At 37.0% G+C, this 72,089-nt stretch overlaps 1 protein-coding gene across 1 annotated transcript; it reads right to left on the reverse strand.

Moving 5' to 3' along the window:
* Window positions 1-4,023: 4,023 nt before the first annotated feature.
* LOC309823774 (cytochrome P450 1A1-like) lies at window positions 4,024-27,846 on the reverse strand (the record flags this gene model as incomplete). The annotated part of the gene is given in 12 exon segments (XM_082656335.1): window positions 4,024-4,120; window positions 5,355-5,442; window positions 13,430-13,639; window positions 13,642-13,712; window positions 16,518-16,604; window positions 19,603-19,723; window positions 19,816-19,905; window positions 24,838-24,961; window positions 26,492-26,637; window positions 26,944-27,207; window positions 27,210-27,320; window positions 27,537-27,846. Coding segments are annotated over 12 exon segments (1,632 nt in total). The 3' UTR covers window positions 4,024-4,110.
* Between the last annotated feature and the right edge of the window lie 44,243 nt (window positions 27,847-72,089).

The raw sequence follows: 72,089 nt of genomic DNA on the forward strand, positions 1-72,089 counted from the left end.
GAATCGTGTTTGGGCTTTCATAATGTGAATCAAGAGATACCCTCATGGCTGAGTTATCTAATGAAATTGAGAAGTTATCATTGGCAACATTAGGGTAACAAGGAGGTGACAGACATGAAACTAGCCAAGAGTTCATTCCGTTGTCTGTAAACCTGCCTTTTTCCAGTTCCTCAAACAAACAAGGTGTGTGCTAGCTTGTGGTTAGAATTCTCAGGGATAATTTTTCTTCTTTTATCCTACCTCAACTAGAGCTAAGACGAAAGAAGGCAAATACTTTCACCATTTCCATGTAATGGAAAGCAGCTTTTTCCCGCGAGATTTTGCCCTTTGAAGAATCCCAGCTTATGCCAGGGGTCCTACCTCCTACTCAGCTCTGGTCCCAAGCTTCATTTCCTGTCCCAAGGGCACATCTAGTACTCACTCACCCCCTCTTCATGGCTTTCTTTTCATTTCAGGTCTCTGCTTTCCCACCAAGCTTTAAAAAAGTGATAGTTAAATTGTATTGAAATTTTTCAATGTGCTTTACCAAAAAAGATTTTTCTGAATATCAAATCAGCTATCTTGACCCCATTTTCTATTAAATATATTTGAGTCAATTTTTTGCCCACATCAGTACACCAAAACTAATGTTAAAAGATAATTTTCAGAAAAAGGTAAAAATCATGATTTTAACATAGATGAAAAATGGACGTGTGTTAAAGAAATTATTTTATTCTTATGAATAGAACCAGGCCCATGCTATAACCGGTTCAAAGGAAAACTCAAAACAGTACAAATTCATATGGATTGAAGGAATATTGAAATGAATTGCAAATGGAGACAAAACTGTGGTTTTTCCAAGCCAATCAAGTCACTACCAAACTGGATAGAAAATGTTCATTAAATACTATCAGACAAGTCAGAATTTACTATCAGTTACCCACATTTACAAAGAGTTGCAAAATAGCTCAAAGGCAATGAACTGGGCTCCAATCTGATAACCCAGAAGGGTTGTCAGAAAAAGCATAGTTTCTATTGAAACACAAAATTTTTATCTACACTAATCTTGTCAAGGTCGTTAACGACCTCTACACTGAAAAATTTAACGTCATTTCTCAGAAATTATTTTGCTCTAGCTATTAACAGCTTTTGACATAACTAATGACTTCTTCCTTTTTGAAAAAAATGTTTTTGCTGTCCCCTTTGTCTGTTCCTCTGGATTATTTTCATAAACTCTTCTCCATCTGTACTCATTGCCTAGGTGATTTCAACCAGTTCTGGGGGTTTAAATACCAGCTTTAGACTTAAAATTCCTAATACTATATCTTCAATCTTAACTTCTTCTGGGAAGTCTGGACACACTTTTTAAAAATTCACATTTACTGTCATGTTGCCATCTTAAAACTGTGTTATACAAAATTCTACTTCAATTTCTTTCTATCTATCTTTTTTTAACACATACACACACGCATGCACACACACACACACATGCACGCACACACACACGCGCGCACACACACACACACACACACACACACACACACATACACACACACACACACTGATCCTCATGCAGTTCTAGTTACTCGAGCCAAGTGCATAGAGTCATCCTGGATATCTTCCATTTGTCTCTCCAGATTCATTCTCCACCCTTCCACACCCTGATGCATGACACTGAAAGCTGACCTGTAGGAGCTAAATCAAGGTTCTCCCTTGTCCTTTGTTTTGCAATTGGTTTTAGTCAATGGGAACCTTTGCTCCTGTGGAGGCAGGTCAAAGTACTGATTCCTTCATCTATATCCTCATGGGGCAATTTTGAGCTGGGTGTTTTCCTTAAGGCAAGTCTGTTAAAATTCCGCTTAACACAGGTTTTTATATTCATTCTTCAGGGCATTGTACTATTCCTTGTGTTCCTCTATACCCTGCTCACATCTTTCTAAATAATTCCTTTATTAAACACGTCGCTAGTTATCTTAATTAAATGTGCCATATCTTTTCTGATAGAACATTGATACAAGCCCTCTGTTTCACATCCAGCAAATTCTCTTCATCTATTTTCAAAATGTATCAAATTTGACCATGTCTCACTTAGTGTTCCCTGTCCAAGCACCATCATCTCTCTTCTGTGTTACTGTAATAGCCGCTTCACTGAAAGCCCAGAAGAGGGTGCTATAGAAAATGTGTAACTTTTCTATATAAGAAATGTTATAAGAAAATGTATAATTTTGAAACATAAAATTTATTTTTTCTACACTAATCTTGTCAAGGTCATTAACGACCTCCACGGTGAAAAATTTAATGTCATTTCTTAGCAACCATCTTGCAGGTGTGTAGTAGCTCTTTACACTTGCCCTTCTACAGTCTATTCTCATATACAAACAGAGCAATCTTCTAGAACAAATATCATATCCCTTATGATCAAGCCCCCCTCCACGTGCTGCCTGTTTCTCCTGGATCCTCAATCTACTCCAGCCGTTTAGATGTTCTTGCTACTTTTTAAATATGCTTAGCATACTTGTGTCTCAGAGTCTCTTAACTTGTCCAAAATGTGCTTTCCTTAGATATCCATTTAGTACTTACTTCACTACAACTCTTTGCATAAAGGTCACCTTATCAAAGGGAACTTTCCTCACTATCATATGAAAGGGGATCCTCACCCCTCCCCACCTGCATTCTCTATCCTTACTCTACTTCACATTAATTCATAGTACTTACCACCACTTGACATAATTTATATTTTGCTTATAGGTTTATTTGCTCTGTCCTTTTTGGAATCTAAGTTCCATGAGAGCAAGATCTTTGTTTTCTGGTGATGTTTATGCTGTGCCTAGAAAAGTGCCTGGATTATAGTCATACCCACTTAAACATATGTGGAGTGAAATGAAAGAATGAATAAGTGAATTATCAACTGATACAAAAGTTACGTTTTGAAACCCTGAGTGATAAGTGGTCATTCCAAATCCTATTTGAGCCTCAACTATTTTTCAACAGGAAGCAAAGGAGTTCCCTAAATATAATCTCAGACATGATCAAATATTTGAAAGCTGTTGACTGGCCTCAGTATGACTTTAAAGCTGAAACATAAACAAAATCAGAGTTGTGCGATGGGTTGTAAGGAAGCCAATAATGAAGAAACCAGCTTTCTGGATAAACAGATGGGCACAAAAGAAACTTCAGAACATCATAGTGGGTTCAAGCTCTATTTTCTTCGAGTAAAAGAACATAATTAGGGCTTCCCTGGTGGCTCAGTGGTTGAGAGTCCACCTGCCGATGCAGGGGACACGGGCTCGTGCCCCGGTCTGGGAGGATCCCACATGCCGCGGAGCGGCTGGGCCCGTAAGCCATGGCTGCTGAGCCTGCGCGTCCGGAGCCTGTGCTTCGCAACGGGAGAGGCCACAACAGTGACAGGCCCGCGTACCACACACACACAAAAAAGAACATAATTATGCTACTTACAATTAACGTTTGTTTTTTAATTAATAAAAATGCCTTGAATAAAATAATGATTGTCAAATGAAGTTCTAAACTCTCCATTAGAAAGGAAATATTAATGTATCAAATTTATATTGTACAGGCAATAGAAGATAAGTGTCCTTCATCATCCTTTCACACAACTGATTTGCTTTATTTTTACAGTTTTGTATTTGTAATCCCCCATACTTTTTATTGTATCAGTACCTCTTAAAACTGGGCTCTAAGGAAGCAATCTCAGTTTCATCCTACACAACTCTGGTAACATTTCAACACCTCTCTTAAGTTCAGCTCTACTACCATTAAATTATTTTTTTCCATGACAGTAGTAGAGTGTAACTTGGCAGTTTTCTGAAGATTCCCAGCAACAAAGTCATCTGGAAGAGTCAAGTTCAAATGTCTATACATACCTTATTTGATAAGCAAAGAAAAATAAGACCTACTTAAACTTGCTTAAATCAAATGGAAATAGGGGAAGCTTATTGGCTTGAGTAATTGAAAAGGACAAATGATAATGGTTTCAGATATGGCTTGTTCCAGAAATTCAAATAATAGCTCTAGTACTTACTATGTCTCCACCTCTAGATTCTATTTTCCTTCATGTTGAGTTGTTTCCCAGGTTCCTCATGACAAGATGTTTTTCATTTTGAGTATCTCCTTCTAGCAGCTCCTGAAAAAGTCCCAAGATTAACTCTGACTGGACACTTCATGAGACTCAATAACTTTTTCTCAGTCCTAACAATAATGTTTGAAACTAAAGTGAAAAATAATATACATGTATAATACGGACAAAACAATAAAATTCTTAGACCTAAGTATAGCAAGAATAGTTTAAGACATAAAAATTAAAATTTGAAATGCAAATGCAGGACATAAAACAACCAGAATAAGAACTGTCATAGAAATGTTGGTATTTCTAAAATTAATACATAAATTTTGCACAACTCAAATTATAATCTCAATGAGCTTTTCTGTGGAACTATATAAAATAATTCTGGAATATGTAATGCAAAAATAAATCTCTAAAAGTAGCCAAGAAATTTATGAATACTGAATAAGAACAAGTAAGGCAAAGTGAGAGAATTTCAGATACTAAGATAACTATAAAGTCACTGTAATCAAAAACATGTAATATTGGCACATAAATATATAAATATATTAGTCAGATATGGTCGAGCATCCACAGAAAGATAAGTATATATGTGGTTTTTAATCTAACTTAGTGAGAAAGAGTGCCTAATTTAATAAATGCTGCTGATATGATTGATAATCCAGAATTGGATGCCTACCTTTTTTTTTTTTAAAGAAAAATATTGGAAGGAATGGTAGGAGGCTATTTGTATAAATTTGGGGTGGAGAAGGCTTTCCTAAGTATGATAGGAATCTCAAAAACCATAAAGAAAAAACTACATATATTTGGCTATTTTAAAATCACTTATGTTTTCATGGCAAAACTTACCATAAACAAAATGAAGAGGAAATTGAAAGCTAGGTCTGTAAATTAAGTATGGAAAAGGTTCTATTTTTCTTAGAAACTAGTTACTGAAGGATTGTTGCATATAAAATCCATGTGGAATTCATAAGATCACCTACTGTACATACAACAGAAAGAAATTTCAAACTTTCTCAAATTATTGACAGAATTTCACAGTCAAAACTTAAGTTTTATTGCCCAGAAATACCTTTCTAATCAAGGGAGACTTCTAGAAAAATATGAAAAATTACTCCAAGTCTTTATTTTAAAATAGGTAAATAATAGGCAGAATGGTATTAGTTGGATAATAGAGTGAAACAGAGCAAAACAAACACAAGGGCAATGGAAAACAATACGATCTCAAAATGTTCTCTTCTGGATTTTCTTTTCTTGTCAGAGAGACAAAATTTGGAAGGGTCAACAGACTTACACTTCTGACCAAAAAGGAATTCTAGGAATGTGAGTTGATAGAACATCCTGTTTTTTCAGTACCGACTCTTTCAGCGAAAAGTAGAATTCTGAAAAATATAAAAGGCATATGTTACAAAATAAACAGATATAAATAACCACTTCTAGATCACTCTGAAATTATAAACTAAACATAGACATTATAATAACTGAGATACATTTTAAAGGCAGAAATTGTTTTGATAAATGGGGGAAATCCTGTAAAATCTCTTCCCAAAGAAATTGGAAAAAGACAGTCTTGGCAAAAACTGCTTTCTCAGGAGGCCCTGGTAACTGTGAGCTAAGACCATTTGTGTTTGGGGGAGGGGGGCAGTGGCAGGGGGTTGGATGATCATTCACTTTTGAAAGACTTCAGTGGATGAAAGCACTCAATCTGTCCTAGATTCATTTCATTAAGAGAGAATGAACTAGCTAACATTGCCAAAATCAAGTTCACGTAAGGTAACAGGCCAGGGATTTATCTGACCATCTGTCTCTTTAATAAGGGTATGTTTGCCATCATTGTGGCTAAACCAAAAATACAGAAAATAAGACAGAAAATATCAACTGTTGAAAAGGATGTGGAACAACCAGAGAACTTTTTCAGCTTGCTGGTGGGAGTATAAATTGGTACAACCATGCTGAAATATTAGTTTGAATTTCTCAATTAAAAAAACAAATGCTTTATGACTCAGCAATTCCAGTCCTACATTTATATTCGCCAACGAAAAAGTTTACATATATTCACCAAAAACTGTGCACAGGAATGTTCATAGCAGCACTCTTCATAACGACCCAAAATAGAAATTACCCAAGTGGCTTCTATCAATAAAATACATTCATAAATTTTGGTATAGTCACCTAATGGAACAATCGATAGCAATGAACAATGAGAATGAATGAAATACAACTACACACAACTTGATTAATCTTTCAAATAGAACATGGATGAATCTTGCAAGCACAATGTGGTACAAAAGAAGTCAAGCACAAAAGGGCACATTTTGTTTCATTCCCTTAATGTACAATTCAAAAACAGACAAATTGAACTATGGCATTGGAAGTCAGGATAAGGGTTATCCTTGAGGCACAGAGATTGGAGACTAAGGAGGAATGAAAGGCTGGGGGGCTGTGGAATGCTGGTGGTGGTCAGTTTGTAAAAATTCACCAAGCTTTAAACTTACATTTTGTGCACTTTTCTGTATGGATACCTTAATAAAAATTTCCTCATCAAACTTGCGTTTGTTGTATAGAGCAAGAAGCAGTGGTGAGGAGAAGTGAGTAACTTAACTTTCTTTAAATGGGGGAAATTGTTTAAAAATCTTAACTAAAAAGCAAACAGCAGCTTTCCATATATAGAGTAACTGGGTTCGAATCTATCTTGCCCCCAAATCTGGGGAAAACACCACCTTTGATTCTTTTTTTAAAAAATTTCATTTATTTATTTATTTTTGGCTGTGTTGGGTCTTCGTTTCTGTTGCGAGGGCTTTTTCTAGTTGCGGCGAGTGGGGGCCACTCTTCACCGCGGTGCACGGGCCTTTCACTATCGCGGCCTCTCCCGTTGCGGAGCACAGGCTTCAGACGCGCAGGCTCAGCAATTGTGGCTCACGGGCTTAGTTGCTCCGCGGCATGCGGGATCCTCCCAGACCAGGGCTCGAACCCGTGTCCCCTGCACTGGCAGGCAGACTCTCAACCACTGTGCCACCGGGGAACCCCCCCACCACCTTTGATTCTTATTTCAAAACCCGAAGCTATTATTGCTCCTGCTCCAAAGAATAGTTTTCATATACTTGGCTTCATTTCCCAAATTTCTGAAACATGTAGAGTAAGAATATTGTTAACCAAAGAGATATCATCCTGTAAATCACTTCACTGCCCACAGCAGTTTTAACTTTGGAGAGCCTTTTCACACAGTACTATTCCCTGGCCCACAGAGGCCCAATGAAGTGCATTGTCAATAAACACTTGAATGGAAGTGATTCCTCTGAATACATGTTGAAGGCCTTTATGTTCCAGACACTAAGCTAAGCAAGCACTGCTAAGATGGTAGGTGACGTTCTGCCCTCCAGCTGTGTTAAACTCTCATCCCAAGGTGCTGAATTTCTAAACCGCTCTGTTCTCACCTACTGTGAGATGGTAAAACCTGTTGGCAATTCTAAATAGATAGATGAAAATCAAAGTGCCAAGCAGAATAGTGAGAGGCATGGTGAAACCCAGTGAGGACCACTGAGTATGGAATGCTAGGAAATAGTATAACATAGGCCAAGCTGGCACAAAGGAATCAAAGAATGAAGACTCCTTAGAAGAGTGACCAGCTGTGCAAAGAGGTAAGTTGGCAGAACCATACGAAGCTCCTTGATCAACAAAGGGCATTCAGCCTGTCAAGGACTCTTCACAAAAAGAGAAAGTTGCAAAGAAATTTTCGAACACACACCCCCATTGAATGCATGAAGAGGGAACGAGAAAGCTTGAATTTTTATGACTAGTCTTAGAAAGAACAATTAAGATATGTACATTTAACTATATCATTGTGTATATATATATATATATACACACTTATATGCTATCTATGCACATACACACGCACACACACACACTTATCATTCACCTCTATCTTAAAGAGCTTCTGAAGTTATAGATCATATTTTAGTCATCTTTTATTATGCCTAGCATCTAAAGAGCCTGGCTTAAAGTAGGCACCTAAAAACACACATTAAAAACTAAATAAAGTTAGTTTATCTAGTTATGTAGGTGTGTAGAGCTTCTTAATTGATCAATGAATGATCCCAGACTTTTGAGGTTTTATACTAACAGTGTGTGTCTCTTTCTTTATTCTCAGATGCCAGCTTTTGTTTTAATTTAATTAATGCAAAACTTCTATAACCTGGTGTTTTAATTCACAGTTCATGCATCTAGTCTGAAGATTCATCCCCCTCTCTAGACCAAACACATGAATTTTGTGATAGGTACTTGCTACCCTGAAACCTTTCTTCACCCCTATGTGAATTCACAGAAGTAGAGGAAATTTATAATCTCAAATAAATGCAATACTATATTTAGAGCATAAGCTGAAATAGAAAAAAAATCATATTTTTGTTGGCATTCTATTTGCATGTCACATCTTACACTTTCCGTGTGTATATATACACAAAATAATTAATAGTTACATGCAATATTTCACATTAGCTTTTTAAAATATATCACCTCTCCATGCCAATAAATAAACTTCCACAATAATTCAGTAGCTAGAAATATTAACTGTTTGCATGCATGTTTCACACATTATTTAGTTTTAAATTTTAGTTTGGAATCAGAAATGAACAGGTCCAGTAGGCAGAAAATCAGTAAAGACAGTTGAACTTAATTCCACCATCAATCAACTAAATAGTAAAGGACATCTTGTAGACTTCTTCATCCCACAACAGCAGAATGCACATTCTTCTCAAGCTTATGTGGAATATTCACAAAGATAGACCACATTCTGGGTCATATTAGAGGAAAATTTAGAACACTGAATACATATATTAGAAAAGAAAAAAGGATCTAAAATCAATAAACTAAGTATCCACCTTAGAAAACTAGAAAAATAGGAGCAAACTAAATCCAAAGTAAGCCAAAGAAAAGCAATATAAATTAGAGGAGAAATTAATGGAATTGAATACAAGAAATTACTAGAGAGAAAATAAATGACACCAAAAGCTGGTTCTTTGAAAAGATCAATAAAATTGATAAACCTCTAGCTAAGCTAACTAAAAAGAGAAAGAGAGAGAGAGAGAGAAAGAAAGCACAAAATACAAAGCCTATGGGAATCTGGGGGCAGGGTAGGTAGAGGATCAGGGAACTGCTCTTGTCCACAGGGAGCAAAGAGAGCAGGGAACTGGTGCAGGATGAGGTGCTAGGAACAATCTAGTCCTAGGCTTAAGCAGTAGGGCATAGGACATAATTTTGTGTGTATGTTTATGTCATTCCTTCCAATATTCCCAAACCTCAAGTAAGCTTTTTTCAGAATTACTCCTAACTCTCAGTTAAGCCATTGAAAAATAAGTAAACTCCAACACCCATCCTTGGGTGTAAACATTACAGGGAGAAAGCAGTGACCCCTTCTCTCCATCAGAGTGTGCAGGAGAAGTGACAGATGCCATTAGACAACAAATGTGTCTGGTGAAGTTAATGAATGGTCAGCTGCCTATCTGTATGCATGTGTGTTGGCAAGATGAAGATGGTGGAGCGGGAGAAACATTGACTTTTCTGGAGCACATTTGAGATGTTACTTTTGGATAGTTTCCTAAGTGCTAGGACACACTTTGACAGTGGTCCTGTGGGGATGGGGGAAGGCTAATGATATCCAGCTGGGATCTGATGTCATAAAAATGTGAGTTAAAAAAAAAAAGAATTAAGGGTGTATTTGATGAGGTCTGGACCTTATAGCTTAAACAGGTGTGAGAGCACTGAACAGATTTTGAGACTGAGGCAACAGGTAGAAATTAAAATAGGAGCAGAGATGCCAGAAATACTACCCATACTAGAAAATCTCGGATACTTCCTTTTGCTACTCCGTTAGATTCATTCATTTAATCATTAATTCATTCCTGCATTCACTGAACAACTAGTTATCGATTGTCTGCTATGTGCCTGAAACAGTGCTGGACACTGGAGGTACAATGGAAGCCAAGCAGACTTGGCCCTGCATTTGTGGAGCTTGCAGGGAGCTGGGGAGGTCAGCATTAAGGTAATGAATGAAGGCAGGTATTGAGGCAGGGATGGAGGATTGATCAGGAGTTCATCAAATGACTATAGCCCAGTGCATTACCCTTAGAAATAAATGTCAATATAAAGTCTGAAAAAGATAAAACTATATTTAGTAAATGCATTTTAAGACATCAGAAAGACAGTAATTAAGATCCATTCAAATGAGCATTTTGGAACTTGGTCATCACACTTAGCTGGAAAATTCATTCATGCAACATGCTTCCATCCACAGGGGTAGAGATAAAGGCAACAGTATTGCCTGTATGTGTGTAGTTTATGGTTGATGGGGCTTGATAGTGATGTTGAATTAAGGTAAACTATTCTCTGTAAATAACTTGAAGGATAGAAAAGACATATAAACTTTTATAATTTTTGTTTTAAGCTCTCCTACTGCTAAAAATGTGTGTCATAGAGAATCAGTTGCCTGCATCCTGCTTTTATTCTTATCTGAAGGGGAAGCCAACGGTGCATTCCTCATAGGGCATTTGTTTTTTATAGCCTGTTAAGCTGTAAAACACCTCCCTTTAGCTATTTCTGATTTAAGGTGTACATAGTACGGTGCCTTTTTTGTTGTTTAAAGTATGAACCTTGGATTTTGTGGGGACGTCCTGTGTGAATCTGAAACATCAAATCATGTGTCCACACACTTGGAAGCCTGGATCTGTAGATTTTACAGCCTAATTAATAATTATTTAGAGAGTAAAATCCCCAAAGACCCCTTCTACCTCTCAAAAATGGTTCTGATTTCTTATCCTGTCATGTGGGTTGATATCACATCTGAGGTATAGGTTTAACTGGGAAGGAATTAGAGAATTTCAATGTGGGAATATATAAATGTCTTTATAAATTTTGGTGCAAGTTTTCGTCTCTGAAAAACACTTGGGACCAGACACATTCTGTGCTCACTTGCATCATGCAGTGGATAGTTTCTAGTCTGACCTTCATCTTCATGGTGTTACCAAAAGCCCCAGGGGGCTGTAGCTACAAGGGGGGCACAGTGTGGTAAGCATCCATATGTACCTTTGTATAGCAGGATATCTAATATCTATTACTCTTTTTACTTCATGTATAATGGCTTTAAGCACTTCACTTGTCTTGGATTACCACTGATGCAGAAATTGCTCCATCGTCATAATGAATTCTGTGTGTAGTCTCCAGTTGATTATTTAGAGTGTTTATGTTATAAGTTATTTCAATATAAAATGTTGGTACACTGTGTTGCGTCTAATTATATTTCATAAAATAAATTATTTCCAGATAAGTAAATACATATAATTAAAAATAGCTCATCGTTACATATTAAATGAAAATGAAATTAAATGAAAAAGAAAAGTTATTTCTATTTTGCTTTTAAATGTTCTTTTCCCTGTCTTATTCTTATCCATGTTTCTAAAATTACATAAACTGCAAACTTATGAATTATACAAAAAGCCCAACAGTACACTAATCATGCCTTAGGAGCAGAGTTAAAGTGAAAATTAGCATTTTACAATACAATGTGTTAAAATAAATGTATAGAATCTTATTTGCTTACTGTTTAAAAAAAAAAACAAAATAAGAGTTTTAGAAAAACACAATTCCTTAAAGAAAATACCAGATAAACAGATAACAAGATTCCTATAGTGTTCCTGTCCTCCCCATTATTAGTGCATATACAGAAGGTTTGATAGTTTTTTACAGAAAAAAATGTAAGGATAGTTTCAGTTTGACACACTGTCACGTGGATAATACAAATAATTTCAAAAGCTTTTACAAAAAAGGACAGGCAATCCAATTTGTTTATTCCCAAGGATTATGCTGAATTTATTTGTACTTGGAAAGAAAGACAAAGTCCTGACTTTAATCCTCAATGTCTGTCAGTTGTTTAACTTCTCGGCTTCCACTGCAACATCCTGGTCAAGATGGTCATCATCCAGATGGTCTTAGGTCATTATCCCTAAGTGCTCTCTCCATTTGAATTAGACTCCAGACATGCTCTCAACTTCCGCCTGGATTTCAAGCCCTTTATAATGCAACTCCCCTTAAAGCTTCAATCTGAAATTCTTAGTTTTTCACTGTCCATTTTATGTCCTTTATATGCCTTAGCTCATTAACAAGTTCAATTAAAGAAGCACATACTTAGTGCTGGGTACTATACTGAAAAACTTTTTAATTGCTGTCTTTTTTTTTCTCATAACATGTTATTATGGGCTGAATTGTATCTCCCCCCCACCCTGCCGCAAACTCATATGTTGAAATCCCAAACCCCAGTACCTCAGAATGTAACTGTATTGGGAGATAAGGTCTTTAAAGAGGTATTGGGTTGGCCAAAAAGTTCGTTTGGGTTTTCCAGTAACATCTTATGGAAAAACCCAAACGAACTCTTTGGCCAACCCAATAGTTAAGCTAAAATGAGGCTGTTAGGATGAGGCTTTAATCGAATATAACTGTTGTCCTTACAACAAAAAGGAGAGACACAGGGATGGGTGGCCATTGAGAGAAGGCCATGTGAGGACAGCCCATCTACAAACCCAGGAAAGAGCCTTCAGGAGGAACCAACACTGCTGACACCTTGATCTTACACTTCCAGCCTCCAGAACTGTGAGAAAACAAATTTCTGTTGTTAAAGCCACTCAGGCTGTGGTATTTTGTTATGGCAGCCCTTGCAAACTAATACACACGTATATCTAGTAGGTATCAAAAGGAATTAGTAACATTGTAAAAACACCAATTTGCTCTGAAGTTAAATTCATAATCCAGAAAACATAAGAGCAGACATAAAAATAGATTTTGAAGAAACCCACCCCCGCTTCAAGTCCCATTCCCTGCCTCTCTAAATCTGGCTCAGTCCACCTATTATCACCATGAATGTTCTCTGCTGCTCTGGGTGACTCTAGCTCCCTTCTTTGGACCTCTTGAATACCTAGTACCTAGTCCAGTGGAAAGAAATATATTTAAAGTCAGAACCTTGTTCTTATTCTGAACCCAATATTTAAAACAAATATCAGTACACCTGTCTATTGTAGCTGGCGTTAAGGGAAGGAAGATAGAACTCCTTTTCCTGCTCACTCCATCCAGCAGTTCTCGTTCCCTTCTTCCATATTCACAGTGACACAGTGACACCTGGGACACCATCACGTGAGACATGGGTTTAAAACCCCATACACTCAAAAATTAACTCCTACACTAGGATGGCATACAATGAACTGAACAGCACAGCACAGGGGTATGAATTCTAAATTTCTTGTTAAATGAATTTGAAGCCCATAATTTTTCTGAATTAAACAAGAAACCCTCCACCCAGTCTGAGAATCGATGAACAGGAACTACCTGTGCAGCGGGTCTCTACTTGAAGTTGGTATGGTGTTGGCTTCATGGCTAAGCCATACATGGGTGTCAGGTCAAGCTCGGCTTCTGGGCACTTCTCCAGCTTGAGCTGCTGCAGAACTGTGGTGAAGAAAATGAATATCTCATTTCGTGCAACATCTTCTCTGAGACACTTCCGGATTCCCATTCCAAAAGTCAACACCTTCTCAACAAAGTTCTATTCAGTTCCATGTTTTCATATAGAAATCTCTCAGGTCTAAATAAATTGGGATTATCCCAAATAGTTCTGTATAAAATAGACAAAAATAAAAAATTTTAAAGGAATCATTTTATCACTTTTACCTTTGTTGCCAACTTTTCCATAATAATTTTGTTTTGCATAAAGTGTTCTGTTCAAGTTCAGAACATCCTTTATAAATTATATATACATATATGTATATAGTTATGGAGCTATGTAATTATATAATTATTACAGGTATATATGTCATTCTTTCCTTTAATATGTTGACAGGTTTAGTTATCATAAAAATTTAATACAGGGCTTTCCTGGTGGTGCAGTGGTTGAGAGTCTGCCTGCTGATGCAGGGGACGTGGGTTCGTGCCCCTGTCCGGGAAGATACCACATGCCGTGGAGCAGCTGGGCCCGTGAGCCATGGCCGCTGAGCCTGCGTGTCCGGAGCCTGTGCTCCACAACGGGAGAGGCAAAAAAAAAATAATAATAATAAAATTTAATACAATTATTTTTCACTAAAATGACTTCTGGTTCATTAAGTAGTGAATAAAATACATGAAATGTATTTAAATTTTTATCTTAAATGAATAATTCCACAAAATTCTCATTAGAATATTCCAAAATTGTGGCATAAATAAGGTAATAAATATTCAATCTCCTTTGCTTTAAGCAAAATAAGCAGGAATGATGAGACTGAGACACACCTCTCACTCTGGTGCTCTCTCACTATGTTTAGGAAATAGCCTTCATACATCATCACAGGAGGAGCCAGGTCTCCTGAAAGCAGCTCTGATTGAGGGGGTTGCCCACAGTTCCCAAATTGTTGTGCATTTGGTTCTCTCTTCTCCCTCCACCTTTTTTTTGTTACAGGCACCACATCTGGCTCGTCTACGACAACTAATGTTTGTGAGTTGCCTACATCTTAAGCCATACATCAGGGACTCACTTGACTTCATAAAGAACTGGGTCTCTTTGCCTATAGATGTCACCCTCTGTCTAGGAGAAAAATTTGTTTTCTCTCTGCCCCAGAGGTCATGGACCTGGGGACTTACAAGTCATACTCAGTCCTCCAAGAAACTTCGTTTTGCTCTCATAATCTTTTAAAAATAGTTAATTGTTGCTGACATTTAAAACTCAGGAGATTCCACATGAAAATCTACATTTTCACGTTCTTTTTTTTTATAACTGAAAGAGCTGATAACAGTGGGACAATGCCCTGCTCGCCAACAGTTTACTGGGTTGAATTAGATGCAGCAGATGACCTCTTGCCACTGCTTCAACAAAGTACAATTCTTTCATTTTTGGTATTTTCCACTGCTCAGTGGGTGCTTGAGTTTGTGACCTTTTAGATTCAACATGAATAATTTTCCCATAATATCAAGTCCTGAATTACATACTCATTTACTTAAACAAGTGCCTCCATACAAATAGTATTTCTTTACCAGCACCTGTGTTAACTGAGTTTGTTTGATCATTACTCAATATTCAATACAATCACAAGTTCTTAGGATACTAGAACACTTGGGATACTTGGGGTTGTACCAACTGAAAATAAATGCCATTCAATTTACACTGACTGTATTTCTTCTTATAATGCGTTTAAAAATGCTTAGGTTTATCGAATATGATCACTGGGTGGAGAATGGATGTATCAATCTCTCTGACAATCAGTGTTCCAGTGGGACGGTCTGTGCAGTGTATTCTACCATTTTGCTAGTTACAGAGATTGTGAAGGTGCTGTTAGGTACACAGGATAATCACCTCCCTCCCTAAGAGCCTGAAGCCTAAGCCATCAGTCAGATGAGATGTTGGGTGAAGACGGAGAAGCTGTACAGAGTACTGTACATACAACCGGCTGAGTGTATAAGAACGCTATCTTGGGAATTCCCTGGCGGTCCAGTGGTTAGGACTTGGTGCTTTCACTGCCAAGGCCCAGGTTTGATCCCTGGTTGGGAACCAAGATCCCGCAAGCCGTGTGGTGGCCAAAGGGGGGGAAAAGAAAAGATTGCAATCTTTACCAGTTTACTGGCGACATCAAGCCCTCACCACATGGAGCATATAATTTCCATTAAACAAGATCTACATATTAAACAGGATTTACACTGGATGTGAGTCCTGCTTCTCTTACCTGCTGAACAAGTGATCGTAAGTAATTTGTTCAATCTGGCTGAAAGTTTCTTCATCAGTAAAATTGGGGTCATGCTAGCACCACTATATAGGATTACTGTTGAGGTCAGAGGAGATACATCTGAGCTTTTGTGCCCAGCACACAGTGGGAGTCTATAAAGATTAACTGTACTCACCGTTATTCCCACCAGTGCCATCACCACTCATCACCCTTACTTTTCACTGCCTGAGGTACCTTAGGCTCAGACTGCCCTTCCGTAGTTGATATGGGCAAGCCTCTAGTTGCATTTTATTCACAAATATTTACTGAGTGCCTACTATGTGCCAGGCACTGATCTAGGTACTGGGGTTGAGGAAAAAGCAAACAAACAAAAAGGGAGAGAAAAAACAAGTCCCTGCTTGGTGGCTTACACTCCAGTGGGGGGTTTCAGGCTGCTTTTCAAATATCAGCTGGTCATACACATGCAGAGGGTGAGCCCACGAAGTCCTTCGCTCACAACTCCCCCAGTGAGCCCACTTCTGAAATTCGATTTACCCTGAATGAATCTGTATTAAGATTTCATCCTTCCTATTATCTGTGAGGAAAGAAAACTGAATTTATTTCCAACTTCTTTCAAGAGAAACAGAGGGAATGAAGTTTGGTTAAGAAGAATGTAAATTTTTCCCAGATTAATAAATAGCAAACAAATAACCAAGCAAATTTTATCTCAGGAAATAATTTTGGTGGCTTCCTCATCATGATTTACTTGATACATGTTAATAAAGGTGCATGTTTTCCTGGGAATGAAATAACCATTCAGAGTAGTATCTGATGTAGTACTGTAGGAAAGAGAAAGGCAGCATTACAACGCATCCTGTAAATTCAAATAAACCATCCCTAAGCTGCCTCCCATGATGCATGGACTATTTTTTGTTAGTGTTATTTTTTACTGCAATAATGATGTGACATCTTTATAAATCTCCCTTTGTTCATTAATTGATATATCTTCTACCTATTGTCAAATCACTAATTTATTCTTTTTCTTGTATTTGTTAAGCAGGCATTGCTATGAGTTAAAATCTCTAGAAAATTATCTCAGTATTTCTATGACAGAGTTGGTCATAAGTAGACACATTCGAATACAACCAGAAACTATTAAGGACATTATAAAACATTTTCTTTGTACCCCATGTGTTTTTGGCTTCTATTAGCAGATTAGAAAAACAAAACATAACATCATTTAGTACTTGATGGGAGGAACTAGGAATTGGAATGGAACTGGAACTAGGAAATCTGAACTCTAGATACTGGTCTCAGTGAGATGTTGGGCAAATCTCATATCTACTCTATGGTTTCATTTCCTAGCTGTGAAATGATATTGGTTGTATTGGATGGTCTCTAAGCTGCTTCTAGAACAAGTATTCTATTTTTCTAGTCCCATACTCAGACTTCATTATGTATACTGTACATCTTTCCCTTTTATACCTCTGTAATTATGCACAGTTTAGATTAAGCCATGTTATATTTCCATATGGCACTCCCTAACTTCTGAGATGGCCCTCACACTCACTTCTCCCCAGAGAAGCAGTGACATTTCAATGTGATGAGTTTAAGAGCAGTCACTGGACACATTTGTCTTAGCCACTTCTGGGTTCTCTTTTCTGATGAGCCAACCTATAGAGAAGGTAATACATCTCATCTATAGTTATTAATGGGCTGAGCTGAAGAGCAGGTTTCGTGCAGAGGAGACTGCTGTCGTCCAACTTTGCCAGAGTCTGAGTGTAGAAGTATGTCTAATTCAGGTAAAAAGTATAAGTAAGCCTCCTTGGTCTAGCTGTAAGCCAAACTGTGCAAACTAGCTCTGATCATTAAAAAAGTTAATATCTGAAACTCTCTCTGACCTACTTTCATCTTGCAGCTGGTACTGAACTTTGGCAAATAATATGGGTATTCTTCATCGGGTGCCCTCAAAACCCAACAAAGGAGAAGGTCAAAAAAGGGATGGAGCCATTTGTTGGAAGGATTACCAGCTCCTGGTATAGCCACTTGCCTTTCTCAGTACATTCCTGTCCACACTCCCTCTGTGGATTCAGCTGCTCAAATTCTACTCTGCATAAAAATCACATGCTCCCACCCTATGGAAACCTAGCATGTAAAATTTGATTTCACTAATATTAAACTATGAGTGACTATATATTCTAAAGAAGGACTCAATGTATAAATTTATTCATTGTAGGGTCTCTCTTTCTAAATATATACTTCTGAAACTTCATATATAAAAATGCCTTTCCACATAACTTTTAAAGAGCACACATGCAATAAATATTTATTAGGGTACTGTTTGGTCTTTTGTGTATGTGTGTGCATACGTTATATATAATAGCAAAACTTTTGCCCCCTTATCTAAGATTCTTCCATTTATCTTTTTAAAATTCATTTCATTTTAACCATTTTCTGCTCTTTAATCCCTTGTCCTTTTAAATGGAAAATGGTAAACATCCAAGTGGAGAACAGATTAATCCCAAACAACATATCAATATATAAGATGCCTTTTACGTTTGTGCTAAAATTCTTGGTTTATATCACACTACTCTCATTGGCCGATGCCTCTGATCTTTATAGTTGATATATTAGTTTATTTCTTCACTTCTAATAATATAATGAATACCTATTTCCTAAAATATATTTCTCCCTATTAGTGAGGCTCTCAGATGTGTTTTCAGGATCCCAAAGATTATGATCACTTTCATTTCATCCCAAATAATGCCTGTAAACTTGGCAGGTCTCTCTGTTCCTGATTTCTTAGTAAAGCTTGTAGGTCGTACTCTTTTATGAAGCACCCAAAGTCACCCTACAGAAGCCTTTGGAACAGAAGAGCTGCATATTTAAATGTAGGATGCTTTTTATACACTTAAGTTAAAGATGAAGTCTACTTCAACCAGAAAGGGGATCTGAAGAAAAGGGATCACAGTGAATAGATAGCATCATGTGTGAATATGGAGAGCAAATGAGAGAGGCAAAATACAGGGGACTGAGTGGCTCACTGTCTGGGCTTGACTCTGCTCAGCTACTGGTCTGGCCCTTGGAGATACCTGGGCTGAGGCACTGCATTCTGCTCTGCCGATTACCACATGTCGTGAGAGACATTCCCCCTCCTTCGCTGTATAAAGATGGGAAGAGAAAAAGCACGGAGAATTTAATTTTTTATTTTAGTTGTGTGGAATGGAAACAGTTCAAACCACCAGAACTTTGGTTGTTCACATACATATTTAATAAAGCCTATCTACTTAGTCTATACTTGCATGCATTTGGGATCTGGAGAATCTGGCATAAGGTTCAGTAAACTTTCAAATATCTATAAATGTAGACTCTGTTTAATCTGTTTGTGGCAACTAGCTTCCTCGGTCTACTGTTCAGTAAAATTCTTAGCTACTGAAAATGAAGCCACATCACATTAGCAGGCGGCTAACGCTACTCGTAAGGGGAAGCTAAGTGAGTTTGTACAACGCTTAATAGCCAAACATATATTGTGGTTGGATTATCAATTGTTCCAAATTTCTATATCCTCTCTCCCCTTAATTTTTAAATATAAGATGAAAGTTAATGGCATCATAGTTTAGTTATAAACAATATTCACAAAATTTGCCTTGCTCTATGTTAAAATTTCATTAAAGGTTTCAAAAGAAAATAAAATGATTTTAAATAATATTAAAATAACATTAACATACAATAGATTTTAAAGCACTTAAAGTATTCAGTCTAATGCCTGAGATTCCTCACTCCTCCCCACACCACCTTTGGGAGAGTTGTTGTCCCAAAGGAGCAGCATATCCTTACCAATGAAGAACAGTAAAAGGAAGAAAGGAGGCATGTCTGAATATTTCATTTATGAAAGCTTCTGTGGAGGGTAAAATTTTCCTGTCTTCAAACCTGGTTGATTTCATCCCAATGTTTCCATCTGGGTAAAAAAAAAGGTTTTTTAAAAAATTTAATTTAAAAATGAAAATATATTCTTATAAGAATTATACTTTTCATCTGAAAGCATGTTACCAATTTCTTCTTGAATTTTGGCTTGAATTTCTGGATAGTGTATCAAATAAAGAAAGCTCCAATATAGACATGTTGATATTGTTTCAAACTCTGAAAGAAAAAAGAGAGAAAAAGTGTCTTGGAAAAAAGTATTAGCAAAATTGGATCCTCAAGTTACTTTGTATTTGAATACTAAGAATCCAGGGAAAATAATCTAAATATGAATACCAATTAATAACACAATTATTATACATTAACGTTTATTTCAAAATATAGGCTTAACCTCTTACCCATTAGAACAGCCACTACCAATAAGCAGAAAACAGCAAATGTTGATGAGAATGTGGAAAAATTGGAACCCTAATGCATCGCTGGTAGAAATGTAAAATGGTGCAGTCACTATGGAAAACAATATAAAGGGTCCTCACAATATTTAAAAAAGAATTACCAAGTGATCCATTAATTCAAAAGAGCTGAAAGCATGGATTTAAAAAGATATATGTACCACCATGTCCATGGTAGCATTATTCACAATAGCCGAGAGGTGGAAACAACCCACATGTACATCGATGAATGAATGGATAAACAAAATGTGGTATATGCATGCAATGGAATATTATACAGCCTTAAAAAGAAGGAGATCCTGTCACTTGCTACAATATGGATGAACCTCAAGGACATTATGCTATACGAAACAAACCAGTCACAAAAGGAAAAATACTGTCTGATTTCATTCATATAAGGTATCTAAAGTAGTCAAAATCGTAAAAACATAAATTAGAAAGGTAGTTGCCTAGGGCTGGGAGTACAGAGGTGGGAAAATTGGGGTTTAATGGGCATAGAGTTATAATTTTTGCAAGATGAAAAAGTTCTAAAGATCTGTTACACAACAATGTGAATATACACAACACTACTGAATTGTACATGTAAAAATGTTTAATGTAGTAAATTTAATGTTACATGTTTGCAACCACAAGAAAAAATAAAATAAAAGTTTTAAATATATAGGTATTATCTATAAGGCAAATGAAAACACTGGAAATATTTCACTACAAAATAAACCATTGTTACAATGATAATGGCTATGATCTATGTATAATAATAATTAATATCATAAATCATACATAGCTATTGAATGCTTTTTCTGTTCTATGCTCATTTTATTGAAGAGAAAACTGTGCTACAAGGACATTATGAACCTTGCTCAAGGTGACAACTCAGAAGAGACAGAGTCAGGACTTAAACTTGGACTTATCTGGCTTCAAGGCCATAAGTTTGTATAAGTGCCTAATGGAAGGTTGAGTACATTCAATTTTTTTAAATACTGATTTTTAGTGTACTTGCTTTGTTTTAAAATTCATCCTTTAAACAACGTATCTTCACTTTTGATATTATCTATACATTGGTAAGATGTTTTTCATTATTGAAAATAAAAGCCAGAAACTCTATGTAAAACTTCATCTTTTTCTCAAGGATAACTTTATACTACATCAAAGAATGTGATCAGGGCTTCCCTGGTGGTGCAGTGGTTGAGAGTCCTCCTGCTGATGCAGGGGACGCGGGTTCATTTGCACCCAAATGTAGCTACAGAGCAAAGTAAAATCCTTACCAATCATCTCTTCTCAAGACTTGGTTTTACATTTTTTGAATAGGGCAATCTCTTACAGTGAGCCAGTAGATTCAACAGTTCTCATGCCACAAAATTTCTAACATGACTTCACAGTGCAAGGAATTATCCTAAAAGTGAGTTGTCCAAATGCAGTTGCCAACAATGGTGTTTGTAGTAATGTGCAGTATGGTGTGAGAAAATGGACTTCTATTCAGAATATATTGACTCTATTCACTATCAAAAGACAAACGAAACAAGTCATGAATGCTGCACGAAAGACACTGATTTTGCACATTGTAGAGCCATGGACATTATATCCAAGACCTAGGTCTATCTGGATAAATAATAGGATTCATATTTGGATCATCATAAAATTTTCTGTTTATATCAAGGTTTAAGCAACCTATTATTTATCTTGGCAGATTATCTAACAATCGAGCTTATAATAAATTATTTTGGGAGAGACTGACTATAGCCAAAGGAGAAACTAAATTATCCCTATGATCAATTTGAAGAGTCAAATATGGAATATAAATGTTAATAATACAGCAGATCGGATGAAACAGTGTGCTCAAAAATTTTATCCACTAAAATATGTGGTTTAGGGCTTCCCTGGTGGCGCAGTGGTTGAGAGTCTGCCTGCCGATGCAGGGGACACGGATTCATGCCCCGGTCCGGGAAGATCCCACATGCCGTGGAGCGGCTGGGCCCGTGAGCCATGGCCGCTGAGCCTGCGCGTCCGGAGCGTGTGCTCTGCAACGGGAGAGGCCGCAGCAGTGAGAGGCCCGCGTACTGCAAAAAAAAAAATAAATAAATAAAATAAAATATGTGGTTTAGCACTCACTATTTTCTTCTAATAAAGTATTCTATCATGTACCACTAGAGCGGAAGCAGACACATGTAGAAGTTTTTAAATTAATTTTCTTTATTACTCTTATTTGAATTCAAAATGAAATTATTTCAGCCAGGTTTGTTGCATTAATAAATGCTTAAATAAATAATGTGTTACACTGAATATTACTTATTTTTCACACATTTTATCTAAACTATGTTTAACTGGATTGTGCACATCTGGTGGCACTCTTCTATATTCTAATCATTTTAGTTATTTGCCGTAATTTTGTATTTGTTGATTACTTCAGGATCTCGGCGTACTGTATATTTCTGAAATAAATTTATTAGATATCTCATGGAATTCCAATGAAAATAAAGCCCACTTGTTGTGTTAATCACACCCATACACACCCAGTCTTTAGTACTCAGTGGTGTTCAGGCTTTAAAAGAATGTCCTCACAAATTCTAACGATAGTATTTAGCATCAGATAGCTGGCAGAAGAAATGCTAAGTACAGCATGATCAAATTCGTATGATAAATAACCCCTGCATCCATCAGATTTAAATCATGATCAAAATAATAAATATATATAAATGTGTGGGGAGGGGGAGCAGAGGGGAGCATGAGGAAAAATAATATAAACCCAAACAAATGCCTCTGTTTGCAAAGAAAATTCAGGAATACAAATACATAGATCCTAGAAAAAAGTGAACCCAATTGCCAATAACTATCGCATAAAGAAGAAATGAAAAAACAAGTCTGAAGAATATTCCACGTAAAATGAAACTACTAAAACACCTTTAGAATTTTGTTGTTACACTAAGGGAATTTTCTTTCTGCAGTCTAATATCTTACAGGAACTATAAGAAATTTGATAGTGTCAACACAAATAAAAAACAATCTATAATAGGTATAGAAGAGAGTTTTATTCAAACTAAACTGAGGACTATAGCCCAGGAGACACAGATTCAAGAAGCACTTGAATTGTGTTTCCCCAGAATACAAAATGGGGAAGGTTTGTATAGGCAAAAACTGCAAAGCTACATAGGTTGTCTGTCAAGAATTATGGTTGGAGCTGGCAAGAAGTAAGTGTGGTTGTTCAACAAGGGTTGGCTGGGGTCTGAAATGGTTGCTTAGTTACAAGGGGAAACCTTCTAACCATAATATTGCAGCTTGCAGCTACTAGCAGATATTGTTTTAAAAATGGCTGGTGTTATCCTTGAGTTTGATACAGCATAGAAAATTCAAGTTCTCAGTGATGCAGGGACGTGTCTGAAATCACATCCACAATGGCCATCCAGCTCCATCATGGTTGCCTGAACCACAGTTTTATATTTTGTCAGAACAAAGAACAAACATCAAACATGACAGGGGTACATTCCTTCAAGGTTTCAAAAAAGACAAGTTAGTATATTTACAGTGAGTCAGCATGACCTTGGTGTCTGAGAAGGAAACTTCATCTTCAAAGGAGTACTAGCATTGGTGTCATAGGAAGGGGGGATGACATATATATTATATCTATCTTCAAAGTAGACATTCCGAACAATCTGATAAATGCATTCTTCTTCTTTTTTTTTAATGGTTAAGCAGATGTACAGTGCATGTTTGACAGGCCATACTAGTTAGCATAAAGCTCAAGCCAAATCACGTATCCACCATGATGACTTCCCCACACCTCAATATGTGAAAATTTCTTCCATCAATAGGTAAAAGTGATTTAGAAAAAAACTATGAAATGTAAGAATGATAGTAGTGTGGTGGCAGTATAAATTGTCTTTCTGAAAAGGATTTTGGTAATCTGTATGAAAAACTCAAGAATCCTTTTATTAGGTGACCCAGAAATTCTGCTTCTTAACATAAGACCATTAATGAAAAAGGAGGGAAAACTGATGCACAAAGATAGTCATCTTAGCATTGCCAATATCTGCATTACTGAGACAGCAGACTAGTAAAATGTAGGGGGTGCTGGCCATGGAGTACTATGCAACCATTAAAGAAGCAAATTAGAAATACACCTGACAACCATGATTGAACCTTAAAAATAAAGGGCTTCATGAAAAAAGTTAGAAATAAGTGGAGATGTAAATAACAATGGTAATTTACATATATTAAAATTCATGATAATATTAGAATACACGCTAATACATGAAAATATAAAGCCCATTTTATAAGAATACATGAAACAAAAAAACAGCACTTAAACAAATTAAGAGTAAATGTCAATGGGTTGGGAAAGGTACTGGGAGTGGGATGTAGGGATCAAAGTAGTAAATGGCCGATATCAAAAGAGGGAAAGACTCTAAAATGTAAACAGTAGAAAACAGAAAATTGCAATTAATCTTGATTCACCTTAAATATATATATATATATTTTTTGCGGTACGCGGGCCTCTCACTGTTGTGGCCTCTCCCGTTGTGGAGCACAGGCTCCGGACGCACAGGCTCAGCGGCCATGGCTCACGGGCCCAGCCGCTCCGCGGCACGTGGGATCTTCCCAGTCCGGGGCACGAACCCATGTCCCCTCCATCGGCAGGCGGACTCTCAACCACTGCGCCACCAGGGAAGCCCCACCTTAAATATTGATAAATACTTTCACATACCAGCTCCAAAGAGGTCATTCACAGTGCTTATGATTTCATCATCATTTAAGGTGGCTGTTTTGGTAGCAGCATATTTGTTGTGGCATGTATTAATCAGAGCATCAGTGCTATCTTGGATATAGTCCTGAGGATATAAACCTTAACATGATTAGTCATCCCTAACTACATTTTACAGCATATATGACTCTCATGCAAGAAAAGCCTTGAAATGAACTTGAAATGAACCCAATTAGCTTAGGAATATAAAGAATATAGGTAGATCATTTTAAACCTTGCAACCAGTTTTGCTTCTTAATGCTTAATCTTAAGGCAATGTTCAATCTTAAAAGAATGTAGAGGGCTTCCCTGGTGGCACAGTGGTTGAGAGTCCGCCTGCCGATACAGGGGACACGGGTTCATGCCCCGGTCCGGGAAGATCCCACATGCTGCGGAGCGGCTGCGCCCGTGAGCCATGGTCGCTGAGCCTGCGCGTCCGGAGCCTGTGCTCCGCAACGGGAGAGGCCACAACAGTGAGAGGCCGGCATACCTCAAAAAAGAAAAAAAAAAAAGAATGTAGAATAGAAAATCAAGGTACCAAACTCAAATTTCTTCTTAAAAGTTTTTTTCAATCAATAAAGAATATACCTATGTCTGGAAGCACACTTAGAAAAGTCAGAGGTTAACTTATTACAGAGAAATTGCTAAGCAATAAATACAATAAGAGGTTTTCAAACCTATTGTAAGGATTTTACTATAATCACCATGAAGAGGAAGTGGGGCTAGAGTAGGTTAGGGAGTAGGAAGCAAAATTTATGAATTTCACAAACTGTTTTACTTACTGTATCTGATCTAGAATTCCCTGCTGGTACCCTGAGACACATTGTTTTCTGCCTCTTCCTTCTAATCGGAGGGGACTTAAATCCTCACATCTCTTCATTTGCTCAATTACTCACATTTTCATGGTTTTTTTTTCCCGATGCCCTCCTCTCAGCAAATTGGTCCCCAAGAACTAGGATTCTTTCTAGTACATACATACTTCAAGAGAGAAATTTACTCTTTTGTGGACCATCAAATTGGGCCAAAAACATCTCAATGGCCTCATAAGAAGGTTTGCTTCTGTCACATGGATAACATTTCTACATGTGTTATGACCTCAAAGTTCATTTCTTCATAGGAAAGAAACTCAAGTAGGATATGAGGGTAAATTGGAAGGTTCCTATAGAATATTCTTTATAATTATTCAAAACACTTTCTGAAAAAAAATATGCTGATAATTTTAAGACCCGATAGTTTCAGATGAAAAATTAGAGAAACAAAATTATTGGGTCATTTCTTCAGGAGGCTCACCTACATGCTAGTCATCATTTATCAGTCAATTACAGATTCATAATTCAAGTATGTGCCTTATCAGCACAATAGGGAAATTTCTGATGTCTCAAAAAATTCAAAGCTCTTCTTATGGTCCCTACATGAATCTAAGTAATACTGCCCTATAATTGCTCTGATTGGACCTCACATTTACCAATAGTTTGGGTAAGGTTCACTATGGAAAAATTACAGTGAAAGAACCAAAGAAGTACATAAAGTTGTCTGAGTTCTTAATGCATCTCACCCTTTTTTTTTTTTTTTCACTTCTCACCAAATCCCCAGTCCTGGCATGAATTTAAACCCTTACCTTATCATATGTTGTAAGATGATCTTGTACATGTAGAGCAATAAACTGATTCAGGGCCTGATAAAACTCCTGGGGAGAATTTATAATTCGCAGTGGAAGGTAGCAGAAACACAGTATGAAATCGGCAGGATTAGCAGCATTGGAGGCTTGAGTAAGTCATCATTCTTTTTTTTTTTTTTTTTTATAAATTTATTTATTTATTTATTTTTGGCTGTGTTGGGTCTTCATTTCTGTGCGAGGGCTTTCTCTAGTTGTGGCAAGCAGGGGCCACTCTTCATCGCGGTGCGCGGGCCTCTCACTGTCGCGGCCTCTCTTGTTGCGGAGCACAGGCTCCAGACGCGCAGGCTCAGTAGCTGTGGCTCACGGGCTTAGTTGCTCCGCGGCATGTAGGATCCTCCCAGACCAGGGCTCGAACCCGTGTCCCCTGCATTGGCAGGCGGACTCTCAACCACTGCGCCACCAGGGAAGCCCCAAGTCATCATTCTCTTTAACTATTCTAAGAAACTCCTCATCACTGTGGTCACATCTCTTGCCCAAACAAAGGGCACAGACAACGTTGGCCACTGCACACGTAATAGCACCTCTTGGGTCAAAGCTGCCATTCTTGGAAGTCAAGTCTGCAGAGACTTTTACCAGCTCAGAAACTTCCTCAATGACATGTTTCTCAAGTAAGCAAAAGCAAGTGGAGGATTTTGCTTCTGCTTTAGAAAATGTTGTAAAGCATTGGAAGCAGTTTTCTTATGAAGCTTCCAACTCTCTCCATAATTGACTGAAAACCTAAGACTCTTTCCTTCTGCCAGGAAAGAAAATGTATGCATGTTAGGTCGGCCTGAAAAATACTCTCCATCTTTTTTTTTTTTTTCCAGGTACGTGGGCCTCTCACTGCTGTGGCCTTTCCCGTTGCGGAGCACAGGCTCCGGACGCGCAGGCTCAGCGGCCATGGCTCACGGGCCCAAGCTGCCCCGCGGCATGTGGGATCTTCCCGGACTGGGGCACGAACCCGTGTCCCCTGCATCGGCAGGCGTACTCTCAACCACTGTGCCACCAGGGAAGCCCTCTCCAACTTTGAGTAGTACTTGTTTCACCATTTCCATCCCATTCACCACCAAGACTGGCACCATGCCAAGTCTGATGAGAAAGACATTTCCGTATTTCTTCCTCGTCTCCATGAATGTAAGGTAAGGATGGTCTCTAAGCTGAAGAAGATTTCCTATGATGGGGAAGGACCACGGGCCAGGAGGAGACACCCGCTTTCTCCCTTTGCTCCTTAGGGCTCTTACAAAAACAAAAAACATCCCCCAAGTTATAAGAGAAGTGGTCACCTCTCCAGGAGTGATTGCCATGCCGAGTATCATTTTCAGGAATAAAACACTAAAATAGAAATACGTAACCCTTATTTTTGCCATTCTAAGCATAGACTAAGAGTAATCTTTCTCCATGTAAACAGTTAAAAGAAAAGTACAGACCCTTTGTATTTAGTTAAAAGCTATTATTAAACAATGCACCAAGAGGGTAAAATTAAATTCTTGTAAAATGCACTGTACCTTTATCCCAATTCTATTACTTTCATGATTCTAACCACCAGACCAAATCCTTTCATGTCAGTTGTTGACACCCTATGGCATCAGAAGAAGAGGACAACTCAATGTAGAAAGCAGCCTGGCGGGTAGGAAAGGGATTGAGGCTATGGAAGCTGAGTTCATACTCATTAGCCGCGGGATCTTCAATCTGTCACTTAATCTAAGTGTATGCCAGTTGTCTCATTTAAGTGTCCTACCTAACAGAATTAGTCATACATTCTTTCAGCAAATATTTATTGAACACCCCAGTGTCAGGCACTAAAAATACAAAACAGGGGCTTCCCTGGTGGTGCAGTGGTTGAGAGTCCGCCTGCCGATGCAGGGGACGCAGGTTCGTGCCCCAGCCCGGGAAGATCCCACATGCTGTGGAGCAGCTGGTCCTGTGAGCCATGGCCGCTGAGCCTGCGCGTCCGGAGCCTGTGCTCCGCAACGGGAGAGGCCACAACAGTGAGAGGGCCGCGTACCGAACAACAACCACAACAAAAAATACAAAACAAAATTTCATAGACTAATCAGGAAACTAGATAAACAAAAATAAGATTACAAAGTGAAAAGTGTATAGAGAACTGTGAATAGAGTGGTCTGTCATTGAGGATGAAATGAAATCATTATTAAAAAGTACTTGGTGAATTACAAGCCATTTAGTGGATATCTAGTTGGCTGACTGCCTAGTCTGTTCTTGAACTTCTCGTTCTGCTTGTAAAAGTGACTTTCTGAAGCAGTTCTACTGTTTTGAAACCTGCCCACATAGTCATGGATGACTGATCCAAGGATAAGCTCTTGACCCAAGATGAACCTTCCTTATGAATATGGAATTAGGGCTGTGAAAGTTCATCTTCTCATTGGGCAGCTAGATCTATAAGATATAAATCTGAAAATATGATTTGGGGACCTTTCACCTACTAGGAGGACCTAAGAAACTGTGAAAGCACGTCTGAAAAATAAATAAAGTAGAAAGGAAAAGAAACAGAGAGAGAGAGACCTCATGACCTTGCATTCACTGTTTCTAGTACCTTCCTGAGATCTTGTCCTTGGATTGAATTCTTTCCTGCTTAAACTAGCTAGAATTGGTTTCTGTTACTTGAAACCAAGGGAGTCCTACCCACCCCTCCTTCCCCCACCCCCGCAAAATAAAGTTTAATACACATGAAGAATATTTTTTGTTAGCTATTGCATTTTATAGTAACTATAGAAAGAATACAAAACTTTCTCTCCCTTGAAAGAATACAACTATATTTCACACTTCTCAAATTACTTCCTGAGACAAGTTAACATTGGTGGGCAGTATACTCATTTGCCAGTGTAAATATCCAGTTCTTTTTGAGTTTTTGAGTAGGCCAACACTTGATTTCATATATATATATATATATATATATATATATATATATATATACACACACACACACACACACATTCATATTGGGAAGCATTCTTGCAAGCAGCAATGAATTTGTTTTCCAGTTCAGAAGAAAATGATAGGGTGGTAAAAAGCACTACGCTTATGTTCTACTTTTAAAAAGCACCAAGGATCAAAGAAATGTGTATCTTATGGCCCCCTCTCTGAATACGCAAGAAAACCCTTGTCTTCTATTTTAGTTGATTGTTTTACCTTTCCAAGTTCACAGATAAAATGTGGCTAATTACACCAACTTGGTTGGCACTGTTTTCTAAGGAATTAACTTTGGAGTTAAAAGTGAAAGATCAACTTGTTTTTATAGGGGGAAAATTGTGCATTTAAACTAAAAAGAAAAACTGAGTCCCTAATCAATGCAACAGCTACAATTTGCAAAACTTCCCTTTTCTCTCAGTTCAGGAAGAAAACAGTGAGAATGTCATTGCACTGAGGCTTTGCAGCATACTGATTTTGCGAAACCTCTCTCGCTTCTATGACCATTTATTGCTCTCTTACCAGATGCCAGATCCAGAACTAAGCACTAAATCCACACTTTCAAAGCTCATACCTCTATGAGGTAAGGAATCATCCTGTTATGGGGAGGCTTCGCGAGATAAAGTCATTTTCCTCATTTATTTCCCATGGTTTTTGAGCTTAATAATGAATCACCAATTACTTCTAGCACTTGCCTTTTCATAAAATTCCATTTCTCTTGGGCATTCACCAAACTTCCAATTTGACAAATGCACATTGACAATTATCAGAGGCGTTTCCAAAGCAGACAACTAAATAGATGAGAAGTGAGTGGGTGTGGCTAGAAGTAGGTGCGGTTTGACTCCCACAAAGATGACTGGGTTTCCCCCGCCTACCTCTTTCCCTATTTAGATGTGGGAACTCTTTTAAATTATAGTGTCTTTTGGCCTCAGTTTTCTCATCTGTAAAATGGTCCCTCCAGACTAGTAGACTTTGAAAGCCAGCTCCAGCCTTCAGTAATCAAAGTTAGAAGGAAAAAGCGGGCAGAAGCCTGAGTGTGATGTCCAGGGTTAATTGCCTGGCTATATTGTGTTGCCAGAGTTTCCAGAGCAGTTAGCAGTTCCACAAATGTAAGTAACTGTGTGATCACCCTGGATTCTTTTTCATCTTGGGCCCTTCTAGTCTGTAATTAAATTCTCTTTGGCAGTTTACCAGACCCAGGCGCATTGCCAACTTTCCTGGCAACTTTCTTGGAAAGCTCTGAAGGCAAATTCTGTTCCTGTTGTTTTGGAGTGAGCTAGGGCTGAAACAGGGTATACAGCTCCCTAAGTGTGGGCTGCAGCATCGTCAAAAATTCAAGGTGAACTCTAACCCCTTAAGAGAAGAACCAGGTGAAAAAAGCACAAGTAGGTTGAAGGCTTTTGTTTTGGTTCTCAAACCTAGACACACACATCAGACCTCCCTCGGAAGCTGTGAAACCATTGTAATACCCACGTCCCAAACGGACCAGTTATCCAAATCTCTAGGGGTGGATGCATGTTAAAAAGCTCCTCAATATGACTAAGGGCCATTCCAAGTTGAGGACCTTTTTGGGGAGAAAACCACCTGCTATGAGATCAACAAATCCATTCAGCCAAATTACAATGAAGCTTGGAAGGCTCACCCGTGTCCAGAAATCTTGCAGTCAGTGCGAGGAATCTGGCGGAGGGATCTAACAGCAAAGAAGGTTTTCTAGAAAGTTGCGTGCATCCTAGGAAACAGGAACAGTGTGGTCACAGCAGCAGCAGGCCTGGGGAAAGGCTGGGAGAGAACATTCTGGGAATAGAGAATGAGGGGTGGACTTTGGACCTGTGTGGGGAGGAGTTTGGAGCTGGATTAGGGTATTTGAGAGCTAGAAAGAGGAATGGAGAGGTCTCTGCAGCCAGAATTGGGCCCTGGAAGCTGGGAAATTCCAGCATGAGTGGAGGGAGAGGGACCACATCTGGAGCTAGGCGTGGGAAGAAGACTGTAGGATGGAAATTGATCTTGGAAAAAAGCAGGGCGGGAAAGGGAGGCTGCAAAGACTAATCCTTTTAAAATTGCTGGTGACAAGCAGAATTAGGGTCGAAAGATAGGCAGCAAGGAAGCAAAGAGCAAGAAGGAAATGTACCGATGGTGCAGAGGTATTGCTTTGCTGTGAATTTCAGGAAAGCAGGGACATGCACGCAGCCCTCTGGGCAGCCAAGCACAGTGGCGGGAAGATGGACGAAATAAAAAATCCAGGAAACTCAGGTTGCCTTTGTCAGGAGGGTTTGGTAGCTTCTTGGGAGTCTTCATCAACCAGACAGATTTGTATTTCCACAACTAGAGCAGTTAATTCTGAGTATGATATTCACAGCTTTGATTTGAGACAATATTCTTACCTGCGTCAAGGCACTTTTGTTTGACCTGTGTAAACACCAATTTTTCTACCTCTACAGTGTGTGAAGTCTAGTTTTTCTACCTGTTATTAGGGAAATGCTGGGTGGTTTGGTGACATCATCCTTTCAAGGTGTCTGTAAGTTATTACATAATAAACTTTTCTTTAAAGCTTTGGAGTCTTTGGCTCCGTAATTATTCTAGGTTTCAACTCAGCTTTTAATGAGACTGTCCAAGAAGGATCGCTGGTAGCTGGTACTTTCTCACGTGGTAAAGAAAGCAAGCCCCCAAAGAGAGTGTTAAACCTCAGATATTTCCTCAGGGGTAACCTTCAGGCCCTGAACTACTGTGTCATATTCACAAAATATTGTGGATTTCTCAATATCAAAACTCTTGAAATCATACGGCCAAAAAAATCTGACTCCAAACCATAGGGACTTTCTGACCCAGGGGCAGAATTTTCCTAACCAGCATTTAGTCATTTCATACTTAGCTACCGAAAAAAAAAATTTTTTTTATTACTAATGTTTTTCTTTAAGTATTACCTTCTTAATACAACTAACTCCACATTGGATTAATGTATAGACATTACATAGCCACATCAAGTTCCTCGTGCATGTACCCATGTTATAGACAATTGATAATAATTGCTTGGCAATGTGTTATTTAAAAGCCTTGTTAGGAGAAGATAATGAGAATTGCCTTGCATTCCCATTGGTTAAGAGGAAAATCCGTTCCAAAATATTAATTGTGATATCTAATGTTTATTGTGTGCTTCCAAGGAATAAGCATTTGAAAGTACTTTACATATTATTTCAGTTATTTCTTATATCCAACTTCTAAAAGAACTGCTATTTTTTCCCTGTTTATCCCTGATAAATTTTGACGCACCAAGAAATTAGAAAAATTGCTCAGGCTAACAGAATGTAAATGGTGTAAAAAAAGTTTTGAACTCAAGTAATATAACTCTAGTACTGTGCCCATAGCCTCTGATTATATCACCTTCTACTAGAGAATTCTTCAGCAGATGTATACGATGGAATATTAGTCAACCATAAAAAGAAACGAAATTGAGTTATTTGTAGTGAGGTGGATGGACCTAGAGACTGCCCTACAGAGTGAAGTAAGTCAGAAAGAGAAAAACAAATACCGTATGCTAACACATATATATGGAATCTAAAAAAAAAAAATGGTTCTGAAGAACCTAGGGGCAGGACAGGAATAAAGACACAGACATAGAGAATGGACTTGAGGACATGGGGAGGGGGAAGGGTAAGCTGGGATGAAGTGAGAGAGTGGCATAGACATATATATACACTACCAAATGTAAAATAGATAGTTAGTGGGAAGCAGCCGCATAGCACAGGGAGATCAGCTCAGTGCTTTGTGTCCACCTAGAGGGGTGGGATAGGGAGCGTGGGAGGGAGACGCAAGAGGAAGGAGATATGGGGATGTATGTAAATGTATAGCTGATTCACTTTGTTATACAGCAGAAACTAACACACCATTGTAAAGCAATTATATTCCAATAAAGATGTTAAAAAAAAAAAAGAAATCCTGGTATTTCTGGAACAGATATATTGTGTTGTAGCAAAAACATCTAACACCTATAATTTTTTGAGGATTATTTGGAATTTTACACAAATTGTCTCATTTAATCCTTAATAAGAGCTTTTTGAATTTGGTATAATTACACCCATTTAACTATGGTTCAGTGGTATTTTTTTCAAGGATAGTACAAAGAACTCCCATATAGTCTTCAAACAATCTCCTGAAATAGTAACACTTATTACATTATCTATCATTCTCTTTTTCTCTTCAATAACTACAATAGGAATAAAACCAGGAAATTAACCTTAATACACTAATATTATCATATTCAAATTGCCTGATAATGTTCTTTATAGCAGAAGAAAATATATTGTCTGTAGTTGCCATGTTGTTTTAAGCTCCTTCAACATAAGTCATTCCACAGTTTTCCACGACTTTAACACTTTAGAACAGTGCGGTCTAGTCTTTGCTAGAATGTTGTTAAATGTAAGTTTGTCTGATGTTTCCTTAGGACTATGTTCAAATTATGCATTTTTGCCTGAAAGGTCCAATGGTCATTTGTAGCACAATTAAAGTTACACAGCTAATTAAATTTGAGGCCAGGATTTGAATTTGAGTGAGAATCCAAAAGCTACATTCTCAACCTCCATTTGTAACATCATGAATAATTACAGAATTTCTCATACAATCTCTTTAGCAAAGGATAATGACCTCTATAAATATCACAAAGATTTACTCTTGCATCTGCCATATTATAAAATGTGAAGGCAGGAAAATCAAATGGTATGATGGTATAGAACCTATTACAGGAAGTACATGTTTATTATCTATTACTTGGGGAATGCTATTCAAAAATTTGGATTAATATAAAACTTTACTGTATTCTGTATGTCTTGGATTATCAAGTTTATGGTTCCTTACTTTACTTGCTTATTTGGCTTCTGTCTTCTTTTCTTATCCTAAAAAGTTGTTACATGATAGAAAATGTCAGTGTAATTCTATAGTACTTCAATATACACTAGTCATTTTCTAAAAAACATAATATAAACATTATAAATAAACTGTACCACATTCCAGAAATTCAACTCCTAAAAGCTTTGTACACAGGTAATGATTTCTATATAATATCCTGCTCTTTTAATTATTTCAATATCCAACACGTTAGAAAAGTCGATAAAAAAATAGTAGCATGAGTCAATATTAATAAATAAACTTCCCTACTTCCAAAACGCTATACATCTTGGGCTAATTTTTCTAATGTCATTACTATGTTGTAAATTTAAGCAATACTCAATACTCAATTATCACTAACATTTTGGTCATGAGTATCTTTAAAAGCAAACAAGTTCTACAAATAAAAATTTAAATTTCCTGGCTACCCTTTATTTTAAAATTTCAGTTTATATACTCTTTCAAAATCATGATTAACTTGATTTCTATTAGTAAAAGTAAAAAGTTCCTGAAAACAAACATAGCTTCTCAATATAAACTGGTATTACATCTAAGAACACAAATAATTAAATGGTGTACTTCTATTAACTTAACAGTACCGTGTCTCAGATATCACCATACACTTTCAGAACCAAAGTCCTAGAAAATACATGGCCCATTGAGAAGAAGTAATGACTGATACACAAGGACAAGTGACTATTTTATTTAATCCAGTGTTTTCAAGGATGTGGGTTTAGCTTATTAGTAGGTCATGACCAGTGTTTTAAAAAAACAAAATAAAACAATGGAGAATTTCTCAATATGTCATATGGTAAATGTAAATATTAATATGTGAAACTTTTGTTTTAGTATGTGTGCATCTTTTGTATAGTGTGTGGAAAGGAAAAATAGTTTATTTACTGTGACACAACCAAAGAAAGCTTGGAAGCCACTGGTTTAATCAGAATTCAAATCAACTCATTTTTCGCTGTTATTCCTATAAGTAACAAATGTGATGTATTTCATGCTTTATTAATTTTCTTTTGTCTTGCCTGTACTTGACATTTCTAGGGCCTTTTTCACAGCCCTTACCTACCCTCCCCCAGCAATTCACACAGATAAACACTTCACCTAGAAATGTTCCTCGCCTTCCACTCCAGCTTTCTCATAAAAATGAAAGCAGTTTCAGCCAGCACACCAGGTAGATACATATTGTAGATGTTAAGAGTTCTCTTCTTCCCATTGGCAATAATCTTTAGTCTCTTAACTGATGAAATTTGCCTCAACAAAATGTCAATTTGTCTAATTTGCTCACCCTTATATAGTGAGTTCCTACTCCATGGTATGGGCTCTGTAAGTATTTATTAAATAAATAACTGAGTTATTTATTAAATAAATAACTGAGTTATTTATTAAATAAATAACAGAATGAGTTATTCATTTAACTCACACAGACCTATGTGTGAGAGTGATCCTATCTACCAGTACACAGTGGCCTTTCTAAAACACCCCTCCCTACCAGACTGTTTAATCTGATTCTCACAGGACTCTTAAAGCATCCTCCTCTAGATTACACAATTAAAGGGGTAAGGGAGATAGAGGACTCTTCTTTTTTTTTTTGTCTTTATCCTTTTTTTTCAAACATCTTTATTGAAGTATAATTGCTTTACAGTGGTGTGTTAGTTTCTGCTTTATAACAAAGTGAATCAGCTATACATATATATACATCCCCATATCTCCTCCCTCTTGCGTCTCCCTCCCACCTTCCCTATTCCACCCCTCTAGGTGGACGCAAAGCACAGAGCTGGTCTCCCTGTGCTATGCGGCTGCTTCCCACTAGCTGTTTTACATTTGGTAGTGTATATATGTCCATACCACTCTCTCACTTCGTCCCAGTTTACCCTTCCCCCACCCCACGTCCTCAAGTCCATTCTCTACGTCTGTGGAGGACTCTCTTCTTGATTGAGATTATAATAGGGCTGGCTGCAGATTAAATCCAGCCAGCTTGGAAGTCTGGGATTAGCAGATGCAAACTATTATATATAGAACGGATAAACGACAAGGTTCTACTGTATAGCACAGGGAACTATATTCAATACCCTGTGATAAACCATAATGGAAAAGAATATGAAAAAGAATATGTGTAACTGAATCACTTTGCTGTACAGCAGAAATTAACATAACATTGTAAATCAACTATACTTCAATAAAATAAATCAAAAAATAAATCCAGTCAGCAAAAATGGTTTATTTGGCCCACACATTTTAATCAATGTCCTACATTTAGATGGTAGAAATTCTCACATAAAAACTCAGCCTGTCTTGAAAGATCATAAGATCTGACGATGCCAGGTCTACAGTCGGCTGGAGCTGGGGTAGCTGATTCATTTTGATGAGTCATGTGTATACATCTTTTCTTCAGGTTTCCCTCCCTTAACAAGACTATGAGTTCCCCAGAATCCTCCTATCATGTTTTGTTTAGTCAGGGCTCAATATGTAGCATGAAGGCATAAATTAGGAGTGGGTCACAGTGCTTAAGGTCAGTTTTGAAGACGGCTTATATAACTATAAGGTTCAGTTCTCTCCTCTCCTCCTCACAGCATCTAGAGTTCGTCCCACAGAAATCTAATCTTAGCTCATGGTTCAGTTCTCCTTTCTGCCATAAAGCTGAATCTGCAAGCCTGGCCTGCTTCTTGGATTCTAACCAGAAATCACTAACTGTCCCTCTCAGACTGTGTCATAAGCTTACTCTGTTATCCAGCCAAAACATACTTTCCAACCGATGGCCCTGATTTGTTTTAACGCTACCATCATCCTACCATGCACATAACCTTGAAGCCTCAGCAATTTTAACTTCCTTTTTCCTCCCTCGCCAGTCACATTCAGCGAGTTATCAAATCTAGTTTACTCATTCTTCAAAATATTGAATGTCTCTTTTTTTTCTCTTCTCCTTCCTCTGTTCAAGGTCAAGTTTCATCATCTTGATAAACACTTAATTGCTCTCCTTACCGCAAGCCTTTTGCCTTTCCATGTAGATTTATTTATAATAGCAATGAATATTTAGCCAGTGTCCACTGCTGTCTGAGGAGTTAGGGATACAGCAGTAAACAAAAGTGAGAGTTGTGGCTTTCATGGATTTGTAATCAGTGAGGGATACAGCAAACAAACAAACACGTATATAATCATATAATGTCAAATAGTAATACATTACATGAAAAAATAGCTCATATGAGGATAGGGAATAATGGATTAGAGAGGTACAACTTTAAAAAAAATAATTGTAATTCTTTTAATGTTTAAATTCATATGCAACTAAAGGACACTTATTGAATATAGTTTCCCATATTAAACTTCCTGAAACATGTCACATCATGGCACTTCTCTACGCAAACACATTTAACAGTTATTTATCTATAAAACAAGTGGGATATAGTCCAAAGTGGTTAGCTCAGGATTACTTAATCTGGTCCCAAATATTCTTTCTTGCCTTTAGTGGATAAACACAAAACTTGGTTAACTTCCTGGCTTTATGCTTTGCTACTTGATTGGCTTATTACCATCCTAAGCCTCTCTGAAGCACCCCTACCCTTCAGGTCCCAGTGCAAAAAAGCCCCTCTCCCTTCTCCCTGCTCTAGGTCACCCAGTATGACAGCAATCCACCACCTCATAATGAGCTGTCTCCTTGTGTTTATATTATATATTCCTAGGTGGATGGCATACTTTTGAAAGGTGACTGTATTATATTACTTTACACTCTTCTTAGTACTTTACAAAGTGGTTGGCAAACAAACACATGTTTGTTAAGTAAGTGTCGACCAACCAACTACATGAGTTGACCACAGTCAGCATCTGTGGCTCCAAGTGGGCACAGCCTCACATCATCTGCCCTTGGTGACATGAAGCCTATACCTGAGACAGAACCATCACTTGAAGTTTCCATTTGAATATGCCTTTTATTTTCCCCTTAAAAGCAGTATATCACTGTAATCCAAACAGATCTTACATCATTTTGTGTCTAGAATGAAAGGCCTTGCTTTATCAGGGTGTTAGCTCTCTACACTGGCCACAAGGGGGAGCAGCAGTTCTTTTCCAGGGACCAGAATGACTCCACACTTTTCATTCTTCTATAGTTAAGCCACCCCAATGTTCTGCTTTTGCCCATACTTGGTCCCATACATGTTTCTCTTTTTGCTTTTTCTCCTGAAGGTATTTCTCACAACCGAAAGGAAACTTCTTCTTCACCTTAAGAAATTTTATTTTAGTTTTCTTGATTCCATTTCTCTAGCTATTAAGAGTTTAATTTCCATTCGGATTCTTAATTCCTTACTTTCATAGAACTTCTCAGCACTTCTGGAAAGTAGTTACTGTTGGAAACAACAATTCAAGGGCAAATGAAAAATTATCTTTCAATCAATATCTGACATGGACGACAGGTAGCATGTATTTTTGTCCCTCAGCCTGCCTAAAGTATCGAGTGCAGATAGGTGTTTAATATTGACAAATAGGAAAAGCTCTTAAAGCGTCTTAAAACTGGATGTTCCAATACTCGACACATATACAATTCTAGAGTTAGCAGGAATATTAGAAATAAACTGGATCCAAACCTCATTACAAATAAGGACTTTAAATCATAGAAAAATCAAATGATGAGCTGAACTAGTTCAAGAGCTCACTCCATGAAGCTCCGTTGTCCCTCTCTGATCATAATGTAAAACCTGGTCTATAGTTTAAACATAGAGGTGAAATAGTTCTTTTACTAATCTGACAATATCATGCTAAGGATCATTATAAAAATGTTGCTTTGGGTTCTGAATACACAAAACACCTTACATCCACACATAGTGTGTTACCTTGCGGTTAAAGTTACTCAAGTAGATCTGTTGGTACTGGTTTGAGGTTCCAATTGAGTGAGGAAACCAAGATAAATAATATTAATAATAGAAATAATAACAATAATAATATTATGTAGTGTGATTTTTATAAAGAAAACTATATACGTAGATGCATGGATAAAGTTCTGTAAGTGTATACAGTCAAAATTGTTAACCCTGATACTTACTCTAAGGAGAGAGAAGGGAGCAGGTAAATGCCTTTCAGGGAGGCTTTCATTTTACACTGCATTTATTTCCATAATATTAGAGTTTTTGCAACAAGCATGTATAACTTCTGAGTTTATGAGCATTTAAAAGGCAAAAATTAAAAATATAAAAGGAAACACTGCATTAACATTATTATGAGAAGAAAATTTTACTTTTATGAAAGGCCATTGAATTTGATTAAAAAACAAAGACATCCTTTATTTTCCCACTGAAAACATAGTCAGTGATTAACCAGCATAATAATAAGAGCTCAAAATTCAGTCCTAATGGTGGCTCCATACTGAGTTACGACTAACAAAGAATGGACTTGTTTTGCAGGACTGATTAAAAAATTCTTAGGAGCTACTTCCTAGTACATCAACTACATTAAATCTCCTATTCACCACAGTGAATGTCTTGAAGCGGTAAAGACATCTAGGCTTTATTAGTGCTCAAAGTTCAGGGTCAGAATTTTTTCACCCTCCACTAATACTTGGCCAGTGAGAATGGCCAAGCCCTGGAAAGCTACTTCCAGGCAGCCCTCTATAGACGTCTTACTAGTGTCTCCTTATGTCCACTAATCCCCAGTCCGCTTTGTTTACTAAAATACAATTATGTTAATGAGTTTCTTTTATTTAAATATAGCTCCATAGTTTCTCCTTTCCTCAAATTAGGACGTAACAACATAAATTTTGAACCTCTTATATGTCTCTTGTCCTCTATATGATTTTGGAATCTTTTCTTAAAAGGAAACGTGTATCCATGCCCCTCCCCGACTCCTCACATTGCCATAATGGAAATGGTTCTCAGTCTCAACTCTCTGACTTAGAAGAGTATTAGAACAAATACTTCTAGCTCCTCTATCTGGCCATTTCTCTTTTGGATGAAGAAGTAGCTTATCAGAGTGGTGACTTCAGTTAGAATGTGGCCTTCATCTGTGCCATCTTTCTCTATTGGCTGAGATAATTGGTGTTGAAGGCCTTGTCCATGAGAGACTCCACCTCTTGTCTATTGTTCTTTTCCTTTTGGAGTGTTCTGTTCTCAAGTGGCACATACTTTCCTCCTCCAGCTCTTTTGTGTCCGTTTGGTACCTTCCTGTAGGGCATGTCTGCCATTCTCTAGATTGAGGAGATCAAATCCCAGTGAGAGGAAGCCCTACAATGCACTCAAGTTCAATATTTTAAGAATCTGATTCTGGACTTTGATCCCCACTTATCTCCTTGGGTTAGTTCCAAATTGTTTATAAACATAGGGGAAGATTTGTATGCATGCAACTCGTACTCTTCCCTGAGCTCCAGAACTGTATATCCACCTGTCTACTGTGTATCTTCTCTTGGGCATCTCAGAGTGACCTCAAAATTGAACACCCAAACTTAACTCATAATCTTCTCGCTTGTGTAAAAATAAATTAACAAAATGCTGGTTCTCTTTGGAGCATCCCTTAGCTCAGCAAATGCCATTATCTTCTCTCTAGCTGTACAAGCCAGAAGCCAGAAGTCTTCCCTGATTTCTCTTCTCCATTTCACATATTTCACATATCCAATTCATCACATTTCCCTCCATCTCCACCACCTCCTCCCTATTCTTAAACAACCTCATCTCTCACCTGAACTACCACCATTGCCTCATAATTTGTCTACCCACATGTCCTCTGGGCTCTGTTCATTGAACTCACCATGTTATAGCCTGAGGCATTTTTTCCACGCCATTGATGGCATTCTATTTCTCTTTCAATAAAGACAAAACTCCTGGCAAAACCTGTTAACAGGGGTCAGCAAACTTTTTCCTCTAAGGGACTATATAATAAATATTTTAGGTTTTCCTGGCCATACAGTCTCTGTTGCAACTTTTCAACACTGTTATTATAATGAAAAACAGCCACAAACAATAAACAAATAGGGGTCTGTGGTCCAATAAAACTTCACATATAATCAAGCAACAGGCTGGGTTTGACACACAGGCTCTAATTTGCCAGTCCTTGTCCTAAAATGTTCTGCATATTGCACCCCTAATTACCTCTCTATTCTCTCATACAGAATATCCTACTGTTATTGCCATTCCAGTGCTTATTTCATGCTTTTATACTTAATATATTCTTTCCCACCACAAGGCTTTCACCGATGTCCTTCTCTCTGCCTGGGTTGTTCTTCCATCATCTCTTCACCTGGTTAGCTCTTATTCCTTCTTCAGATCTTGGCCCAAAGAAGCCACCTGTGGCCTCCCCGTCTTTGTAGAGTCTCTCAGAGCCTCCTAGATCCTTCCTCCAGAGCACTTGTCAAGGGCAATTCTTATTTCTGCAATTATCTGAGTAATGCTTGTTATCTCAACGTCAGATAACTTCCACTCCCTACCACCAACTGTGAGATCCAGAAAGGCAGGGATAGCATTTTCCTCTTGTTTATCATTGCATCCCTAGGCCCCGGTGCCCAGCACATAGTTAGCGCTCAGTAAATTCTTGCTGGTGGACTAAATAAGTGAATGGAGGCATGGATGAATTATTTCCACTCTCACCACCACTAGCTTCCAACATCCCATGGTGACCTGTGTCTATTTTCTCAAGTCCTCTCTTCATAAATTGTCTCTAGCAATGTCTCTCTCTCTCCCTCTTTCCATATCAATCTCCCTTTTTTCTGCACACTTGGAAGAATTTCTATTGCTGTTAATTTATCTCTCTGTCCTTTACATATATCTGTCTTTTCTGGTGAGTGTTCTTCTAGCTTTCCTTTGATCCCCAAATGCTCATGCCACAGATTTGTCAAATTTCTCCAGCCAAAAACCTCCCAGAACACATTTGTAGTATAACACGGTTGCTTTTATTCACTTGTTATAATGAGGAAGAACACGCCCTTTGAGAACCCTTGGAGGCATCTCAGTGAAAGGGTGTAAGAAGCGACTTAGAAGATTTGGACATACGTTTGGTGATCTTAGTAAGAGTTCAAGGAAGTAGGCCTTTTGCTCTGGATTGATTGCTGCTATCAAAAATTAAAGATAATTCTTTGGGCATCTTAAAAATTATTTTCTAGGCAGTAGAGAGGAATGGTGTACAGCTAAAACTGTAATTGGTCAAAAGGCAATAGTTACTCATAGTAGCCAGATAAGGGTAACATCTGGTCTTTTTTATCACTTGGGTAATGTCCTTGTTTTTGTCTAACACATAATTACAGGAGGTTCTTGTTTTTGCCTTGATCCAACAAAATCACAGTGTGGCCTTGTCTGGTTCTGGCATTCTCTGAAATTATTTCCATTCAATAAGAGAATACCATGGCTTAGCTGTGAGTGGCAGGCCAGCTCCTAGCAGCACAAGGCCTTCTTGTAGTGCCAGGGAGTCCCTGGCTTTCAGAAGCTGCTGATCTTTCTCTCGGAGTGAGTCCTCTGATGGAGGAGTGGGTATACATGAAGGGTGTCCACACATACGAAGGTTCTCTATGCCTCATTCTGTGCCTGGTAGTCTGTGCAGGCAGGCTGACCTTGGCTAGCATGGATTAGAATTTCAAGACTGAATACTTCTGTTTATCATTTTTCATTGTGTCCTAGTTGAAGAGTCACATTAAGTTATGAAGTTAGACAAATAAAATTCCTCACTTAATGAAAAATGCATGGAATCCTTTGGCCTGTGCTCACTATTATAATCACAGATAAGAATTTGAAAGTACAACAGCTCTCAATTATCTCTCTCCAGTACACAATTTTTAAAAAATCTCTTGAGTAATTTTGCAAAGATTGTCCATATGATATCGACTGAGAAGACAAACAACTGAATTTTGGAAAAGAGCCAGCCCACTAGCATTAATTATTGACTGCAGCCATTGGCCCTGGGTATGACATGTGAAAAGGATTTATGAAAAGAAGCCAAGTGTAAGGTGCAGCCTGAGGACTGTGATAAGGAAGGATCTGCATCCTGTATACAGAGTTTGAGGTTTCATATTAATATTAGATGGTTCTTGAAACAAGAGTTGCATAAGATTGCATTGGCTGATAGGAGTAGAAAACCTGATTCACCCAAATCCCTCTGAGATCAGTGAAGCACAAATTATGAAAGTTTTTGGAAGTCTCTGTTCAGTACATATTTCTGGGAGAAGAGTTTTGATCGTATCTGAAGTTATGCAAAGGCAGTTATCAAGGCTAAACAGAAGCAAAACACCAAGTCACTGGTTGGACATACAACTTCTTGGTTGGGGGAGGTGGTGTTGAATTTGAAATAACTTTGTAAATTTCAAGAACCACACACATATGATAAATTCATATTAGTATCATATTAATTATCATTCAATTATATTAAACAATCTACAGATGTGTAAATATTGGCCTGTGTGTGATTACCTGTAAAAGAGAACATTGAAAATGTGGGTCCTGATAGACTGCTTATGGTCTATCAGCTAATTTCCTGATAGACCATAAGCAGTCATGTTCTTCAGGGGGGTTAGGCTAGAATAGAATGGAATAATAATATAACATAATGCAATACAACACAGTACAATACAGTACAAATCTGCAACACTCTTTTTTTCTTTTAAGCTATTGAACTCAAAGTCTTCACTTTTCAAGTCTTGTATAAATTTTCAAAATGGAAATTCAGTATTACGGTATCAGATTAATTTACACTTTAGTATACAAATTGCTTTGTAAGAGACATTTGATGTTTAAGGAAACTTTTTAAGAATAAGCTTTTGTCAACACTATTTCTTTGAGGTAGAAAGTTGTATTTTGCCAAGAAAAACCAGAACTCAAATGTTGGCTTTATTCATATGACCTATAAAGCTGCCAAGCTGTGTTCTTCTGTCTTTAGAATTACACTTCTTTCAAGAAAATTTAAGTTAATGACTAAGTTGTAACATCCTTTTCTGTCTACTAAAACCTTAATTAGCAAAGCAATTCTCCATAATTAAACACTACAGTATGTTCTATCTTTAGAAGAACTGATAAACCTAAAAAATCATGCTCTAATATTTTTTAACCATTTTAAATTTCAAGTCAGGTATTTCATTGGCTTGTTAGATTTGAGTGCATAATTTATCTTTATTCTAATACACTTGTGTTTTGTTTTGTGTTTTTAGTTTGGAAACCTTTACATCATTTAAGAAACCAAAGCATTATTGAGCTCAACAACGAATGACGTTTACACTGAATATTTTGTGGCAGGCACACCTGAGAACATAGGATTCCTGATTTCCAGGCATGGGCAATTTCTACTGCTCTTCTGGCATTCCCCTCTCACTCACTGGCAACCCTGGTTGCTCTGGCCTCCCTCTCCTTGTTAACGTGAATTAGATAATGTGACATCCCAATCATGAATTTAGAAGCATTAATATTTTTAAAGTATAGTTGCCAAAATAAACTCCCCAAACCAGGAATGACTATTTATCAAAAATGATGATGATTCTTCCTCAGATATATAATTTTTTAAACCATATATATTTCTTTTATTTCTTACAGGGTATTAATTCCATATTTCAGAAGAAAAGAAAATAAGGGTTGATTAACTGCAAATTTCAAGTGCAAAACTTGCAATTTTGCCCATATTCTTGACTACAACTGTATCATGAAATGAAAATAATAATTTCCAAAGAAAAAGAAACAAGTGTTTAAAAGTAATAATAACCACAATGACAAATTTTGTAGAACCACATATATACATGCAGCACTAAGAGATATCTTTAGATCCCTTTTTTAGATGATTCCATCTATAATGGGACAAAAATACATAATAGCTACCAGAATACATGCTTCATTGTTTAAGACTTATTAAATCATTACAAGCAGATCTATGAATAAGGCATTGGAATCACATGAGGACATGAATCACTACGTCTTTAAATTTAAAATAAGATTAGGTTCTTATCCAAAGAATTAAATATATATATAGTATTTCATATACAGGAGATATATATATTATATATGTATATATATTTGCATAGAAATATACTATATATGTGTGTGCATATATATATACACACACATATATATACATATCCTACATGGAAATATATAGTTATCATAGAATATAAAACAGAGAGAATATCAAAAATTGTTACTAGAGACTAAGGAAGGACATTTTATCATGACAGAAAGGGTTAGAAAAAGTTAAGAACTGGAAGGAAATCAACCAATAATTTTTGAATGCTAAGAATGCAGAAAGATTTTTTCTTCTTAAGTATTTCTTGTGTTTCCCTATTTTTTAGAATCAGCTGGGTATTACTTTTAAATCATTAAAAATTCTTCCAGAAAAAGAAGCAAATAATTATTTGAGAGGATTAGCAATTTAAAATAGTAAATGTAACTCCTATATGATCTGAAAATTGCAACCCTTGTAATTTCAAGGTTAGTAGTCAGTTTAGCATTAAAATGGCATTAGTCAGTTCAGCATCTTAGTAACATAAATAATAATTTCGTAGAGACAGTAGTGAAACATTTCTATCAAATTAAAAAAATATATCAAATCATGTCTCAAATGACACAGGAACAAATCACTGGAGTATTGTATCATTTCCATAATTTGATGTAACAATAACAAATAGTAACATGTTAATAAAATTCACCTAACCTATGTAAACAATGCACACACCCATATTTATAATAAATAGACAAAATAACATAACTTATTGACATAAACAATTACAGTTATCTTAACAAGAATAATTAAAATTTGACGGAGCTACCTTCTGAAAGACTAAAACCCCAAAGTATTTTCCACTTTAAAATTTGGGGTAGGTAACAGAGCTTCACTACTGGGTCTAAATCTATTTCCCAGTTAAGTTGACTCTAGCAATGGGCTTCTGTCCTCTGAATAAGGGTATGGGCTCCTAGTGTCTGCATATTGAGGTGATCCTCTCATTTCACTGGGAGTACCTACATGGGATGGAACAGAATACATTTTATCTCCTTGACTATATCTGATTTGGGAACCAGTGAGTTGAGGTACCAGGATCTGCATTGCAAAAGAAAGGCAAAACGGCTTGAAGACAATTTTACCCTCATTGGGGACTCTTTTGGGCTCCCTGAAAACTCCTCCTGAAATAGCTGACGCTGACTCAGTGGCTTTGGGGACACGCTTACTGTAGCCAACATTTTTTATGGCACTTGATTATGAGATCCTAGATTAGCTACATTGCTTGTTGACACATGAACGTTTTCACTTTGACTTACCTAAATTCAAATTATAAACTTTCAGAAAGAGCACAGATGGCTTTAAGATTTAGCATTTTATATTTATAAGGAAAAAATACACTCTATTCTAATTTATTCTCTTACCACAAGAAAATCTATGTTTTGTGCTAAGCAATTCCACTTATATCTACATGAAATGTCCCTGTCATTTCTTTCAGTCTCCACCCCAGCTGTTCTCATCACTACCCACACTCAAAAAATCTCTCTTATATACATTTTTAGTCATATTTTCTGCTCTAGAAAGGAATGTGCAGTAATTCAAATAACGCCTCAGCCTAGCATCGTAGCGTAATTGGCACAAGAGAGTGGGGAGGGGGTAACTAAGAAAGAGAAAGAAGAAGTAGGAGGAGGAAGAGGGAGGGGGAGGAGAAGAAGAAGGAAAGAAAGAAAGAAAGGAGGAAAGAAGGAAAGAAACAGAGAGGGAGGGAGGAAAGGAGGGAAGGAAAAAGAAAGGGAATTTGCATCTGAATTGCCATTCGAGAAATTGCTTTTCTGATTGTGACAAATTATTTTCAAAGGGACTTATATACACAGTAATTATCATTAAGATTCAAACAATGTAATAAGAACAGAGTGAACATTTCTCCAAAATTTAGCTAACAACAAATGTTTGTAAAGAATCTAAAACAAAGATATTTATCACAGCATAATATATTAATACAAATTATTTAACACATCCAAAAATGAGGGAATGATTTATGATATATTAGTATATCTATGCAGTACAGAGATATACTAAGACCTTATGTGGACAATAACATTGTGATTGCGGATTATTTAATGACAAATAAAGATGCTAACCGTATATTAGATTATTACACATAAAAGAGGGTTTAAAAAATTGCCTGTAGAATATGACCCCAGTTTCTGCAAATATAAAGATGTGTGTGTGGACATAGAAAACAAACCTATGGTTACCAAAGGGGAAGGGGAGGAGGGATAAATTATGAATATGGGATCAACAGATACACACTACTATATATAAAATAGATAAACCACAAGGATTACCTGTGTATAGCACAGGTAACTATAGTCGATATCTTGAGAAGAATAGAAAAAAAAAATATATGTATAACCAAATCACTCTGCTGTACACATGAAACTAACACAGTATTGTAAATCAACTATACTTCAATTTTAAAAAATGTGTGTGTGTGTGTGTGTGTAATAAGAGCAAAAGATACACCAATTCTTTTTAAATTGTAGGATTATAAGATATTTTTATTATATTGTTTTACTCAATAAATATGTACTGCTTTTTAATATGGAAAGTAAGCCAGTTCAAGTTACTTTTATACATGTTGTGCAGTAGACTAAGTTGACGATCAGTTTCGTGCTGCGCTGGTTATTAACCTACTGTATATCATCTCCAAACCCATTCTTCTATGCTCTGCTCTGTCATGCTGAGGTTTCAACTTTGCAAATAATCTTTCGGCTTTCTAGCAGGTTTCCTGTTAGATTCTACCAATGGGGGCACTCCTGGGAGACTGAGAGGCAAACACACAGAGAAGGGATATGCTCTTCCTATTTGCTTCTTTCTGTGGGAGTCATCCCAGCAATGGCCTGTCACAGCACAATTTGTTTCACTCGCGAGCTCATTTCAGCACTCCCAGAACAAGGCTCACCGCACCCCCTTGGTAGTACTAGCATAAAACGGGCCGTGTCCTCTCCCAACTACTAACCGCCCTTACTGAATCACTTCTAAAACTAACACGTTTGAGTGGAAGCAAATCAAGAGAAGGCTCCTCTTCCCCATATCAACACCGAGCTCACACATTTGGCTGCACCTCGTGCAGTGAAGGCGGTGGGCACCCCGATGGCAGGGCGGGCGGCAGAGGTATGGGGTGGACGGCACCACTCTCGAGATTCACAGATGTGGCAGGCCCACCTGATTGGCAGGGCAGTCCATCGTCCTGTACAGCTGTTCTCTTTAAAAACACTTACGATACAGTAGAGCTCAAGTCCAGGAGTTGAAATGCACAGTAATTGAGGACAAAGGTTGGTGGCCTTGCCCAGGGCCTGCTGGGACAGACCCTGTTTGAACTCTGCCTGGATTCTGACACCTGGGCAGCAGCCAGCTGGGGAGTCACAGGCCAGGGCTAGGAGTTCCACAACGGAGTACAATGGGCTTTTTTTTGTTGGCCAGGTAGGGAAAAAGCTCATGATGTCCCGGAGGGAATCACTACTGTCCTATGCAATAGAACTGAAATCAGGGAGTAGTAAGAACATTCACATTGCTCTGGCTACACTGACCGTGAAACTATTCTCTTTTCATAAAGACCATAACATTGAAGGGAAAGCTTAAGGCTTGTCAGTAATTACCAAGTCTTGGAAGTTGTACAAGACCTGGCAGCTACTTTTAGACTTCTTGTGGCTCTTGGGACACTTATCAGTGATGATTCAAATGCAGTACAATTAGCCAAGTCTTTAGGCATTGATTTTCAAATAAAAAAATATGCCTCAGTATTAGAACCAGCTAAAATAAGGGGATGCTGTAGACTTACCCTAAATTTGCTGTAACAGTGGGGTAAGAGGCTGAGATTTTAAATTGACTAGTGTTTTTTTTCTTACATTTTACATGACTGAGTACAGATGATGAAAAGAATGCTGTGGATTAAGTAAAATTTCAGATCCTCTAAAGTGTGGAGGAAGGGAAAACAAAGGAGAAATAAAATTTTTGCACTGATGAACTGTGAAATTTTCCTGTATAATGTGGGTAGGTTTTTAAGAGTTTAGAAATAAATTAAGAATGAGCTGTGACCACCATCAGCAACAACAAGAAATGGGTGATTTAAAAAAAAGCAAGAGAAGGCTCTGCTGCAAGTCCAGTGGTCCTGCCTGGCCACTTGTAGACTCACAGTGGCAGATCCTAAGATCCTAAGAGTCTGGGTAAATAGGGGTGCTGCAAGGAGACTCCGGAAGGACCCAAGAGGAGGACCACCGTGAAGACCTCTAGGGCTCGGGCGCAAATCTATGCTCTCTCCGATACATTCTTTTCTTCTTTTGAGAAATGGTTCTTGGAGTGCTTTTTTTGTTTTTTGGTTTTTTTTGTGGTTTTTTTTTTTTTTGCGGTATGCGGGCCTCTCACTGTTGTGGCCTCTCCCGTTGCGGAGCACAGGCTCCGGACGCGCAGGCTCAGCGGCCATGGCTCACGGGCCCAGCCGCTCCGCGGCACGTGTGATCTTCCAGAACCGGGGTACAAACCCATGTCCCCTGCATCGGCAGGCGGACTCCCAACCACTGCGCCACCAGGGAAGCCCTTGAAGTGCTTTTGACCCTTAAAGAGACTGAAATCCTGACCATGGGACTGTCGACTGAAAAAAAAAATAATGCACAACCTAAAAGTTGAGAGTTATGTTTTATTTGGTGGACAAAACTGAGGACTTCAGTCGGGGATGCAGCCTCTCATATAGCTCTGAGGGATGGCTCAGACGAGGTAAGGGAGGAGCCGGGATACAGAGGAGTTTTTGCAACAAAGACCAGGTAGTCAGAACTTCAAAAGATTACTGTTAATTAATTAGAAAAATAGACATCTCGAGTTAATGAATTTAGCGCTTTTCTATGTATGGGAAGATGCAAAAGTCTGGGCTCACTGAAATCATTCATTTGATGTGCACCTCAGCTATCTGGGGCCAGTATCCTGTGTTTTCCCATCCTGAGTCTCCTTAGGGTGCACCATCGGGGGTGGCTGTAGCGGCTGAGGGCTTGATGGCTGCAATGTCCTTTGTTCACTGATATGACAGGTGACATTTTTTCACTCACAGGACACGAAAATGACCATCCAACCTGAACTGCCCCTCATGAACTAGGTATTACATGGTTCACCAAGCCAGGAGTTTGGGCAAGTAATTAATCATCAAGTGGATACTTGATGCACATGAGAAGGTGGCTTGAGGCCTTCACTTGTATTTTGATATACTTCTTTGATACCGACTCCTGCTCTGGTGTCTCTTCTGCTTTGATCCAAGAGATTTTCTTATGACGGAGGAAAACAACTTGAGCTGTTTCCAGATGGTTAGATCCTGAGGAAGGTGGCTCTAACACAATTTAGGCTCTAATGGACACCAGAAGTTTCATTAAACTGGAAGCTAAAACTATTGCCTGGTCACTTCGGGCTCCTTATGGCACTGAACTAACACTCAGAAAAGGAGGTAGCTGCACAGGCTGGGGAAGTTGGTGTCGATTATCAAAGGGACTTGAGTAGCTTCTAAACAGGAAGGGAAGTAGGGAGCACACTGACAGGATTCTCTGAGCACCTATTAATACTTTCATGTCCAATAATAGAAGTTAATAGAAAACTACAGCAACCATAAAAAGGCAGGTTACTGAGGATTCAGATCCTTCAGAAATAAAAACTGAGATAAGCCCACTGGTAAAGAAACCCAGTCGTTCAAACGGAACATGAAAAAAGAAAGTGACAAATATTAACCATCAACTCATGATTAGTTTTATAAATAAGGACTATAGAAGGTATGCATGCTTTCTTCCTCGCTTGTTATGTGTATTCATATTTGTATTATTATATACTCATTCATTTATTTTTATCTTTTCTCTTTCTCTTATTATTTTATATAAGATTTATTTATCTACTACAATTTAGACTGCAGATTAGTCTCCAGGTGAGACTGTTACAGAATTTGAGGAGTAATTAACATCACTCAGCGATGGATACCATGACTCTTTCCAGAGATGAACACCCCAGTTGGGATTCTGTGTCTACCTTTTTCCAGAAAGAGGGGAGAGCAAAGGACTATCTTTCTAGGCAAAAGCATAGTTTTTGCTTTTTTGGAAATTCAAAAATGGGTATAATACAGAGTAGTCAACGAGTGAACGATGCCAGTTCATTAAGCTATTTCTTTTCAACTCCAGACTCTTTGCTCTGTACTCAGCTGAGACTGCAATCTGCACTTCCCCTTGGCCAGATTGAGTCTTTCTAGACGACCAGTATGAGGCACTAGAGGGAAAATGGAAGGCAGAATGAAGGAGGAAAGACAAGCTCATGCTATTTCCTTACTCTTCTTCAACAACTTCCTGCCAATAGCCTTTTTCCATGGCAGCAGCAGAAACAGCCCCTTAAGAGCACAAGACAAGCCAAACTCTCTCCCCAGCCGGCTAGATCTCAGCTCTGTAGACCCTCCTCCCAGGGCTTGGATAACCCACTCCAACAATTTCCTGTTTTCGCCCAGCCCTACAGGTGTAACTGCTTCCTGCAGTTAATTTCTCTGTTTCCTCAATGTTCCTCTTTTTACCTTTTTTAGTCATTCTCCATTTTCGAGTCTCTTTGTTAAAATAAGTACTGTGGTTTCTGATTCCCTGATAATCATCAGGTACTCTGTCTCAGATCCATTGTTTTACCTAGTCTTCACATCAACCCTGTCCAGAATATACTAGAATCCAGGGTACTGGGGCTAAGGAAACTGAAGTTAAGCTTTGTTTCTCTTTCTATGGTCACAAAGGAAATGACTGTCAAAACCTGGATTTGAACCCAGAACAGGCTAACCCAAATGTCCACCAACTGATGAATGGATACATAAAATTTGGTATAACCTACAATGGAATATTATTGAGTAATAAAAAAGGAATGGAGTATTTATGCATGCTACAACATGAATGAACCTTGAAATCATTATGTGAAAGAAGCCAGACCAAAAAGGCAACATACTGCATGATCTTGCTAGTGTGAAATGTCCACAATCGGAAAATCTTTAGAGATAGTAAATAGAATAGTGTTTGCCAGGGCCTGGGGTCAGAAGGAATTAGGAGTGACTGCTAATGAGTATGGGGTTTCATTTTGGAATGATGAAAATCTTCTCATATTAGATAGTGGTGATGAATATACCAAAACCCACTGAATCATAAACTTGAAAAGGATGGATCGATTTTATGGTATGTAAATTTTATCTCAAGAAAACTGTTCTAAAAATTGTATTTAAAACCAAATAATGGGCTTCCCTGGTGGCGCAGTGGATGAGAGTCCGCCTGCCGATGCAGGGGACACGGGTTCGTGCCCTGGTCTGGGAAGATCCCACATGCCGCGGAGTGGCTGGGCCCGTGAGCCATGGCCGCTGAGCCTGCACGTTCAGAGCCTGTGCTCCATAACGGGAGAGGCCACAACAGTGAGAGGCCCGCGTACCACAAAAAACAAAACAAAACAAACCCAAATAATGAAACATGGGGATGAATAGCTTCATTAGTTTTACTCCAGGAAAATAATTATTTTATCTTTTTGTTAATCAGCCTGAAATGATTTCAGAGAATAGCATTTTGTGTGTAAACCACTATTTTGCATGTGTGCTTGTATGTGTTTTTTCCACGAAAGGCATTCACACAGAGAGAGGGCTTTAATTTTTCATGGTGTTGCCATGTTGATCTCTGAGATTTTGCACAGTATTTTTGATCCTGGACCAAAAAAAGAGAGTAGGAGGGCATTTCACAAGAGGAAGTATGAATGGCTAATAATATAAAAAAGATACTCTACTTCACTGAGAGAATGTAAATAAATTTAACAGTAAGCTATCACGTCACACCCTCAGACCGGCAAACACTGGAGTGGTAACAAGTGAGGAAGAGAACTCTCATACATTACTGGTGGAAGTATAAATAGTGACGGCCGTTTAGGAAAGCATTCTGGCACTCTATATTAAAATTAATAATCTGCATATCCTTTTATTCAGCAATCCCACTCCTTGTATTCTAGCCCATAGAAATAAAAGTACTAGTGCATACGGAATAGTAACAAAGATATATTTTACAGCTTCAGAAACAATTGAGGACTAATTTAATATGTTGTGATAGTTTCATACAATATTATTTAGCCATTAAAAGGAATGAATTAGATCTATATATATTTCCCTAGAAATATGTCCATGATATACAGCTAAGGGACAAAAACAAAATTCAGAGAAATATGTGCACCATTCCAATTATGTAAAACAAATTGGCAAAATGTGTTTTATATGTGCCGTATGTTTTTGCATATATGCATGTATGATTCCATATACATGGGGAAAGGTACAGAAAGGTATAGAAATCATCTACACCAGGAGGTAGATAATTTTTTTTTTTTTTTTTTGCGGTACGCAGGCCTCTCACTGCTGTGGCCTCTCCCGTTGCGGAGCACAGGCTCCGGACGCGCAGGCTCAGCGGCCATGGCTCATGGGCCCAGCCGCTCTGCGGCATGTGGGATCTTCCTGGACCGGGGCACGAACCTGTGTCTCCTGCATCGGCAGGCGGACTCTCAACCACCGTGCCACCAGGGAAGCCCTGTAATTTTTGACTATATAGTTGGTGAAGAGGAGATGAGGTGGGGAGGGGAGAATGGAGTAGAGGGAGAGGAGATGTCAGTTCATAAAAACAACTGACCCAGCATGTATTATATTGTCCCATTTATGCCATTTTATATACAGAATAAATATCTGTGATTGCATGAAGATGAATAAATGAATTTAACCAAAACGACGCAAATGGATACATGAGGGTAGCAGGATCTCAGAGGATATTTTCATTTTTCCCTATAATTTATGGTATTCTTTAAAGTTTTACAAAGGTTATGTACTATTTACATAATCAGAAAAAGTGATAGCACTGTTTTCAATGGGGAAAATAGATAACATAAGCAATATTTTATTATTGTTATTTTTAAAGGCATTTAACCTGGAATACCTTTGTTAATTTGTAGGTTCAGAAATTAAAATACTTTGGAAAATATCTGGGATTGAATATTACCTTTGCTAGACTGGAAATAAAAGTTTCCATCTAATTAATAGTGTAAATCCCACATGAGGAAGAGATGTGTGTAACTCACAGACATTGGTTTTCAAAATCTCTAACCCTAGTTCTCCCGCTCAAGTCAAGGGTGTGGCATCATGAAAATGGAACCACTGAGATCCAGTATGCGGTTCTTGCTCTAGCATTCATGTCTTATGTGGTCTCAGGGCCTTCTCATTTCTGGGCCTGGAGTTTCTGATCTGTTAAGTGGCCCAGACTAGATTAGATGTTCTCCAATCTGATGGTCAACAGACTCCCACAGCGTGAGGTCCATACCAAGTATAATGAATCAGAATCTCTGGAGCTGGAGGTTAGAAGTCTATATTTTTAAAAATCCCTCAAGTCTGGAAGATTTGAGAACCACATGGAACACCATGTCACATCCAGCCACGACTGTTTTAAATATCTGCTGCATTTTTTTGCTGTTACTGCCACACCCTCTTAGTGTGGAAAACAAGTCATCTCCAATGATCTGTTGCTGCTTCGGTGACTGATGCTCATGACTGACTTGATGCTCCTGATATGTACTAGTTGCAGTGGTTTCTCAAGGTCTGGGGGAGGGAGGAGAGATGGCTTTTCTTTCTGTGTTGTGTGCAGCTAAGGTTGTTGAGATTGAGCAGGTACCGCCTGGACACAAGTGAATCCTTGCTGTCGTTTCCTTATCTTTGTGGTGAAAACTATGTCTGTCCTTCAGAAGTGATGAATTGGATTCTCTGGGTGTGTGCTGTATTAGTTGATCTAACTATTAATGAGATTTTTAATGTACAAATAAAATGTAGAAAACAAAAGGAGTGAAAATTTACATTTGTTACATATATTACATTCTGAAACATTATAAGTCAAATTAAACCACTTCTATTAAAAGTCTAAAGGATCTAGAACATTGTGTGTTTCAAAAAGGAAAAATGTGTCCTCTTCTTACTGCTCCATATACTCTAAATACCAAATAAAACAAAAGTACATTATGGATTTCAAATAGGGTGCTTTCTACTCTTCGATTTAGTGGAGAATGTTCACATAATAAATATCTTCTTTTGTTACTTTCTAATTCTCATAGAGTTGAAAATATAATGTGATCAGTTAAATATTCATTGGAACCCAGTGATGAACCCGTTAGAAAATTTATCTTTTCATATATTTTATACTTCTATGACACATTTCAATGTGTGAAAAATGAGAGGTACGCTGTATGTTAAAAAATTGCTATTATTTTAAAATTATATTGTTAAAACAGTGTGATATATTATGTGAGGTCTTAGTTCTTTCATTTTTTACTTATTAAATATCTTTAAGAACGTATTATGCCCCAAGCATTTTGCTAAGTGCTGAAAATTCAAGGATGAACAAAACATAGTTACCATTTCCCTAGATCCTGGATTTGGTTGGTACACTGTCATATAAACAAAGAACTGTGATAAAATGTAATGAAATGGCCACACATAAAGGCATACAAAAACTTTTACCTCATTTATAACTTCCCATTTTTCCCATTTCCCCTTAATATAATAAAGTACAATGATATATTTAAATGCTTTGTAAAGTTTGTATACTTCTAGCCACCAAATAAAATGTATTTTAATATCACTGTTGATCTTGTTTCCTATTTTAAGGAAAGGTAGCTTATAAAAATGGTATGAGTTGAATGTATTGCCTGCTAATTTTGAAATATTAGTGATTTTAAATGAAGAATAACATTTATAGAATCATATGTACATATTATATTTAATAATATGATCAAGGAATCATATATTATATTTAATAATATATTTAATAATATAATTATAAATGTTAAATTCCATTTTTTTTCTATTGGAAAGGCTTTTTAAAAAATGCTCTCTGTGGAATTTTCTCCTCTTTCTCACTCTTCTTTTATTTCCTTCTCTCCTCAGTGTCAGTCATAGTGTTAAAGCAAATGAGGTGTTAAAAGAAATTTAAAAAAAAATAGAAATAATAACAACAATAACAAAAAGGGAAAGAAAAGAAAGTCAGAAACACAACATTGAGAAAATGCATATTTAACCAAGCCTGGGAGATCAAGCCAGATAGCACTTGGTAAATACTCTTTGAAGACAGTAATGCTCAAAGGTTGTGTTTGCTGTTGTGCTTGAAGTTTGCTTTTCGTGGGATCAAAGACACCAGATGACCAGTAATCTCACTTGCCCTTTCTTTTTCTACTCTCTGTGGGCTCTGTACACACCTCCTTTCCCCTGCAACCTTGCTTGCCCCTGGCCATCTCCCAGCTCACTTGTTCTTCTAAAGATGTCTGGGATGGTTAGGATTCAGCAGGTCACACCTTAGCCTGTCAGGGCCTGGCGCCTCCTATGCCTAGCATTAGTTCATCATTTTATTTCCCCTCCAAAGGGCCCAGTGACAAGTCTGCCTTGTTAGACATAAATCTCAGTGAGCCCAAGGCAGCCAGCAGTCTCCCGTTTGGTTACCTGTCATATCTCCTTATGTTTTGGCAGTCTGAGACACCCGTAGTTCTCAACCTCAGCCAGGGCCATGCCAAGGAGGGCGGACATAGGATAGACAACTCCACTCAAGGGCCTTTAGATTTAATCTGCACAAGGTCACCATTTACAAACTGCATAGGGTTAGACACAAATCCATGGTAAATTTTTTAAAAGTTTTAGTTTTGTTTAATTCAACTTCCCAATCATTTATTAAAGCTATGCAAGCTGAGGGAAACTGCACATGACACGTAAGTTTTAAAAGTTTAACTTATCACTCATTACCAGTTTTGATCTTCACAACAACCTTGCGAGATAGATGGGTAAATATTCTTCCATTGCATTGCATTCCATTCATTTATTCATCTATTCATTCACTTAACTTTTTTTTTTTTTTTAAAGAATCTACTCTATTTGGTACTGCTCTTGGATTAGAGCTAAAATAAAAAGACTAATGAAATGTTGTCCTTACTTTCCAGAGACTACCTGTCTAGGAGAGGCACAGAATTAGGCAGATACTACATAGAGTAAATGCAATGACAGAGATAAGCAAAGGAGAGTATATCCAATGAGGTGAGATAAGAGGGTATATACAAGGGCTGGATGCTCCAAGGAGGTGATGCCTGAGGTGAAGTATGAAGAGAAGTAAGAGTCTGCCAGGAAAACAAAAAACCCTGACATATTTTGCCCTTATTTTGTAATTTCATAAAACCCTTAGAGGTTCTTATTCATATCACTGCTTCTCTTCAGATGTTTCAATCCAGGTTTAATGTAGTTATGGGAACTAGGCAACGTCACTTAGCAAATAATTGGCAGAAATGGGACAAAGCAAACTCATTCTGTCTGATTCACATTTAGTGCTCTTTTCATGAAGCAATGTTATTTCCTTAGAAGGAGTTAATTCCATTTTGAAGACAATATTGATAGTGGAGAAGAAGTGAATTATAAGATGAGATCACTTTAATTATAAGCCAGAGAGCCAAAATAAGTTTAAGAATTTAGTCTGAAATACTCCAATTTTCCAACTCCTCTGTACAAAATAAGTGGACAAAAATTTCCATTTATATTTTAAATTAGGTTTATGTGGTAAATATTTTGTAATTTTTGTGAAGCACAGACTACCATTTGAACTTTGCTAAATAAGAACAGAGTTCAATTTACAGTTAATTCCGTATTGAAGAAGTTGGTGGTTTTTTTTTTCAAGAATCATCAGAGAACTTAAAAGCATACTCTTACCCAGCCAAAGAGAATGCTTAAAATCATTTTCCTGAATAATTAGAGAAAGTGAAATCAGGTAAAAGAATATAAATGCATTCCTCTTGTAGACTTTTCTGGAAAAACAGCAGGAGGAACATTACAAAAGATCACTAAGAAAAATTACACAATGGAAAACCACTAGATAAGAAATGCCAGCTCTGCCAAGATTTGCTGTGTGGTTCTGAGTACATCACTTTACCAAGGTGAGCCCTTCTGCTTTCTTTGGTGTAATGAAGAAAATGGTCCTATTTTGTTCCAATTTACAAGGTTCTGGTGCATAAATTAAATGATATATGGGGAATAATTTGAAACATAAAACACTATGCATAAAGTACTGAAAAGAAGAATGTATTTATTATTACAAATTAAATATTTTGTGCATATTAATAAAGAAGAAGGTTTGTATTAGCAGATCTTCAAGGGAAAGAGCTGATATAGACATCTTAGGAAAACCACGAGTCCTCTCCTGAGTAGATTGTAACGACTCTTGTTATGTTGCCTACAATTCATTTTAAATATCTAGGCATAGATAGTGTAATAAAGTGGGTATAATTTAACTATAATCTACATGCTAGAATGGATTATTAACATTGAAAGTATTCTAGTTAGGATAATTAGATAGCATTTGAAAGACTCTAATCAGTGTTGGGTATCTTCCAATAACAATGACTTCTAATTATGACATCCCCAACTGCAATAGAACAGAAGAGATACTTGAGATACTTTTCCCCCATTGTAAAGGTGATTTGAGAACTTGGTGAGCCAGCGCGCACTATCCTTCAAAGCATGCCCTAGTCCTAGGACTCCTGTTCTTTCCCAGGGCCCCAAAGCAAAATAAAGGACTCACCTAATTTTAACCAGATGACTAGCTGATCCTCAAGACTACTGTCACATGGGCCTCCAAAGAACCTTTCATGAAAGGTCAATGACTGAAGGACAGAGAGCTAAAATTTCACCTAGTTTAAAGAACATGTTGTTTGAATGTTTTTGTACCTTCTTGGTAATAAATTTGTTTATGCCACCTGTGTCTGTGACTTGATTTTGTTATAATGTACCACTTGGCATGTTGCAAACTTGTTAAGGAGATTATTACTTGGAGAGCCACAATGTGAGTTCCTATTTTAAAGACTTCAAAGAATTTTTGAAGAATTAATGTGATTCCATCTTTTTTAATAAGAGACTCATGGAGCCTACTTTATCTCCCTTTTTACTTTGGTTTGCAGAAAACTCTAAGTTTGGTTTGATATTTGATTGGAAGTCCTCTGGGATGATCCAAACAGCCTACATTTTTGTTTTCTTCCTTTACGTGGTTTTGATTTTTTAAATTTTAGGCAAATTGCTCTACATTTTATTATTCTAATGGCTATTTATTTCATTTTTTATCTTAAGTCCTATATGTAAAAAGGATTAGAATTAAAAACATACTTACAAATAAATTTATCATATAATATGAATTTACAATATTATAAATCCATAATTTATAATTATGGACTGCTGTAAGAAAATCCTACAATAGTAAAAAAGATTACCTTTTCTCTACAAGCTTATTTTCACACTAAAAACTTAGAGAAATGACTGAACATTAGAAGCATCAGTATAAAAGTAAAATTTTTAATGAGTTGCAAATTATGGAAAAATAGAATGCTGTGCACATTTTTAATAAGGAATTTTATTAATGCACATCTATAATGGCTTTCTCAAACAAAATTAGAATAAAAGTTCTTATTATACATCTTTTAAAATGTCTTTAATACTATGTTGTAATACTTAGTCTTTATAAATTTTCTAAACTTTGAAAAAACTTGCTAAGCAAGTTTTTAAATCAATAAATTATTTTTTAATTGATAAAATATTTTCCTATCCCAACCACTTCCACCCTTCTCAGCCCCAAGCTAATGATAAATGCAGAATCAAGTGCAAGAAGTGCAAGAAAAGACTTAATATCACTTTGAAACTTAGGCTATTGTCCTTTAGGTGCTGAAATTCTTTTTTTGTAGAAATTCAGGAGATTGCATCCAAGTGGGTTAAAGCCACTAACTGGTTAGCACTAACTTCCAATACCTGTGAAGTAGTTAGTGCCCAATTTGTTCCTTTAACATTATTTCCTTTGTACCCAAAATCTTTGAGGTTGGAAATTAGGATTAATTTCTTAATCTTCATGTTGTAGTACTTATCATCTCTCTCATTAGTCTAATTTGAGTTAATTAGAATCTGTATTACTTCTCAATCTGTGTTATAGTAGAACAATTGAAAAGAGAGGCACAGACACAATTATGTTTTTTTTATTGTCTGGAGGAGACAGAAAGCCAGTGGGGCTTCCCTTATTAGGTTAATATCTACCTGACTTCAAAATGTTCCAATGGTACAAATAGCAATGGGAGCCATTGCACTTTCCAAATTCCATTCCTCTTTCCCTTGCCCTACCCCTTACAATCCAATTAATTCAAAGGTGATGGAAGAAGAGAAATGTTCTACATGTCAAAATGACAATGTCCATTACATGATTTACAGAATGAGTAGTATGTGTGATAGTCTGGGGTGAATTCATGTTTCTACTTTTAAAATAAATTCCCTTTTTGTCATGTTTCATTAAATCCCCCTTCAAATCAGTATGGATGAAGCATGTGCCTAAATAATCTCTTTTGATGACAATAGCGGTTTGATAAAAATGAGATTGAAACAAATATAAAACGTTGTGAATCTATTACCTCCAATTCCTTGATAATCTGGCAGTTGTGGTGTGGTTTGATACCCCAAGATGAAACTTTGCTTTTGAGTATAGGTTATGAAGCCAACTTTTATTGTAAAGGTAAGACACTCCATTCTTCAAAATCTATGTGGTTTAGGCCTGGTCTGAGTTTCAATGAACAAATGTGCTATTTATAAAAACATCAAAAGAAAGGCATACTATTTGATATAATTAAATATACATGCCAATTACTATAATCAAGTGAACTCTAAGGCTCCAATCCAATGACTGGAAATTAGTAACTGTTAAAAATATAATCAATATGAATGAGTCATTAATGTTTAACAAATAGAGGGTTTTTCTTAAAAAACACACAGGGACAAACAATATTCATTGTAAATGTAGAAAGATCTTAAATTTCACTCCTTAAGAAAATTCTAGTTGAAAATCACCAAGAGCCATTAGAACATGAATAAATGTAAAACAAATGAAAAACAGATTTTAAGGTACCAAGATCAGGTGGTAGGAAACAAAATAAATGTCAGCTACTTAAGAAATCTACATTGAATAAGAAACTACTAATACTCTTCCAAAAGGGATATTAAGGAATTATCTTAAAGATATTCTCCTCAGAGCCCTCTAGATTCATAAAAGCACTAGCTAAGTTGTTTTTTCCTTAGTTTAAGTAAAGTATATAGAGTGAAAACAGTGTTTATTATTAACTAAAAATAGATTTTAATTGACTCTAATGCAAAGTTGTTTCTCAAAGGTAGCTGTTATTTTCAGGAATATTTTCAAGGGAGAACTTTTTTTCTGTAGGCTCACTTAGATAAGTTGTGAGAACAAAAATTCTAATAAATAAATTAGATTTGGGGAACACTACCTAGCCACTACTTTTTTCACTCTTTTAAAACATATAAATTAAATAACAAAACATGATTAAATATTTTTATTAGAAAACAAAATTTTGATTGAATTTTAGAAGCCCAAAATATGGTTGAATTATTTCCTTTTATTATAACCTGTTTTTAGCCTATAAATGTTACATTAACTTTTAGTTGCAATGTATATGCCTATAGGGCTGCCTCACAAGTTATGAGTTGTAATTTTATTTGCAAAGGGAAAATGTGGTAATTCTGTGTTCTATTCCGATCCAAAGAGGAAATTCAATTCCATTTTCTCAGTTGTAAAATGAGGACAATACCTGCTTTACTTATCTCCTAGTATTACTATGAGAATACTGATAAAATATGTGTGAAAGCTGGGAGAATAATAAAACCTTTGGCAAATGAAAGGTGATACCAGAATTTTTACTGCATATCATGTAGAAATATCAATGCACTCTATCTGGATGATTGGAGCAGAAAATAATGTTCTGAGAGTGCTTTTTATAATATTGCAATATTACATCTTGATGCAAACATGCAGAGTTGGCTAGCCCACGTGCTGCTTTTGTGCTAACTAGGAAAAAAGAACCTCCTCCTCCAGACAAATGAATGCCCTTGCCAGGATGATGACTTGGTGAGTGGGGTACAGGTTGGGTTTACTTAGGAACCCTTGTGTTGTAAACAACGTTTATAACTGTACACTGTGACTCAGCAAACATGCTTTAATTTAAAAACTCAGATTTTCACTAAAATATCAATCTAATATGGGCTGTGAACATTTACTAACAACTGAAATGGTCTCACAACCAAGGGGAAAGTTATGTCATATGTGGTTAGATTAGCTGTGGCTATACAGAATGAATACTCTCTAAAATACATGTGGTAACAATGGCCACAAATTTCCTAAAGTGCAAAATTTAAGTTTTAACTTCTATTTACAGTGCAGATCAGGGCTGTTCCACTGAAAATATATGCAAGCTATATTTGTCATTTAAAATTGTCTAGTAGCCACATTAAAAAATATTAAAACAAGTATATTTAAAAATTTTCAGTATTATATTTTGTATAACCCAATATATCCAAAATATTGATCCAACATGTAAAAAATAGAGAATTCATTACTTTAGTTTTGTTTTTCTCCTTTATTTTTCATACTAAGTCTTTACTAATCATCAGATGTGCTTTGGAATTTTTTAAGGGATGGCACCAGAAAATTTAACAATTTTTTTAAAATGATGTTCAAATATAGAAGTAAATTATTAATCAAATTCCAAAAAGTAATATTTTAACAAAATACATAGGTTTATATAAAAGATTTTGCAGAGTAATAAATGTCTACTTGGTTGAATATTAATTTCCTATACTTGCTTATTAACTTACTCTGTGGATTGTCATCTTTTTTCATAAAATGACTTTTATATCTGTAACAGTCACATTCATAATTTTCTGTCTAAAAGTTAACTCAAATGTTGCCTCAATTAAAACAAAGCATCTCCTCCCATGCATCTTCTAACTTAATTGAACTTTGTACTGTTTACTTTCAAGGAAGGAAGGGGAAAACTCAATTTATTTCTTACCCTTTCAGCATAGAAGAAGAATTTGGAGAATATGTTTGATGCTTTATATTACTATTTTTTTTTAAGTTGCAACTTGGAAAATGAAATTATGAACAAAATTCTCAATATTCACACTCAACTACTCACATTCCTAGTCCCTGGGACAATGCAAGAATTGCAAAGAGCTACCAAGCATTTAAAAAATTAATGTTTATTGCAAAGTTTTATTGCACGATTTTTTTCTACTTTTACATCCTTCTTATATGTTCTGGAGAATGTCCACTTTTTAGAGATATGTTTTATTATTCTGGTGGGGAAAAGATCCTCGAGGATGTGTTCTATTCTAATTATTTTGTACCACCTTAGTCACCTTCAACTAATGATATGAAATTCTTGAATATATGTTCTCTATAGGAAAGCAAATTTGAATGTAATAATCTTCCCCTCTCCAAGTAAATGGATAAATATCATTCAGATTTTTTATGTGTTTTTGCTTAACTGAGCTTGGAAGTTTTCATTAATTCCATTGTAAAAATATATGTTAAATCTGCACACCTAATAAACGTTTTAGAAATTAAATATTTTCATTTTTTATAATTCTATTTATTGAAAATATCTATATTTCAGTTTTCTAAAAGTATCCTGAAGTAACATCCTTGTGTTTGACACTTTGATAAGATGAAAAAGACCGAAATTTTATAATAGACGATTGCATAAAATCATTTTCCTCAAAAGTGGTTATGGTGTTTTAAAATTACATACTGAAAAAAAAAATCACACAGCAAGACTTCATTGTTCTATATGAATTTACTACCCAAAACCAGTCAGTGAAAAAGTGTCCAAAATATTGGGAGCAATTAACCATTAAAATTGTAAGTCTTCCTTTACTGAATCTTTTCATTTTGCAAAATCTATTCAGTTGTATAAACAACTTTGTATCTGGACTTGACTTGTGATGAACTTGAATGACTTTTATGGGTACAAGACACAAACTGGTTCTACGTTCACAAATTGTTCTCCCTTCCGTTGAAAATTACACAGAGGGCTCATGTAATTTCCCTGAGAGAAAGCAAATGTCGTGTTATGTTCCTGTTCATGATGTCCTCTGAATAGAGAAGCATTGTAATATTTATTTCAGCAATGTAATTCATGTCACTATAAATATGCTGCACTGTCTAGTAACTCCATGGAGAGGCAATGAATTGCAGTGATAAAGCAGTGTTCTATGCAGAGAATAATGTGCAAATAAGAAAAGCATGCAGCCTTATTTCTAAAGGAAAACAGCTTTTACAAGACAAATCCCATTGCAGATAGTTTGTTAATACACCTGACAATTTTTATACTAACATTTTACTGTCTGTAATGCTGCTTATAATAAGTAATACAGCAGTTAGGGTATAGAAAAACACAGTTTCACATATTTTATTTTAACATCAGTAGTTTAAATGGACTTTTTGAGTTCCAGCATAGAAAAGGAAACTCCATCTTGATATTCTTTGCAAATCTGAGTTAACTAAATCTTTTTCATATTTTGGTGTGCCTACTGGAAAATGTTTTTCATCAATGCATAATGCCATATTTAGCCATATAAATGTGAACATTTATTCATATGCATCACAAAGAACATGTCTACTTCTGTTTAGGTGTAAAAAATATTCTAGTTAAAGCATAATAATTCTTCATGATCTTTACTTAAAAAATACACCCAACCATGTTCTTTTCTGAACATAAATCTGTTATGAGTTGTCACTTTGCATGTAAGGAAAGATCTACATATTTCTACCAGCAGGATGACTGCTGGTCAGCTTTACCCCTTTACATTTATGTATCATTTTGGATTTTTGAGCCCCAGGATATAGTATGAGCAAGGGCAAAGATGGAGAGCTGGAGAATGTACTTGGAATTTTTGGGAACATTGTTTATTTTTCCCCTAAACTACTCTGGGTTCTTTGCTTGCAAATGCTAGGCTTGTCTCTTTGTTGATGAAATCGAGAGACTGAAAATATTGGGAACTAGGTACAAATGTGTGCTTCTTCCTCCCTCCTTTCCTGCCTCGATGCCCAGTAAAGTACACCACTCCTGCAGTGTCATGTAAAGACCATAACATGTTCTGCCATCCCGCATTTCATGGTTAACACGTGCTTCCCTCCTAAGTAAAGAGAAACAGATTAGATTGGGAGATATGTGTATTGATTGCAGTGGTCCTCAAAGCCTGTCCCATGCCAGAAGCATAAGAAATACCTGGGGACTTGGTAGGAAATACAAATTCTTGGGTCTCACCCCAACCTACTAAGTTAGAAACTCCAACTTGTGTTTTAACAAATCCTCCAGGCAATTCTGAGTTTTAACCACTGGCACAGTGAAAGGCAAAACACAATTGTCCAAAGTCACATAGCCAGAGGTAGAACCAAGAGACAAGAAAGCATGTGCCCTGACTCCCAGCTGAAATCCACTTGCCCAAGACTCTGTGTATGTATGACTATCAGGTTCCTCTTGCATTTGTCTTTAAGGATGACTTGGATAATCTTTGAAACAGAACTTTCCCAGGACTTTAATTGAAGGAATTAATGACAGTGTGGATTTTTTATATTTTAATACCACAAAAACTAAATGAGAATATTATGAGTAATGTATACTTTTATTAAATATTTCTTGACTTTGGTGATCCTATTGGAGATAATGGCTCTCTGATCAGACTTAACCATTTCTGTTTCTAGGAATATTCTCCTACAATTGGGAAACCGAATATTTCAAAGTGCTCAACAAAATCTTTGTGAAGTCTGCTTCAGTGCTTCTGTTTGTGAAGTGAATCTTTTGTAGGACAACATTGATGTATTAAACCACACTGATGTACTCAGATACCTTTCTTACTTTTCTTCATCTTGGTATCAGAAAATTCATCTGAAGTACACCAGTGAAATGGTATTCAGTTCTCTTGGCGCTTTGAGACATTCTAATGCTTTAGTAGTGTCTCATTTTATTAGTCTATAAATTTGTAAACACATAAATAAACTATTGGCATCATCATAATTGTTTTATTGTTTGCAGCTAAGATTTACTCTCCATCCCTCTAGTCATAAAACAGATTCTTTCTCAATTTACTTCTGGTAATATCTATGTATTTTCATTTTATATATTTAAAAATGTTAACCTGGCGGTCTATCTTACCCTTCAAAATATTTAGGGATCTAACAAACTCCATTATTTGGGGAAAGAATGAATCATCTTTCCTCTCAAAGTTAATATTTCACAAATGATCATAGCTTGGTATAAGCATGAAGTTTTCAAAGGGGGCTGCTACAGGAACTTTTTCATTACAATACAGCTTTAAAGACACTGTGTAATCTATTTCTAAAGTCACAAGTTGTGGAAAGAAGACAAGCTATCTGGAGTGATTATGCTTAATGGGTTTGGTTTCCCTATACCTCAGGTATTCCCACCCACCACCTCGAGGGAGACTTTATGTTAAATACAATGAAATTATCATCACTCAGGGGTTTGCCCTGCCAAATATAATCCAGGTAAAACACATTTGTAAGATGCAGCCAAGTATATAACTTAGTGCGCTTATGAAGGGATTCCTTTCGGTCTCTAAATTGATAGGCACAGCCAGAGGGATTATGTAAATAATCAAGGGAATGAAATGCAATGCAGAGGGTGTAACTCTATCCCAGGCTGCAAAGCAAGAGGCAGCATGCACCTGACAGCTCGTTGGACTCAAGCGAGGTATATAAAAATGGAAGCAGTTCCTTTTTATAGTCCTGTTACTCAAGGGGACCTACTCCACATTGTTATGTTAAGCAAATCTCTGCACACTTCTGATGCTACCTGGGAGGTTCTAAATTGTTCCATAGTTTGCTGCTCACAGCTTTCTTGGAGCAAACTTCAGGCTTCTGAATTCAGTGTGTACTGTCTTCATAATAATTTTTTTAAAAATCTGTTATGTGCCTAGTATACAAAAGGAATGGTTTCTTACATCACTATCCCCCTTCCCCAGGATCATGAATGATAATTCATTCATGTAATGAATAATTATTCATTGAATACACCAACTTTAAGCCATGTGCTATACTAGTGTCTGGGGACACAGTGCTAGCAAAACACAGCTGTGTAATATCCAAGTGGATCTCACAGATTCATAGACACCCTAGTGTGTGGTAAGTTCTATGGTTAAAAGGCATTGGGCGCTTTAAGAGCCCAAATAGTCATAAGGGTTGAGGAAGGTTTCCCAGAATAAAGTCCGTGTATTACTAAGACCTGAAGTAGTAATTAATCAAGCAAAGAAAGAGAGGCGGAAGAGAGGAAATTATCATCGAAACATAACTTAGAGCACAATTTTATAATTATATGGCAACAAATCGCTAAGGTCACTAGGTCTAATAGCTGCCTTCAAAACAAACCAGGGTCTTAAAAGTCAAGAACATTTACCTAACCATTATTTCTCTAGTATTTTGCCAACTCCCTGAGTGGACCTTTTCCTGCATTTTCTTGCCCTTATAAATAACCCCACAGCATAGTGTCTGGAATATTGTAGATGCTCAGTAAATATCTGATGAAGTATTATTTAAAATAATCTCCCCTTATATAGTCTAGTATGAATATAGGAAAACAATCAAATCTTTTTTCTAGAAAATTTCTGCATGTATCGTTAGCTTTCTCTTAAGGGTAAAAAGTTTCCCTTAGAAAACTCAGTCACACCGGTAATATCCTACCACTAAGCATTCAACCCCAGGGTGCTGGGGTGTGGAGCAGGGAGTGTTTTAAACAGTAACCTTTATCTTAAGTATGAACGTTAACATCAAACTAATTTAACCCCAGTCATCATATAATGACAAAGCACTTCGGACATGCCTTTCCCAGTGTTATACAGGAGAAAGTGTTTCACCATTAAGCAACTATTCCTTGTTATCATGTATCACCACATTTATGGAATCAGTCCTCCTCTTTATCTGCCTCAAAATGCAGTGTCATTAATGTGATGCCTAATTGCAAAAATATATATCTACAGATTTACTGCTTACATATCAAATATGTAAAAATCAAGAGGCTGTCTGGGACTTCCCTGGTGGCACAGTGGTTAAAAATCTGCCTGCCAATGCAGGAGACATGGGTTCGATCCCTGGTCCGGGAAGATCCCACATGCTGCGGAGCAAGTAAGCCCGTGTGCCACATCTACTGTGCCTGCGCTCTAGAGCCCGCGAGCCACAACTATTAAGCCTGCGTGCCACAACTACTGAAGCCTGAGCACCTAGAGCCCGTGCTCTGCAACAAGAGAAGCCACTGCAATGAGAAGCCCTCGTACCGCAACAAAGAGTAGCCCCCGCTCACTGCCAACTAGAGAAATCCTGCGCACAGCAATGAAGACCCAACGCAGCCAAAAAAACCAAACAAAACAAAGAGGCTGTCTGCATCTTGACTTTGAAACCAAGATTGCTTCAGGGAAAGTTGAAAGTTGCTTAATACCAACTGCTTTCAGCAATACAAGCTGATGATTAAGGATTTAATCTGCAACCTGGTAGGAAAATGGGGATCTATTCGTCTATTCACATTATATTTAATGGAGAAAACTTTAGTCAGTAATTCCTTAAACACTTGCATAGAAAATTATTTTTTTTAAGTAGGGAAAACTCATGTTAATGTTTCATTTGCTCTCTTTAGATATGTCACTTGAGTCAGATTGTTATCATCCATGGCAAATCAGTACCTTAAAGAGCACCTTGGGAGTATAAAGTGCACATAGAATTATGCATGATGAAGACTGAAAGGAAGGCCCATCTAGTCCAAAGCATTGTTTCCCAGCTGGAGACAGAGAGGACTTGAGAGCCCACGAGCCTGCACCTGTTCAGCGTCCCACTGCTGATTTTTGGAGGGCTGGAATGGGGACTCTGGACTCCCAAATCAAATCAGGGTTATCTTCCCTTGATCCAGCATTTCAATTTTTTGTTTAAGATTTTCCCAGTTGGGGCGATTACTAGATTGTGAACTGTATCTCAATTCCATGTTAGGATTTTCCAAATTGGAGTGATTAATACATTGTGAACTTCTGAAGAAAAATTAAAAAGTCATTTGCAATGAATATCTTTACATTTTGATTACCTATTACAGTCATTGACCTCTGTGGAGGATAGTTTATTAACCTGTTTTTTGTTTCCCACTGCCAGTAATTAGCTAAAATTTCACAAATGCATGTGAATTTGATGTATGGTTTGTGTTCCCTAGTAGGTACACATACTCAAATTAACCCTTTTCTCGAAAGGTTTTGAGGATAATCCTTAAAGTAATCATTGACTAGCTTTTAAAGATTGTTTGGTTAGTTGGTAATTCCTGTGATATATTAACCCAGGTTGTCTATTCTGTCATTTCCTGACCTATAGAAGGTATCTAAATTAGGGACGAATTATTTTTTCTCTCAAAGCCTTTTTCTCTTAATAGAATGACTTGGTGCAGAACAGGCTCAGGCAATATAATTTATGGTACACAGTCTCCTAAAATATAGAGCAAAAACTAGGCCGACGGATCTTCTAACATCATACAGGAGCCTGGGAAAAAGATACCTAACAGTAGATCCTCTACTACATCACTATGAAGTACACAGGCGCAAAGAATTGAAAAGGGCTTGTGATTCTGAACTTGGGACTATTCCTAAGAAATCACAATTATACTGAGAATCCTCCTTATTAAGCACTCTCACCTTAAGACTGATGGACCCAAAGCATCATTATCCAACCACGCCATTACAGCCAGGTTTGGAAAGATATCTGAGAAGAGCACCCTGCTGATGATAACAGAGCCCTGGCATTCCTCCTTAAAAGTTGTTCTCTGACTTAGTCATGCTGCTTCTTTTTCAAGAATCTACTATTGTATGCCTATTGCCATGACAGTTATTTCTCAGAAATGATTTCTTTCAGCAACATTCATTTTTTTCCCAGAAAATACTTATTGAGCTAATGTATGATGTGATAGGATATTTTTCATATATCATATTTAATATAGTATATATTTTATATCATATAGGGATAACTGAAAATTTTCTTGAAATAATACTGACCCTTACTACATGCAGTACACTCTAATATATTATATCCTATTGAATTTTATTTTTAAAAATTTTAACAGAGAAGTACAAATCTAACTCCATATTGGATCTATTCTTTTAGCTCTAACCTTTGTGCTCTGTTGCCTGTGCTTAGTTATAATGGCTTTGCACCTTTGTAGAAGAATGTTTGCCTGAAATAAACATGATAGCCCATCCTCAAGGCTCTGCCTCCCAGGCTTGACCTTTAGAGGTATAACACTTTTCATTCACACAGAGATTTAAAAAAATGCAGAACAGAGAATAGCGTTCGTCTTGCTAAGAGTTTACAGGAACATCGTGACTAGACCTACGTGGACAGCTGCAAGAGCAAAGGATTATCACAATCCCTTGGGGGTCTGGCCAGCACCAGGAAGTTTGCAACAGCCAACCACACCACCTCCCCTTTTAGTGTAAAAGAGGCATGAACTCTAACTCAGGTAAGATGGTTCTTTGGGACACTCGTCCATCATTTTCTCAGTCTGCTGGCTTTCTGAATAGTCTCCATTCCTTGTCCCAACACCTTGTTTCCTGACTTAGTGGCCTGTTGTGCGGCGAGCAGTACAAGCTTGGACTCGGTAATAAAAATGCTTATCTTAACCCACTAAATTGATATCATTTACATTTTAGTTGGACAATTAATTTGGCTTAGTATTTGATTTGTCATTTGAAAAGTACTGTTTCAAGCCATATTAAAATTGGAAAGCCATTTAAAAATGATTTGTAAGCCTTGAAAATGATTGGGGGATTTTGAAGCTGTTTAAGAGTTTTTAACAAAGAAATGGAGTGTGATCCTTTGGTATCTTATTTTATTTTGTGCTCAATTAACATTTTAATTAAGGGTAACAAACAATAATTAAACAGATGACATTTAAATTAATTTTCTCACTATAAATAGTCTGATGGAAAGTATTGTAAAATCTGATCTAAATATTTCTCATCACAAAAACAGTGACCTCAAACTACCTATGATCAGAAACATCACCCCACTTTTTTCCAGCTTTATTAAAATATAATTAACATATAACATTGTGTAAGTTTAAGATGTATGACATATTCATTTGATACATGAATATATTGCAAATGATTACCATTATAGTGTTAGCCAACACCTCCATCAAGTAATATAATTACCATTTCTTTTTTGTGTTGGGAGCATTTAAGATCTACTCTTATCAACTTTCAAGTATACGATACAATATAACTAACTATAGTCACTATGCTGCATATTAGGTCCCCAGAACTTATTCATCTTATAACTGGAAGTTTGTACTCTTTGACCAACATCTCCCCTCACCTCCCCGCTGGCCCCTGGTAACTACCATTCTAGTCTCTACTTCTCCTTTTGGTATTTTAAAAGAAAATTCTGCCTGTGCCATGGAGCATGACTTGGAGGGGATGGAGACATCCCAAGTGTCAACCATCTGTACAAGAGCCTGGAACTTCACTGAGTAGCAGAGGGGCATCTGCCTCTCCTTGTCATGACTTGGCCCAGATGTCCTGGGAACAATTGGAAGGCTAGGGTTTTAAGATGGTGATTTCCACGTGAGCAGCAGTCAGACCAAGAAAATAAGGAACTGAAGCAAGGGGATTATGAAATCAGTCCAGTCTTTTGGAGCTGGAGTTTAGAAACTTCAAGCTATAGAATCTACTTGCACGATAGCCATGTGTACTTTGTTATCCAAATTACTTAGTATTTTAGTCACTCATGTATTCATTCATTTAAGATGTATAAAACAATTACTATCTGTCAAGACTGTGTTAAGTGTCAGAGATTTAAGGAAATAAGGCTAGTTCCCGGTCTTAAAAGAGATCCACACATCTTTCCCTGGAAGAAAACAAATCTTATGTTTT

The sequence above is a fragment of the Grampus griseus genome (assembly GCF_964374135.1).
Source record: "Grampus griseus genome assembly, chromosome: 6".
Lineage (NCBI taxonomy): Eukaryota > Metazoa > Chordata > Mammalia > Artiodactyla > Delphinidae > Grampus > Grampus griseus.